The sequence below is a fragment of the Natrix helvetica genome (genome assembly GCF_964273705.1).
Source record: "Natrix helvetica genome assembly, chromosome: 7".
NCBI lineage: Eukaryota > Metazoa > Chordata > Lepidosauria > Squamata > Natricidae > Natrix > Natrix helvetica.
In genome coordinates this window covers 49,797,497-49,869,585 of record NC_138558.1, presented here as the reverse complement: position 1 = coordinate 49,869,585, position 72,089 = coordinate 49,797,497, and the positions used below count along the sequence as shown (strand labels likewise).

Sequence of the window (72,089 nt, the reverse complement as noted above, 5' to 3'; positions counted from 1 at the left end):
CCTCTCTAAGTAGTTTACAAAGTCAACATATTGCTCCCAACAATCTGGATCCTCATTTTATCAACCTCGGAAGAAAGGAAGGCTGAATCAACCTTGAGCCGGTGAGAATCAAACTGTCAAACTGCTGGCAGCCGGCAGTCAGCAGAAAAGAGTAAGTTACATTAAAATCTCCTAGTGGTGTGTGTGTATATTCATATATACTTGACTAAAGTTCAAATAGCTTGACACAGCAAAAGTTTTCATGATTTTGAGAAAGAAATACTGATTGGTTTGTTGGCCGGTGGCCGGGGAAATGTTATGACCAAGTAACCATGTGTTCTGGACAGATGTATTAACCAGGCTTTGGACTGGAGCCACAGAGTATTACAAGGTTAATCATAAGGGCAGAGGGAACACATCCTTTCAAAGTATAGCCTAACCAGCATTGCTTCAGAGATGAACAATTGGAGAACTTTTTGGCAGCAATTTCCAAAATTATTCTGCTGATTAAATAAACAATATTTATAATTCTTTTCAGGAAAGGAAGGAGGAAAGGAAAGGAAAAAGGGAAAGGAAAGGTTTCTGCTGACCATTGACTTTGTGATATTTTATTGCTGATTGTTTTACTGCTCTCATTTGCACTGTGATTTTATGAAATGTGAATTTAAATAGAAATAAATATACCTACCAAACATCTTGTCCTGGTGATTAGCTGATGATGAAAACCCTTACGAATTTTCCAGGTCTTGTTTCAATGTGTTTCTTGAATTAACTAAAGTCATAAAAAACAAGTATCAAGGTTAAAAATTAAACAGTGACAAGTGTTTAAGTCATTTGTGTCATACATACTTATTATGATAGCTAACAGGTTTTCCCAAATGTCTCTGTGTCCTCAAAAACATTAGTATGTCTGGAATTTCATCAGCCTCTACAGAAAACCACTGGCATTGCATTACTATCTTTTCCTCTGTTGACCAGGTAGCAGTAGGCAGCTAGTAGGCTAATAACCTAAGATCCCTGAAGAGGCCTGATCCATTTTTCAGTACTCTAGGCAACCAATGGCCATCTACATGCTTATAATACTTTGTGGGTCACTTCCTTAACTGCTTGCACTCACTTCTGCTGTCAAAGTTTTAGCTATTAATCAATCATCTGAGGATTTTTTTAAAAGCTACTTTCCATATTTATTCCAAACTGGTGAGAAGATCATATGAATTTTTTACATTCTTTTCAAACCTAGAATACCCTTGAATTTTGACCAGCATATGAAAATTGTCCTTCCCAAAGAATGTGTAACCAAGTAAAACTAAATTGGAATTAATGTAAAGTTATAATTGAACATAGTATCTAAAATTAAAGGTAATATGATTATTTATCTAATAATTTCACCATTCTCCATGGAATGGCAATATTCAGAAATATTGGATGGCCATCTAAAGCTTTGGTGAACCTTCTTTATCCCTGCTTGTTCAATATAACATCCATTTAGGGGAGTAGAAGAGAGTGATGATCTTTTCAAAGCGTACCTCTGACCTGCAGACTTCTTTCATCTGAGTTAACTTCTTGTGTCAACTCCTTGAACTGCACATATCATCCATGGTCATATGAAATCAATTACTAGTTGGCCTTGTTGTACCCCTTGGGTGTTGCCCCTAATGGTAGAAGTGTGCAAAGATGAAGTAAAAGAAAAAAAGCCACAGTGATATCGAGATCTGTATAATAATACACTTTTGGGGTTCGGGTTTTTTCCGTCTTTAGTTTTATTGTGGAGGAAGTGTTGGTGTAACTTCTTGCATAGAAATTTGGGGAAGTTAAAATCTAAAGAATGTGATGCAGGTTTTGTACAATACATGCCTGGAAGATTAGGAGAGTTTCTTCATAAAACATGTTTTTAATTTCTCATTTGAAAGATATATGAAAGAAGATGACTAATTGGCACAATTCAATTCATCAAGATTAATGTTTGCTAAAAGAAGGTGTTAGAAAGAAAATTTATGTCAGGACCAAGGGCAAAACTACATCAAGCATTTGATCCAGTTCATACATCTTAGCTTAGCAAAGATTTTCTTTTCAACCCAGAAGTGCAGTGAGAGGTAGAAAGATATACAGCTGATGGTTCAAGCTGAATGACAGTACGATAAACTTGGGTTCCTTCAGAAGATAAAATACATCATAAATCGATCCAACACTTAGCTCATTTTAAATATTGCTGTCTTCTTTTATCATATAACACTATATAACCTCTCTTCACCTTCCTCCTTCCCATATTTTATTTGGGATTTTAATTCTAAGCAATAATCCCAACAAGCATTTTTAAAGAAAAATTAATATATATATATATGGCTTTTGACATTTAGCTTATCTGATGAAAGGTGTAATTAAAATGTCCTTTAAATGAAGGCTGTTAATCTTATTCCATCATTAACATCTTAGAAAAGAATCTTCCTTTTTGAAGCTGAAGACTCAATATCAAGGTGCCAACTGTACTTTCTTCTTAGAGACGGACAAATAATTAAACTGGCATGTGGAAATATACTTGTGTAAATAAAATAAGCATAAATGGACAATTCTTGCCATCATCACCTACTCATGTTTCTTAGTGCATCATACATTCTACAACCAAAATACTGTTACAGTTAATTATCTGTTTGGTGTTATCTGTTTATTTATTTAATACTGTAGTTATACTTTCGCCAAGTACAATCATCAAGAAAAGGATAATTTGATTTATTTATTTAGAAGTACCATATGTGACTTACCCAAACATGTTAAGGCTGGAAGCCTAATTCATTATTTATTAAATAATCTACTTTATATTCATTAATCAATATATCTATATCTATCTATCTATCTATCTATCTATATTAATGATATATATCATACATACATACATCATCCATTCATCCATCCATAACACACACACACACACACACACACACACACACATATGCATGCTAGTCTTGTTGTATTTGGGTCTTTTCCCATGTAAGATTGAGATTGTCTTGGCAACATTTCGGTGAGGTCCCACTCGCCATCTTCAGGCTGCTGTTTTCAGCTTTGTGCTTGTGTGAGTAAGCAGTGGTCGGAGCTGTCATCTTTCTATAAATCTTGGTCGGGGTGTGTGGAGTGCTGGCTTTGTTGCTGTAAGAGGGTTGATTGTCTTTGTAGTTGCATCCTGATTGGTAGATGGAGTTGATGTTTCTGGATTGGTCGGCTGTTTCGTATCACCCTGCATGGCTGATGTGCTGGCTGTGTGTCTGTTGTTCTTTTGTATTCTGGGTAATGGGTGGGGTTCGTTTGTTGACTAGGGCTGGTTACCAGATGTCTGGTAGGTGGGAGGTATCATCACGTTTATTCATGTTGTGGGGGTGTTTCTCTATTTCGATGGCTTCCATAATTATTCTCATGTTGAAATGTTCTGTTTTGGAGATTAATTTGGTTCCTTCAAAAATCAATTTCATGTCCTGTTGCTTTAAGGTGCTGGAAATGGGAGGAAGTTTTTTTTCTTTTTTTCTGACTGTGTTCTTGTGTTCTGCGGAAAGTGCATTTATTCTCCTATTAGTTTGTCCAATGTATGTGGCTGGGCAGATTTTGCATGGTATTTCAAGACTCCTTGGTTTTCTAGCTGGATCTTGTCTTTGGGGTTTCTTAAGATGTTGGGTATTTTTTGGTCAGCACTGAAGGCTGTCATTTCCATTTCAATTCTTTTACTCTCTTGATGATATTGTATACTTCTGTTTGTCCTCTCATCCATGTGCAGGTCTTTCTATCTTGTCCTGTAATGCAGCGCATGAATCTTTCCATGGCTCTTTGCACCACTTGTAGTTGTTGTATCGATTGGGAGGTTAGTGTCCATGTTTTACTGTCATATGTTAGAGCAGGTAACACATACTGATCAGATTTTCTCTTCAGGCATAGGGGGAGGTTGTTCTGGAAACGATATTGGTTGGAAACATGCGGAAGAGGATTTCATCGTACAATGGCTAGACAATGGCTAAAATAATGATTTTATACACATATTTTTCAAACCGTAAAGAAAGCTACCCACCTTTTTTTAGCAATGTTGAATTAAATTAAATGTTGAGAAAAGGACAATAAATGAAATAAATTGGGCCCATTCTTTTGATTTAATAATACAATTATTAATAAAGCAATTTTATAAACTCAAATTGATTAATTTGAAATAGTTGTACTCACCTTGGCTGTGTTGTTCTATAGTAAATGAAAGGAAATTGCTACTTTTGAGTCTGTTGGAAACATTTCATTTTGAGAGGGATGATATATGGCTTGGAAATCAATACAGTCAAACAATTATGCTACCTTTGACAAGTAGGGTTACTTAAATATAGATTAACCATTGAAACTGAAATAGTAACTGTCAAATTATAAGGAAACAATTAAACAAATAGAATTTTGTCTCTTTCTAACTGTTGTTTCTGGATTACATAGAGATTATGAAAAGAGACAAGAAAAATGATAGAGGTGGCCAAGTAGCATCTCAGACTTGAAAATGGCATTGCACTGGATTAATGGCTTTTTTTTGGTCAAATATAAGTACAAACTATTCTGCAATCTTCTACAAGGATCAAAATGGATCTCAGCAACCATAGCATGAAATATGGCTCTCCCTATAGGATTCTCCCTTATTCCTTTGTAGCATTTATTTTATATGTAATTGGTTGGTTGCCATCTGGCATTCTGCCTTTCACTTCAGGTTTACAAATTTTAATGGTTTCTACAGCTGCTTTCAGAAACCTGAATCACTCTGTCCTACAATGGAAATTGATTTGCTTACACAATACAGTACTCAGATATCAGGTAATTCTGAGATCAATAACAACCATCTAGAAACTCTTTTTAGCCTCACAATCCTTATAGCTCTTTGTATGAATCGAACGTGCGGGCAGTGAATTTGTCATTGCATCAGTTGGTCACCAATGCAAATCGTTATTGAAAAACACATAACTCCTCACAAGTGGCTAGGCAATTTATCCATATCAGGTCAATCTATATAATCAGATTCCTCACGCATGTGCTGTTATATTATATTAAATTAAGTATGTTTCTATATATGGGAGGCAAGATAAAAAAATAAGGTTTAGAAGACTTATTTTAAAAAATGGATGATATTGTCATGGCTGTCGGATTCCAATTTGTAGGAGGAGAAAGAACCAGGACCATCTGAAAGGAATGGCAAGTTTCCCCTGGAATGTATGAAGAGTCCAGGAACTGAAGACGATGCTGACTCAGGCCCTCCATCATTCGGGGAAGTGTTGACCAGACAGGGAGCCACCTACCTTCATAAATGCATGGAAGGATTGGCTGCAAACAAGCAGTGGTGATGACAGACAACAATTCCCCTCTGACGAGGAATAGTTGTCTCCCTCCTGGCAGGGACTAGGAACTGTGCCTTTTCTGCTGTAATGTGTGCTGTCATACCAGGACCCAACCCCCAGTCCATGGACCAGAACCAGCCCACGGCATGAAGAAACCAGGCCACACAAACAAGCGAAACCCCATCTGTGGGATGAAGGCAGCATATGAAACCAGCCCCTCTCCGGTCCACAGAAAACCCTCTCTCCGCAGAATGGATCCTTGTTGCCCAAAAGATTGAGGGGGGGCACGGTCTAGAATATTTTACCTTATTTGAGATGGGTGGCCATATAAATTGAAAAAAAAATACAAATAGGCATAACTATAAAAATGCAGTGACGTAACACCAGAGAAGATCTGGTGATCGCTCAGATATTGTTATTCAATTTCTGAGTCAAAACAAATAGATTAGAAATGGCATCTGTACAAATTAAATGTTGTTAGAGCAAAACCAACGCAGTATCCTTCTTCAGTATAATTCAATAAATAAATAAGCTTGAGGTATTTCAAAATTGAACTGAATTCCTGCATTTAATTATTCTTTTCTTTGCTTGTCAAGTACAAAGGAATCTCATTACCATTGTAACAAAATAGAAAATTTCCTGTAAATTTGGTCTATATGATTGAGGCACATTATTTTTTTTTATAGTTTTCAATACATTGGTTCCATGATTTCTCATACAAATTTTTGAACTGCTATTAAAAGGCATGTCCTTTGAAGAGTTGAAATCTCTACATTTGTAGTATGTCCAGATTGAGGAATACATGAGAATGAGACTGGTTTTCTTATATATTCCTGAGTCCTTCAAAGCAACTTTAGTTTCCTCCCCTGCTGTGTTGGTGAAACTGAAAGGAGAAAACATTTGGCACATATGAACATCTTTAGAACAGCTTGAGTAAAGAGATTCATCCTTAAAAATTAAGCTTTGCTCTGCAAAGCAGCTAAACAATGTTTTCCATATTGTGTGAATATAATTTAAAAGATTGAATAAAGCAAAAATGTGGTTTATTTGTTTTTAGCTTACCTTATGTATGAAAAGACCACTATGATTTAGTGTTATATATGATGAAGACCTTTATTTGAAAAATCTTGGTATGAGGGTATGTCCCTCTTCTCCTTCTCCTAAAAACAAAAGTAAACTCAGTGGAGGCAGATTCTTGCTTATTTGCCTGAATAGTAAGGTTTATTGCAGTCACACACTAGTAGTTCATACCTGAACCAGTAGACTTCAGCAAGAGCTGAAATCTTATAGATATTTCTGATGGACATTTTTCCAGAAACATCTCTGTTGCTCCTTGTTGGGAACCTTGAGAAATCAAGCCTGGGAATAGCAATTTTGTCCAAACACGCCTCCATGTCAACATTTGAAGGCGTGCAAGCCAGCATTGGGCTAATTATTCATGGAACCTCAGTCCCTGATGGAAAAGCCATTGTAGGTTCTTATGACAGTGCTTTCAATATATGAAGAAAAGCAGGGCTGCTCTGTTCCCTTTGAACAGGCCGAGCTCATCCCAGCTGGCTGAGCAAGTGGTCCGGTACACCCAGACATCCTGTAGCTCCGCATGTGCCTACGGACCGCCAGTCGTCTCATGGCATTGGGTTCTGTTTTTCCTCCGTCTGAAGGTCTATTTATACAAACAGCTTTCTTCTTCCTTTCAATTAGGTACTGAAGATTTATTTACTTTTGTGGCTCTATCATCCACAGACAGCATTTTAAGCTGCAGCGCATGTCAATCTGCGGTCATGTTTGCTATTTATTTTTATTTCTGAGGGGGCAAGCTTTAAGTATCATGATGGGGGATAACATACAGAACTTGTACGTAATCTAGAGCATCATCATCAAAACGGAGTTTGATTAAGTGCTGTTGAAGTATAGAGATCTTCTATTTCACACCAAATAACTGCTAGTTGCACAGAAAAGTTCTGATGTAAATAATCATTGCTGCATATCAATGGAGCACGGTACATGAATAGCCAAAGAGCATTTACAAATTATATTTAAGTCATGTTATTAATTTGTACAACTATCTTTTAAAGGCTGCAGCTGCTTAAGTAGTCTTTCAGTACAATTGTCAGTTTTGATATCCTACCATCTTAAAGACCAAATATAGACATTTAGTATAAGAGGTCCTTAAGTTTGGATTAGTTTATATGAAAAGTCATCTTTTTTTTCATTAGAGACCAAGTGTAATCTATCATTGTAATTCTGCTCCACAAGAGAAGATGCCTGAGAGAAGGACTTTTCTCTAGCAGCATCCCACAAATATCAGGCTGCTTGAAGCAGCTGTATTGTACCTTCAGGTTTTGATGTTACGTCATAATTTACTATTCTCTAAATTTAATGTTGTATTTAAATTATATAAATGAGGTATTATGCATACACATTGGGGCAAGCCATCTCTGCTACATTCTGGATCTGTTGTTGAAGCTTGCCTATTTATTTCACAGGAATGATTAAATGAACCTTTTCCAGTGTTCTGAGTTTTAAGATGGAAGGTGAATATAAATTATAAATATGAAAAAGGAACATTGTTACAGTATCTGTTTTATTACATTATATTTATGAAAGAATGGTCATAAAATAAATATGAAAGAATGCAAGAAATAAATTAATTCTTTCTTTTCATATTCTCTCTCCAATATAAGTTATACAGAAGTGCATATAAAAATACTTTATTTCAAATGGAGTTACTTCGCTTCAAGAATACATGCTTTGTATCTCAACTAGTGTTGAAGATACTCCCAATATCAAAGGGGGTAAATTCAATTAACATGCAAAACCCACAACTACTAAGCACGGTTCAGTAGACAAACTATAGTATCCTGACTCAAAGCCATGAACTAAGTTTTATAAACACAATATTTGGGTTCAAATGGCATCTTAATCCAAAACCAAATAAACCTTGTTGTGATTGAAACAAATTAATCTAACATTGTATAGAAAGAAAAAGGCAGAACACACTCTGACAAAATATAGATACATATGCATTGGGAGAAGCTGGTATCATATCTTGATAATTCTCATCGAAGCAGGATGTCAGCATGATAAAAAGCTTATTTTAAGATGATTTCTTTCAAAATAATGTTTGAAAACCCTACTTGGGAATTCACAGCCCATGATTGCAACTGGGCAAAGAAAAAGTGGAAAAGAAAAGCTACTACTTGGTTTCATTAGCATAGAAAGCTAAAACTGGTTTATCCTGCTAAGGCTGTCATCTACCTTCAAAGAGGAGTATGTCTAACGTACTAAAGACTTAGTGTCAAATCCAACTCCAAATATATTAATCTAGAAGTAATATTAAATCTAAGTAGGTAGAATCTAGTCACCCTTAACTGAACCTGAAAATATAAGTAGGTCTGATTAGTACTTGGATATGGATAGAAGATTACAGGGAAATCTCAGAATTGTAGGCTAGGCTGGTGGGGGGAAATTATACTGGCAAGCCATTTCCTAGTCCTTGGTGAGAAGCCTATACAAATGTGTGAATAAGTTTGACTTGAAGGAAGATTTATTGTATCTCCCATGAGGTGTGATGATTCTATTACCATTCTGTATCAAGGAATCAACTCAATGGGATTAAATTTTGATTACGTGTACATCACCTTAATCTCTTAGCCACAATTATTTCATCTGGATTGTAATAAACAAAATAGATGCAAATTCTTGATGGTCAAGATAGGGAGCAGAGGAAGGAAATGAAATTAAAATGCAATGAAAGAATCCAGAATATAAATCTCCCCCCCCCTTTTTTTTATTTTGCAAAAATCACTACTTACAAAAGTGATCCAAATCATAATGAATTTGTCATCTAAAACAGCTAGAGTACAGAGAACAGCAAAATAAATATTTTAAAATAGTATCCTTAAATTTTACTAGATGTGCAGATTTAACAATATTAATTAGTATTTTATAAGGGATAGAGAGAAGACTAATCTTCCAAAAGTAAACTGGGTCACTTTGGCCAGTCTCTCTCTCTCTCTCTCTCTAAGCCCAGCTTCAAAGGGTTGTTGTTTTGGAGGGGAGGAGAAGAAAAGTGTGTTGAATATTTTTGCTGCCTTGAGTTATTTGTAAAAACAAATAACTCAGGAAGGAGCTGTACCTCCGAAATTTATTATATAATGGATGGTTGAAGTACTTTTTTATTGTTTGCAAGCTAAGGGCCGCGGTATATGCTTCTCTTCCATCCAGCCCTCCTGGCTTCTCTCTTCAGATGAGGCATTTTCTGTTCGTTGGATCGATCTCTAGCTTTCAAAGAGCAGCAAGGAATGCAGGTGGGAAACACACGATAGCCTTTTCCACCCAGGACCATCCAAAATCTCGCTCTATGGGGTATTAATGCACTACATGATGGATTCATTTTTCAAACAAAGACACGCACGATCCCCAGTTCGCGATGCTGGGTACTGTAATTCATATGCATTCTGTTTTGTGCAGAAATACAGTCGGGAAAATCGAGGAAAGACACTCCTCGGGTGAAAAAACAACAACCCCAGTATGGATTTCCTGCTACAGGGAGCAGGGAAGGTAGTAGCAGAAGCGGGTCTTTTGTAGAAATCCCTTCGTCCCTTGTTCTGGAAGTCTTGGCAACAGGAAGGAAGCTCCGCGGCATAGTCTGCTGGTTGTTTTTCCCGGATTGAATCGTCTGCTAGACTTGTTAAGGCTCATCACTTCATCTCATGGGAAACAGCTATCTCCGCCGTTTTAGTAGGACCGGCTTCGTATATTTGAAGAAAATGAGGTCACGAACATTGGCATTCGAAGTCGGAAGAGGGAGGGTAGCTATTAGTCTCTTTGGGGAGAGGGAGCGGTTTATAAATCTAAATAAAGTTAAAGTTAAAGTAGTATAGAATTATTCCTTGGCGCCATGGCATCTCTGCGAATATTGGTTGTATAGGGTCACACCAATGCATGTTACACTTGCAAAAGGAATATCTCTGGATGTAAATAACAACAACAACAACAAAATCACCCTATTTGGAACAGCTTATATCCTCCGACGTAACCTTAACAGTTCCTAGGTCCTTGGTTAGGACTAGAGCTGTTGAGCTACCAACCAGTCCCAAAGGCTGTGAATCTCACCAAAGATTAACCAAATAATAATAATAATAATAATAATAATAATAATAATAATAATAATAATAATAATAATAATAATAATAATAATAATAATAATAATAATAATAATAATAATAATAATAATAATAATAATAATAATAATAATAATAATAATAATCTGTTTTCAATATTTTCAGACAGTAGGTGTTTTTGCTGCATTTGAAAAAATAATTTTAGAAAATAGTTTATTTGATGAAAAACTAGCCTTTTCTTCAAACAAATGCCGTATATTGCAAATTAAATAGCAAGGATGTTTATTTATTACAGTTATGCCCTCCCCATAGCTAAAACATAGTAAAAGGGATTCCGTTACACCTTTTTTTTATTCTCATAACAACTCTAGCACAGTTGTTGTAGCTGAGATACAATAACTGAGTTATATGCTGTGTGCCCAAAACTGCGTGGGAAAGACAAATTCAGTTCTTCCCCCATCTTATTTTGATAGTTTATAAAAATGAGAAGCATTTTTAATCAAGTTCCAAACTAATAATTTCTCAGCTTCCAAAATACATATGAGACAAATTACCCTGTGGTTAGTTTATAATATTGGCCTTAATCTTTTAGAGAGTTGAACATTCATATCTCCACTAAGCATCAGCAATGGTTGACTTTGAGTTGGTTACTTTCTCTCAAGGAATTCCATCTTAAATTTTATTTATTTATTTATAGATTACATAAATGTTCATTTCCATAAAAATAGCTGCCATTAAATTTCACGCAAGAGCACTTCCCTATTAGTGATTTAAAGTGGTATTTACCCATATTTGTTTAGCAAAAAGACCAAACAAACCCATCCACAATGGCATAATATTTGCTATCCTCATTGCTGTTTCCTGTCCTGCATCTATCATTTCTCTTCCTAACTTGCTGTCAAAGGCAGCACATATTTTATAATATTGAGGCTATCTTTGGATGGGGTTGGCATAAAGTGGGAGGGGACTTTTACTGATACAATACTGTTTTTAATTACATATTCAAATTCCATTTCTAAATAAACAGTGTGTTGTATGGGTACAAATAATTTTAGGTAGTAATAATCAAAAAGCTTACAATAATGTTCATTACATTGGTATTAGTCATATGATAATAATAATAATAATATTTGCTTATTCATTTTATCAAACCTTCTTTATAACATTAGCCCTTCTCTTATATTTCTATGTTTTAATGTTTTAAACCCATTTTAGGGAATGGAGAAATATAAAATCATTGAATCAAGGGGAAAGATCATCATTGTCAGAGCATAACTGTGCCATGAAGACCTGGCACATACCATAACTGGCCATGAGACCTGTTCTTAAAATTCTGAAAATAGAGGTAGGCTAGAGTCATTAAAGTCAGTCTTGCTGCAAACAATGCATTTAGAAATAACTGGATCCTACTGTTTAATCCTGTTTAATGTGTAACGTGCAAATGCTAGTGTCTTACAAGCAACAGTAAAGATTGTACTTATTGCCAGCCAATGTGTTGTGAAGAGCCCTGTAGATTATTCATACTTACTGAAGCTTTGCTGCATGCCATAGCTTTGATTTTTTCGGCACATACCCCACCCGCATCTGCAACAAAGTTCAGGCTCAGCTCTACATGCAACAAAGAAAATCTTAGTGGAACCAAAGTGAAAAAGAGTTATGTTAATCGATGTGCCCCAAATCGGAAGGAATCTTGAAGCGCCTTTTTAGACAAATGTTAATATAAAAAAATCATGCACATCTGCAAGCTATAATTAACTCTATCATGGTCTAAACGAAATTACTTAGCTTTCCCTCTAAGCAAGACAATAAATAAAAACTTGTGTGCTTGTAACCACAATAAACTTTGCTGACTTGGATGCATGGACGTTTGAATATAAGGTAGCTAGTGATAGGGGAAAAGTCAGAGTTTTGATGAAAATACACTACCAGTCGCACATTCGAATTGAAAGACCTCTGGATTTAAAGGAACGAAGCTTTGCAATTCGATCAGGGGGGGGGGGGAATCCAGTATATAATCAAGAAATGGCAATCTGGTTGATAAAAACGATTTTCCAGAACAGATAAGCAACAGATAAGACACTCTGACTCATCAGGAACACTTGAGCTAGCATGCATACTAGGAACCATTAAAAGTGACGCTACCTACTACCGCGTTTACCTCCTCCTCTTCTTCTTTACAGTCAAATCACATTTAGCCACGAAGAACGCATCTGGTCATCCAAATAACAAGCTCTCCCTTCCCTCAAAGATCACGAAGCCCAGGAGTACAAATACCTTCCCTGCATTCAGCCAGAATGTTCAGCCGTGTTTTATTCAGAAGGGGTTCAAAACACTGAAATAAATCGCTCCCCCCCTCCCCCAGCTTCTTCCCCCAAATGAAAGGGCGCTCGGGCGCTTACTCCAGCCCGAGTTTCGTCAGGCAAGTCAAGTTAGACATCCTCCCGGCTGCTGCGTTGCCCTGCCGCTCGCCCCTGCAAAACTGCAAGGCGTCTTGGAAATGGAATGGAGTCTCTCAGTCAAATTGACTTGACTTCCGGAGATTCCGCTTTCCGCCAGTGAATATGGAAGACCGGTGCCCGTCACGGCAAATTTTTAATCTGGTAGCGGTGGGCTGGCTCCTTTCAAGTCCAAGCTGTCCTCCCTCTCAGCTCCGGGTGTTTAATTAAGAAAGAGACCCCCGAGAGAATCAGCTTTATTTCACAGATCTCCTTCTGTCCTCGGCGCGGTGCATTCAAAACCCGAAGGATGCCTTCCACGTGTGTGCTGAAGCCTCCCCCCCCCCCAAGCTCCCGTGAACACCCACGCAGAGGCGCACACATCGGCTGTCAATCCCCGTCCAGACGTGAATGCTGCCCAGACAGAGTACTGTAACCCGAGCCGACTCTTTTCAGGCAAAGCCGCCTTCTCCAAGCTCTTGATCTCTTCTTAGCACAACGCCGGACGTCAAAAGGGAAGACTCGGGATATCTCCCGGGGCCAAGGATGCTATTTGTACGTTATTCGTTTGTTTCGCCCTTTTCGCAACAACGAAGCAGTAGTTTAGTTAGGATGGAAAAGGGGAGCACGACTGTTCCTCCGCCTGCCTGTTTCAGCTCCGTCGCTTGTTTTTTTAATGAAGCCTGCCCGCCGCACTTTTGTTACTAGCTATTTAAATTCATTCTCTTCAAGCTGCCTAGCCGGCATCTTTACACCCGTATCCCCAAAAGCAGCCGACCCACACCTGAACGCACAAGCGAAGGGAGTCCCTTTAAGGAAAAGGGAGCAACCTCCGCGAGGCCTGCTTCTACAATTTGGGCGATCTGGCAACATCCCGGGCGGCGCTTCTTCAATTTGGGGCGGGTGGGGGGGTTCGCCCTGTGGGCTCTTTTCAATGGGCCTGAGGCTGGTACGAAAAGACTTTGAAGCGAAACAGCGAAGGTTTGGTCGAAAGAAATCCCACTGAGTCCTACGAGTCTTATTCCCGGGCAAACCTATGTTGGGATTGAAGATCGAGAATCCAACCTATATCTTGGAAAGGAACCAAACTTTTCTGATTGAATAGAAATAAACTGCTAAGAAAACTTGCCGTTCAACCTAACCATCACATCCCCCCGAGGCTCTTTTTGCGCCATTAAAAGCTAACCACGCACTTCTGAGAACGCGAAAATGAGTTTCTGGATTGTTTGAAAATGCCGCCTGAGCTGCAAATTAATCAAACTATCTGTTTAATTGGTTATAAAGTCAAACTAAGTTTATTTTAAAATGTTGAAAGGCCCAGAAGCATAAAGGCTTATTTGAACACTGTCACCTGTCCTCTTTTATTGTTTTTGAGCCGCATTTTAAGTCAAATCATTTTGATTCATTTTACTCTGTTGTCTTTTTTTATTAAAAGATTATTGAAATCCACTGCAAAATATGTAGGGAAAGATGAAATATGTGATACTGTACACTAGGATAAGTCTGCTGCTTTAATTTTTGAATATGTATCTGATAGTTTCCAATATTGAATATACTTATTGCATACATTCATATGTGAAGTCCTGGACAATTATTCACTCTCTTAAAAATCCCTTTGGGCTTTCAAAGAATCCCAAAATCTTGAATTCCTATTGGAGAGACTACACTGAGTCTTTAGGAAATTTGTTTTAGAAATTAGAACAGCAGCTCAGTTTATTGCGGGGAGGTTTTAAAGAGCTGAATGTGCCCATTTAAACAAATAAAAAATATTACAAGTCCCTTATTTCAAGATTCTCACCAATGTTCATAAACTGAATAATGTAGACTTGACAAAAGCTTTTAAAGAGTAAAGCTCTGCTCTTTTCCCTTTTCCAACCACACCCAGATTCTGCTTACCAAGAAGCTGTTGGACACCTTGAGAACTTTGCTATTGAATCAAACTGGATACGATTGTGTCAGACCCCAGTCTATTTCAAATAACTAGTATGGGTCAGGCAAAGATCCAATTCTTGTGACTACTCTAAGTGATCAAGCTTGCTAGAAAAAACAAAGACTTGAAATGGTGGCAATACATACCTAAAGACAAAAAGGAGCCCGGGGGAATCCACCTGGGAATTTAAGAGGTTTCTACTCTGATCTGTTTCAGTAATGTTTCTTTCTTTCTTTCTTTGAAAGTCACTAGCCCAGGGGTCGGCAACCTTAAACACTCAAAGAGCCATTTGGACCCATTTCCCACAGACAAGAAAACAACAGGAACTACAAAACCCTTCCCATGCCTGACTATTTCCTGAGCAGCAACAGAACTAGCATATGTAGTTGAATTAAACGTTCTGTTTTATTCTGAAACTTTTATTTTCTTGGATTTGTCCATGGTTGGCCTACTGGGGGTTGAAAAGCTCAATAAATCACGGGCTGGCAGGTATTACCCATTGGTGTTGATATTCATATTTTGAGTGACAGGGAGCTGCAACAGAGGGATGAAAGAGCCACAAGATGCTCCAGAGCCACACTTGGCTGATCCTTGTACTAGCCAATCTAATTCTGAACCAATCTAATTGGCCGTGGCAACTGGGAAAATTCAGTTCTTTCGGAAAATATGATTGTTATTATTGCAAATATTATTGGGATAATGGCTTCTGCTACAAATAGATTGTTGTTTCCTTGCACTGGCCTGCTTAGCATCCCGTGTTTCATGGTCCCAATTGTTAGGCTCAGCTCTTTGACTAGGCTTTGTGCTCCTTGTAAGTGAAGAAACGGACTTTAGTTTGCAACTTATGGGCTACACTAACCTTTATTTTTAAGTCATACATGGTGTTAAAGTGTAGGATTTATTACAAGTTTATATTTATAACACACTGTAAAGGTTGGATATGACATCTGAGATATAATTTAATCCAATCGCTGCTCAGTGCCTGAGGAATCCACTCTCACTTATCAATAGTAGTGCATTTAAAATCCATGAAGGCTAATTCATATTAAGGAACAGTTTTAGAGTGTAGATTAAAATATGCCAGTCATATCATAGGACACGTGACATTTTCATACTGTCGATCTTATATTGCAAGTTGATGACATGATGTTTGGTTTTAACATTGTAAATCTTTGGATGACTGAAATATCTCACCAGATGCTAGGGACAAACAATATAGAAAAACTGTCTCTAAAAGTTTATCGTGGATTGTTGAAAAAATATTGCTAAACAGACTTTTGTTTTAGCCAGCAATAATTTAGAACATTATTCCCCATCCGTTGTTCTTGAAGAATAAATTTCATAACCCACAGCTATTCTAAAGAACACATGGGGTGTTTTAGGAAAGGTTGGTTTTAAATCCATAGGGAGCTGCCTGCTGCCCTTCCTTCTGGTTTTAATTGAGTGATATCACTGTGTTTAGCAATGTCTCTAATGTATATCTAAGTATAGGTCGATGGCATTAGGCCTTTCTGTAAGATTGCCCAAGAGTTAAGCTTCATTGCTATCTAGCAGAAACTAGATTTGGAGTGGGAGAAGTAATGTAGAATCTTTTTTTTTCCTCTTGCTAATAGCATACTTTGGTATAACTGTCACTTAAAATCATTAACATGAGGGCTCAATTGTTGAGAGTTTATTCAGAGGCAGCAGTCCTTGTAAATTATGTTCTTTACAGAGACAAAACATGAAAAATGATTAGAAATATAATGGAAATAATAATTCTGCTTCCAGAGATGATAAATCATTATTTCCAGAAAAGCCTAATGCAGGGTAGAAAAAAGGCCATTATAATCCTGATATAATTTAACCAAGTTAGTGTATGACTCATATTTGAATTACAAGATAATGCACACACAATCACACACAAACAGTGAGACAGAGACAGAGAGCGAGAGAGATTGCAAACCCATGTATTATATTCTTTTGGTGCACAGGATTCTGGATAACAGTGGTGAGATACGACTGGTATGCCCCAGCACGGGCATACCTGTGCCTGCTGGAAGCACCAGGTACCATTCTGGTACGGTGCTCTGGAGGGCCCATCCACCCTCCTTATCTGTATTTCAGCTAATCGGGGTTTACGTGCACGGAGCATACAGTGCCTGCGCGACACTCCGCCGAGCAGCTGGAGCATCATGGAGCATTGCGGGTGTTAAGTATGCATGTGCGTGCTGCTTGCGTGCATGTGGTGGACACCCGATCTCGTTGCACCATACTGGTTGCAACGGAATCCAGAACCCAACACTGCTGGATAACCAAATCACGTTTATTATTCAAATTGGGCAAACACAGTTATAATTCACATACAAATTGTACTTGAAAGATATAAATAAGAAATGGTTTTTAGAACGTACACAGAGTATGGATAATATAAATTGCGCACATAAAGACTTTTCTTGGCTGCCTCTGAAATTGTAAGCTTCTAGGAGAAAGAATTTTATCCATTCATCCATCCATCCATCCATCCATCCATCTACATCACGTAACCATTACAAGTAGTCCTCAACTTACAATAGTTTTTTGGTGACCATTCAAAGTTACAATGGCACTGAAAAAAGTGACCTATTTCACACTTAACACTGTTTCAGCATCGCCATGATTGAAATTCAGACATTTGCCAACTGACTCATGTTTGTGATAGCTGCACAGTCCTAGGGTTATATGACTACCTTTTGCGACCTTCAGACAAGCAAAATGAATGAGAAAACCAGATTCACACAATAACCGTGTTACTAAAGTAACAACTGCAGTGATGCCCTTAACAACTGTGGCAAGAAAGATCATAAACTCATTAAACAAATGTCTCACTTAGCAACAGAAATTTTGGAGTCAATTGTGGTTGCAGGTCGAAGATTACGTGCACACCAAACCAGTTCTCATATGAATATGTATGCGCTAGTGATATCACACAAAGAATTTGTGAGCCAAGCTTATGCAAGGCACACAGCTATACAATTGGATTAATTAGACAGAAGTATAATTGACTTAACTTTAACATTTCCTCTAACAAGATAAAAAATGTAATATACTGTATGTTGTAGTACAATTTACAATAATCAAAGCCACACAAATCTAGTACGCAATTGAATACAATTAGAAGGGTTTCCAAAATATGAATATATCAGTTGATCAACTCTTAAGTAGTTACATATTTTTTGGTATGCACTTAAAAATATCACAACTATACAAGAGACCAAGATTGACATGTTCAGAACCACTTCAAATGTTATAGATGTACTTGTGGGGAAATCTAAAACAATTGGATAATCTAGAGTTCTAAGTAACTACTGGAAGAGAAAGAGAAAAGAAAAAAAGTTTTCCTTTCTAGAAAAGTCACAGACAACTGGATCATTTGTGGCCATTTTCCTCTGACACAATAACTACGTTGGTATACAGCACATACACATCCTGACTAGGTCCTAAATTGTACATACCACAGGTAGGGAACGAACTAAATCTAATCTAATTTGGATTAGATTTCCTATGGCCAATGCATGCTTGATGGTTGTATGAATCATTCCTAATTGTTCTGGGGGGCCAAAGGCTTCCTCTGTGTGTTGGATTGATCAAAGCTTTAAAGTATCTGCTCCTTCCCACTAAGGAGTCTCCAGATAAGGATTTTTCCTTTCTTCACTAGGGAGCTTCTTAACTCATAAGGCCCTTCCCAGGCTTAGAGTCTGTTCTACATTAATCTATGATTAATTTTTCTTGGGGCAGAGTTGCAATCCCTAGAGGCTGCATTGCTTAACTCTATTTTATGGCACTAAGTCATGGCCCTGATGCTCCTAGAGATAACTGCCAGCACTCTGAGAAAGGGAAGCAGACAAATTCTCCTTACCACTTCTTTTCATTTTTTTAATGGAGACTTCAGGGCAAAAGATCAGTCCAAAGACCAAGCATTGAAACCACATGAGAAGGTAGGCAGATAAGGAAAACTGGATAAATAATGTAATAATTATAAATGAATAAATCCAGCAGTTACTCTTCACAACATGACAGACTCATAAGGCTTAAGAAAATGGCATTGATTCCTATGGAACCACAGAGATTTTGAATTTCAGGATGACATACCACAGGCAATGCCTCATCTATCGCAGCACTAGCTCTGTGCTGGAGTCTCTCCACCTTGAAATTGCAGGTGTACAAGGACATTAAAAGGCCAACAGTCATGCAACAAAGCCTTGCATCACATCTAATAAAGGCTAACTTATTTAGAATGGGACACGTTTGGAAGTTTCTCAAGATCTGGCTGTCACCAGGCCTGTCACCAGGGGATCCCAGGGAACCTATGGAAGTGGATATACTCATTCTCTTTGTCTGGGATTTGTATATTTTATTCTTATAAATATTTAACCTTTAATACTATTTTTACATTTTTATGATTATTTATAAATGTGTTCTTTTTTATTCCTGTAAACCATCCACTATAACTTTTTGTGAGATGAATGGCCATGTAAGTTTGATAAATAAATAAACAAATTAATTTTATTAGACTCTAGTCTAGAACATAAATAATTTTACGCCATTGGAATATATAGACGTGTAAACTGACATTTATTTTGAAATATAAAAGTTTCATCTTTGACATTTATCTTTGCCTTACAATCTGTACATTTTTACTTAGTTCAAATATATTGTTGTTATGAAATGTACACCTGGTTTCAGTCTTAGTGTAAAGTAATTTATAGTCCACCCTTTTATATCACATCATGTTTGTGAGTTGGATCACTACTACTTTCCCCATTGTATGTTGCAAGTTAGCCACTCATACAAATAATTCAAATAATAATAAAGAATACTGTCATGTTGCAGATACTGAACAATGTGTGAAAATTAGCAATGCAGTGCATTTATATTTAGGTGTCCATATAGATCTATAACATTTCAAGATATGTCTTAAAGATTATGTTTAAAAATAACAGTAGTTATTTTTATATAAATTATATAAACATACTGTTCTGCCTGCTTGCTATTCATTTGCTTATTGTGTCATGTATTAGAGACTGGCTAATTTTGAAGTCATTGAGTTAATTAATTGATAATACCAACTATATGTTCTGTGTGTAATGGAGCATTGCACAGTAGAGGTCTTTGTTATAGGCAAGAATGTCTACATAGGGGTTAAAGATGCAAGATGCTAAAATATGGAATAGACTAAACCTGTGCTGGATCCTGATTAAAACCAAGCTTCCCACAGCTTGCTCTTTCTGTATATGGGCCTTAAGCATATCCAGCTAAGCAGTAAAACATTTTCACTGGCATTAATATTATGACAAAATTTGACAATTCTTCTTCTGAGAACTTATGCCCAAATTGCATAGGAAATGATGGTGTAATAGAACTCTGAGGAAATCAATTTTACCAAGTTCAATATGCATTCTTGTGTGTTAAAATACACATTTATTTGTTTACATGTATTGTTTTAGAACAATAACATGAAGCCAATTAAAGATTCATAGTGCTTTAGAGAGCAACCTGGAAGGAACATGGAAAATTTGGAAGTTATGAAATTAATCTATTTTCAAAAAGGGTTGAGGGAGACCATGAAAGAAGAAAATTAATGCATGTAGGCATATTATTAGTCTAAATTATTTTAAAATTCTGGGGGAAAATTACATATATTATAATTATGATTATATTAGTTCACTATTGTCAAGTACAGAGAGTTCTCAGCTTACAACCACCATTGAGCCCAAAATTTTGATTGCTAAGTAAGGCAGTTATTAAGTGAGTCATGCCCAATTTTATGAAATTATTAAGTGAACCATTGAATCATTAAGACAGTGATGGCGAACCTATGGCACGCGTGCCACAGGTGGCACACGGAGCCATTTGTCAGGGCCCGTGAGGCGCTGCCTTGTCAGCTGGCCAGCGCGCATGCGCGCGCTGGCCAGCTGAGTTCACCCTTTTTTAAAGCCATTTTTCGTCCTCCCCAGGCTCCAGAGGCTTTATAGGAGCCTGGGGCGGGCGAAAACAGCCTCCCCCGCCCCCCCCCCCAGATGCCCTCCGGAGGCGTCAGCGAAGCCTCCGGACAGTCCCTGAAGCCTTTGGAACGCTTAAAACGACCCTCCGAGCAAACCGGGAGCATGTAAAAATGGGAGGGGGAGCACCTGTAGTGCACACATGCGCACTGGGGCGCGTGCACATTGCATTATGGGTGCAGCACGCCCGCACACGACCCCCCTGAGCTCCCTCCACTTATGGCACGCGAGCCAAAAAAGGTTCGCCATCGCTGCATTAAGAGAATCTGGTTTCCTGCATTGACTTTGCTTGTCAAAAGCAATGCAGGAATGGTCGCAAATGGTGATCGCATGACCCCAGGATACTACAACTGTCGTATACACAGGCTGGGTGGAAAAAACCCAAATTTTGATCATATGACCATGGGTATGCTGTGATGGTCATAAATGAGAGGAAGATTAAGTCAGTTTTTACAGTGCCATTGTAACTTTGAGCAGTCACTGAACAAATGATTGTAAATCGAGGACTACCTATATCCATTTATTTCATTGAACACAAAAAAATATCGACTGCCGGCTGGAAATGGATGCAGGGATTTGCAACTATGTTGCAGGATAACGTTTTAACTTCTCTTCCTTGCAATGCTTCCATTTCTCAATTTCTGTATTGACTGGGGGAAAAACAGATCTTCCTCCTTAGCTAGAACAACACACTGCAGGACAAGAGTTAATTTCTTTGTGCTCTAAATCAGGTCCCTACAGCTGATATTTTTGGGGTGGGGGGTAGGCGAGCATGGAAAAGAGATTCTAACTTCTCACTGGAGCAAATGGAAAGTTTTTTCCTACTGCAGAAAATATGTGCACAAGGGTTTGTTTGGAGCCACAACGAGCTACAATTAAATTCAAATATACTCAACACTCCTTTAAGGAAAAATAAATAACAACAGAAGATCAAGTTGTCTACTTCTTAGTCTAATAGCTAGACCTTTAAGTCACCTACCTCAAATTTCCAAGGCTTTTTTGTTTTTCATTGAATCAAAATATATTAGGAGGTATATGGATATGACTGCACAAATTCAGATGAATACATGCAGTAGTGAGGTAAGAACTGGCCTTTTAATTTACAAGAAGTTATGTTTGTTCTTTTAAGAAAAGACAGCAAGATTAATATCAGAACAGAACAAGAACCTGGGATAAAGCACTTTCCAAATGCCTTGACAAATTATTAAAGACACTGCTTTGGCCTTATGCCCATGTATGAATGCATGTTTAAACAAGGATTATGTTTTCAACTCTTAATCCAATAAATGCACCCCAATATTTCCTTAGTTATATTCCTCCAGCGCTTATATTTATGCAGTAAATACCATCAATAAAATCAGGATCTGCTGATTTCTGTTTGTATGAAAATTGCAGTTGTAGTTATCTTGTGAATTTTTTTTAAAACTGAACTAGTGTTTGAGGAGAGAAAAAAATGATTTAAATGACAATTATCAGTAATTATGAAAAAAGTGGGATAGACATTGTAAAAACAGAATAGTAAAACATAATCCAGTATGTATGCAGCAATTCTGCAATATATGACCGCATTGTGGGAAATCATATTTCATTTCTCCTGGAATTATTATCCTTGCTTCCTATTTGTCCTACAGTCTTCCTGGAATGGTTTCCAGAAAAGCCACAATAAGTGTCAGATATCTGCCAGCAGCCCCCAATTGAAGGGGTTGCCAACTAAAATGGAAGAAACTACTATCCTAGTAGCAGTTCACCTCCTGATGACTGAATGAGACTACGTAAATTCTTTTTCAAATACAGCTTAAACTATGATTGGGATCGAATAATATAATTAAGAAGTTTCAAAGTACACTTCCTTTTATTTTACTTTCCTGATAGTCAATCCAAGTGCTGTTAATAATTCCAATGTCCTTGCACTTAAATCATAACATTTAATGAACTATATTTAAAATTCTTACTGAACAGTCCATCTTTAGACTGCTAAACCCCGATTGTCACAACCTTTAACTGGGTAAAATGGTGCATCATAGGGCAACAATGTTTGAAGCAAGGGTCTTCAACTGGGCTAACTTTCAGAATGTGTGCAAAATCTAGGACACACAATTCCCAACGGAATAACATTTCAAGATGTAGCTCTTCAGTGCTGCTGGATGCCAGGAAAGTCGCTTTAACTTTATTTGCAACATTCTGTGAGTTTCCCAGCCAATCTTGCAATCCCCCACTCTTCTATATCCAGCAGCAGCCACTTATCTGCCTGCTGGAAAGGAAAGAAGTGAGGAAAGAAAGGCACAAACTGAAGGAAGAACAGAGAAAGGAAACGTTGCATATTTCCTGGCACATGCTTCCCTCTCCCACACGTCTTGATTCATGCTACCTGCAAGCTTTTCTTCACTCAGGTGACATTTCTTGCGTACCCCACACCTTCCTTGATATGCAGCACATCATGCTCCTTCCGTAACTCAGATGACACTTCTTGTGCACCCCACCCATTTCTCCCATGCCGTCTCTGAGCCATGCAGCGTCTCTTGGTTCCTCACCCTCCCCTGCACCCTATCTGACCCATGGTACCCCCATATGTCCTGCTTGACTTGTGTGGCAGCTGTCATATAAACCTCCATACCCCACTACTCTTCTTGAGCTATGCTGTCCCTAGGTCATACTCAACTCACATGACATCTCTTATTCACACCCATGCACTCTTCCCAACCCATGCAACAGCTTTTGCGTATTATCATGCACAAAATTCCTGACCCACACCCCAGTACACCCCCTCATTTTCTTCCCCACTCAGCAGTAGATATTTACTTGCCTGGTTGCCTTGGATCTGTAACTTCTTTCTGGCTAGCCACTGACTTTCTCCTTGCCAAGTGTTCAACAAGCAAATGAAATGAGGGAAACCGGAAAGAATTTGAAGGCGGAAGGAAGGATTATCTATAAATATAAGATGGTGCTTCCCAACCTGGTGCTCTGCTGCTGAAGATGCCATTGCTTCTATAGATCATTCCCTTGATCAGAATATCACTTCTGGATGATACCGAGACAATCAAAGTCTCATATTTAGATTTATATTCTAGCCTAAAACTAGATCACAGACTAATTTATCATCTGAAAAGTTGTACAAAGCTCACCTCAACCACTGGTTGTAATCTTCTTCTGCATCATTAATTTAAAACTGGGAACCACAAGAATCTTATTTTTGCAGAAATATAAAAGTTGTTGAAAAAAAACAGATATAAAATACTACTTTATTACATTTTAAAAATTACTCAGTATTGATCATCAGTCCAAAGCATGAATTAAGTCACTAATGTATGTCCACTTGTTCTGACTGTGCAAGTATTGTGATTGAGCCTCTGTCAGCAACCCTTGATAAGTACCTGGCAATAGCTCTTCAACTCTCTCTCTTTTCCTTTTTGAAAAAGCTGTCTGGGCGACAGAATGGCGTCCGGGTTTCCCAGGTTATTGAGCTGACATACTGCAGTGGCAGTAGAGGGCAGAAGTCTGACAAAAAATCACATTAATCATTTTAAATTAACCCAACATTCTTCACTCAGTAGGCCAAAGGGAGACTAACTTTTATAAACGAAAATTCTTTTGCAAAAAGATTCAGCATGAGTCTTGTGGCTTTCCAAATAAACAGATCTGAAAAGCACATATAGAGAGGAAATAGTTATTTCTAACTGCACCAGTTAGAATTCTCTGTCAAATTTTATTTAATTATTTTGTGTCCTTAATATATTCCACCCAAAGTGATCAGGAAGGGGGAAAAAACAAACAAAAAATGACATAGGAAAATATTAAGTACCCTGTTTTTATATTACTCATGTTTGATTAATCTGAGCTAATTGAACAAAACTATAATTCTGCTGCAGATCTTAAGTATTTAAATTATTCTAATTCTTAGTGGGAAATAATTTCATAGTTGTAAGAACATATTATATGTATTCTTGTTTCATGAATTTTGAATATAATATGGGCCAAGGGAAAGTTGCTCTTTCCAACATTGAGATAGTATTTTTAGGATAAAATCGACAAAAGTTTCTTTAATAAAACTTATCTGCTGTTTTTTTATTTTCTTACTTTTGTATGCTACCTAAATCTAGTGGAGTTGGGTAGCCAATAAATTTTAATCAATCAATCAGGATTGCCAGGTGCAGTAAGAACAGAGAATTAAGCCAATGCTCTAAGGCAGGGGTGTCAAACTCGTGTTGTCACATGACAGATCGGGTCTTTTCCCCCTTCACTAAACTGGGTGTGGGTGTGGCCAGTGTGTGAGGCATGCAGCTTACGGACCGCGAGTTTGACAGTCCTGCTCTAAGGAATCCACAATGATAGAACATTCACAAGACATAAACATATCCAGGGTCTTGCAGTATGCCCATTCCAAGGCCTTGGCTGAACCATATGCCACAACTTCAGGGGGGGGGGGAAGAGTTGCATTTGAAATTCATAAGTTACATTGTGTGGGCTAAAGGAGCAGGGTCAACCTCCCTGTAGTTGAGAGAAATCATGGAGAACTAGAGCTAAAAAAGCATTCCCTGTCCATGGGAAGGAACTGTAACTTCCTCCAAACCAGATCACAATGCCACCACTCCAAAACAAAAATTAGATCTAATGTGCAACTTCTATTATGAGTGGGGTTCTTGGACCAGGCCAAGGTTGCTACAGTGGCCATGGACACCCAAGCCACCATTGATTTTGAGTCTAAAGGCAAATTGAAGAACCTTAAATCTGTGAAACTCCACTGCTGCTACAGAGTTCAGTAGCTTGGGTAGGAATGCTACGATACTTCAGGAAGGTAGGTAGGTAAGCAGCAGATCCAGCTGATCCTGTAGTCCAACCACATTGTCTCATATTGGAGCAGAGTCTCAAAAGGCACCAAGACTCCTGGATGACAATAGCTGCTCCCCACCTCTGTTTTGAAGTTGCAGCCGAACCTCTTTCTCTGCGCCCAAGCAGGTATGGTGATGCAAGCCAGATTGGTCCTTTCATCACCACAAAATCACTTCCCTATTTCTACTGCCCATCCACCCTGCTCTCACCTAGGCCACTTTATATCTACAAAGCTGATGGGTAAGTGGACTCAAATGAATGAGGCTCTTTCCAGTTATCATAACGTCCACTTAAATATAATGGTTCATTATAAATTGTATAGGGAGACAGGCAAATTTCACAATCATGTGTTGAGAATCTGGTTCACTCAAATCTACAGAATGCCAATCCATGCTCTACAACTTCAGAAAAAAAATTCAAGCAATTGAGACTTTGCCTTATCTCATATGCATGACATGGGTACTGTATGCCTTTCAAAAGATGTGTCTACTTTTTTATCTGCAAATTTGAAAAATATTGTCTTTATTTTCATACTGAAAACTATCCATTTATGAAGCAATTTTACGAATACTTACCTAGAAGGAAAGGCTAGAAAAAAACTAACTTTTGAGTAGATATTTATAAAATTAGGGTTATAATTAGCAATAATTGATCATTTACAAGTACTAATACTATACCCTTTCTTAATGATATTTAGAAAGAATAATGCTGTCTGCCAGAAATGTAGCCCCAAATGTATTTCAGAAGTTGGGAGATGTTTGGGCAGGAAGAACACTGCATTTTATTAAATGCTTTAAATACAAGAACACAAATATGTATAAATATCTTAGAACAAGCACCTCATTACTCTAAATAAGAAACCAATAATATGGGACTAAAGCAAGTCACTGTGCATATTAATAATGGTTCAGAACAGGTTTTTAAAGACAATGTAAACAGACAGTATAAAAACAAAAAACTGATAACTGACTCTAAATTTTATTGAGTGAAATATTTATTTAAAGTAACAATAATATATAAGAAATGGGGGGGGGGGTTATAATTCGCTAATCTGCATTTTAACCTTCATTTTCATTCACAAGAAAGGTAACCAAAGAAACCCGCAATCCCTCAACCAATAGTTGCAGTGCAATTTTGATTTTTTTAAAAATATAATTACATCAGCTGAAGAGTAATACCAATTTCAGATTTGTCAAGTTAGCAGTCAACAAATAAGCAGAATTCAAAATGGGAAACAAAATATAGACATTCTAGTAATTGGAAAAATAATTGTAATAATTAAGTAACATTATCAAGCACTGTTTGTTTTTATTACATAGCATTTCAAATCCATAATTTATAGCACAAGTCCTTAACCACTTTCAAGTCAACATATTACAGTTATCAGATTTTCTTAAGTATTTCTTAAACTTTGACAAATGTCTTAGTCAACCTTCTTCAAAACTGTTATTGATAATTAAATCCAACTTGCTTGGAAAAATATATATCGTAGATTTGGACTTAGGAACTATGGCTGGAATACAATGGTGCACTTCAACTTTGATTCACGGTTACAGAAAAGTTTAGTTAGTCCGCTATTATGAGAGGAGGTGCAGAAGAGAAAGAGAAATCCTGGTGCCGAACACCAGTTGCTACCACTAGCTTTATTTTGGACACTGGCTATATTATACATCTTTTTGCATCTGGATTGCAAGATTTTTTTGACAGATAGTTGAAGCCAATGGAGAACGTCTATAGTCCACAATTACTTTACTCCTACCAGCTTTTAAATGATACTCCCTCCCTCAAATAAAAGGTGCCTTAATCCAATCATATACCAATTCAGCAAATTTAAACAAGGATAATATTTATTTCATTTATATAGAAAAAATATCAGAAGGCATTCCATGGTCTTATAAATTACTACTCCTGTGGCTATATAGAAACAGACCCAAATATACCTGATAGTGAGAACAATGTTGGGGTCAGTGCTACATTTCTCCCACTATTCATTCAATAGGCTCTGCTTTAACCATGTCTGTTCAGGTCACTTCTTGTATTGCAAGTGCTGAATTAGAGCATAGCCAAGTTTCACTGCCTATTAGACAAAAAAATTACAGGATTGGAAGGAGAAAATTCTAGTGGGGAAAAAGAGGAAAACTATACCTACAGTGCACATTGGGGATATCATGGAAGCAGGAAGGGCTAAAAGAGATGGGAAGGCTTGTGCAGATAGATCCTTTGGATCCCAGTCTCTTAATCTAATTCACAAAGAACATTTTCTGCTCTAGATATGACAAAATGAGTATGACTAATGCAAGTAAATAAATCATCTTGCAAAACCTTGATTGATAGAAAGCATATCTAGACAGCAACAATTATAAAAGCATCCAACCTTGTTTTTTAAATATTTTTAGGCACTAGATATTGAGGCACAAGGATAGACTGATACCCTGTCTTCCAGTTTGGTGGTTATGAATCGGGTTGGGGAACCTGTAACTCTCTAAGTGATGCTGTACTATAATGCCGGACAGCTCCACTTGACCAATGGTGAAGACTATGGGAATTATAATTCAGCAACATCAAAGAACCATAGGTGCCCAAACCCATAGAATATTAAATAGTTTATAACTGGTTATGCATCTGTGAAGTAAACTTTTAAAGAACATGCACAGTCTCACTATGTGAAGAAATAAATTATCCAATATATCTTCTAGTAGGAAGAAAAAAAAAAGGAAAAAACAACTTTATTTAAAATATTTTACAATAAAATAATTATGGTTATAAATCTCTTTAGTCAAATACAATATGTACATATTACATTTTTTTAAAAAAAATGAATTGGTTAAAGTGTTCAAGCAAATAAACTGCACAAGTCCACCAACTTGTCAGTTTAAAACTATAATGTCAGTTTAACATTCAGAAATGGTAATATGTCAGACTAATTGCAAAGTTCTGTGCAAACTGTAAGCAAAGTTTAAAAAAAATTGCAAAAAATTCTTCAGCTTCCATAGTAAATTGCTAAAAAAGTTGCTTGTGTACATTTTGATTGCAGAAAGAGGTTAGAATAACCAGCACTAATTTAACCCCCATACAGTATCTACAACAGATAAAATTCCTTCATTTGCTGACTTCTTCTAACAACCGATGGTAAGTCTTAACAAACTGGGCTTTTTAGGCAGCCACGTGGCCTATAAGGTAGATATTGTCATATAGGTGCCCAACAAAATCTTCACTAATGTTCTGAGCAGCACGACGCGTGTTTCGGATAAATTCTCTCTTTGACATTTTATTCTTCACATGAGGGCTAGTAAGATCAATGGAAAGCAGGATCAAAGAGTAACATAATACATAAACAGCATCTAAGCATAAAAAAGAACGAGAAAATATTTTGTGAAGCCTGCTTACAATTTAAGAAACCTGCATAACATTTTAGACTAAAAGGATTTTAAATTCTTTAGGACAAGGCTATAGGAATCCATGTTGTTTCTTTGTAAAATAAAAAAAAAATACTGTATAAGAGCAAAAGAACTGCATTACAAGATAAGGTTAAACTGTATATAAATTTTAGCCATATTTCCTTGGGAAAGTCACATGTATATTATGTTAAAATATGATCTGTCTGCCTATCTATCTTCCCTCTTTTTTAGCAATACGGACATGAATCAATTTTCTCTGGTTTTTAATAAGTATCTATAAGATACAGAAGTCAATTAATAATAATTTCACGCTTTACAACAAGAATGTACAATGTATATGCCTAAGACTTTTGCTCAATTCAGTGCTATTAAACAAGTTCAGATTTAAACATGAATATCACATATGCTAAACTTGTTAGCTTTTAAATTTTACAATACTACATGATATGTCAACCCATCAATTAAAATAGATACATGCTCCTCTTTCTTACCTGGGCTAAGGCCAAGCTCTCTCATAAGGTCAGGGTTACAAGCACAAAATCGGTGTGAAAACTTTGTAATAAGAGTTTCAAGATATTCACCACGTTCCTCAGGAGCATGAATGTGTTTGAAAAATTCTCTCAGTGCATTTGGCAGGAACTGATTTCTGAAGTTGTGTAGTGTCACAAGATCATCTAAAACATCTCGCCTAATTTAAAAGAGAAAAATACTTTAAGCTGCTTATGTACACATATTTTAAATACATTGTAAAATATTCAGTCTTCTCTGGGCTTCTCAAAATATTTGCTTTCATTGTTATATATGAAAGAAACTATTCAGCTAGACAAATTGTATGTAATCAATCATCAATTTAATACAACAATATAAGCATATGAACAGCAGAGCAGTACTATAATCCTTGTCTAATTCTAAAATCAGGTATCTTCCATTTGGGGATTTAACAGACTATAGATTTTATCCACAATGCAGAGAGTATGATAATTCTTGATTAATGAATGCTAGAAAAGGTACTGATGAAGTAATACAGAAATAAGTAACAGTATCCAATTATTTCATAATGTTTTAATAAGAAATCCCCATAAATACAAGGGAATGTGATGTTTGTTATTTTATAATCAAATTACCTTTCATCAAGATATATTCTCAGTTTCTTCCAATTTAAAGTTCTTGTACAGAAGATAAACTTAGCTATTTCCTTTGGTGAATCATCCAATATTCCCTTGGACATAAAGTAGTTAACTCCCTAGGAGAAAGAGAGATTTTATATGGAACATTAGATTTTTAAACACCCAGAGTATTTCATATGGAACAAATCTTAACAATTACAGAGTAATTCTATCTTATGAGGTACATTTCAACATGTTGAATCTAATCTAATTCACATGTAAATAAAACGTGTGTTAGTATAGTTATAGTTAAGATTTATATATATTAAAGCAGCAGGGGAAAAGACTCTTTCCACAAATAATTCTAGTCTTTTAAATTGTGACACAACGTTGCATATTTATGATGCCTATGGATCCATATATAATTTCCTAATTTGGCCTTCTGGAAAAGAAATTGCCAAAATATGTATCTTTTCAATGTAATTTAAGATAGCCATTTTAATGTTTTATTGTGTAAAGCCATTCTCTAATAAATGGATGATTTTGCATGCATAAGTTCAAATTCTGTTATTACATTTCCATGTCTTGAAACTATAAAACCTATTCCCAATGTAAAACCTATGTGCATAGAAATCATACATTAAAATGTCATACAATGTTGTCTAGTTCTTTTAACATTTCCTTATTATAGAAATATTTACTTTCTATAAACATTCATGTTTATTTCAATTAACAAAAAAACCTTTGAATCTTTATGAACTTCATACTTCCATTAAAAAGGTATGGCTATGTAATTTTTCCAATAAAAATAGATTTTTTTAAAAAATATTTATTTTGAAATATAAATATCATACAAATAAATGTTCATGTTTTTTCTATTGTTTTCAAATTTTGTAACTGTTGCATTACTGTATTGTATATTTTTCTATGTATGTATTTTATAATCTCTACAATTGTTGAGCCTTAAAAGAGCAGATTTTATATTCATATATTGGAATATATCTTCAATTCAAAAAATAACTGGTACTGTTACATCAAAGTTTCCTTTCTCTCTAACATTCAAGATAATTATAACTGTGTGATGTTGAAAAGTGTACTGTATTATCCTAGTAATCATTTAAGAGATTATGTATTACTGTATGACTCCTGTCCCTGAGCTAGAGTAAGGGATTCATGTTTCAAATGTTTTACAACCTATTGGCTATGTTCCATATGGAAATTATATGATTTTTGTGTATGTGTGTGTGTGTGTGTGTGTGTGTGTGTGTGTATAATTCAACCATATTTATTCTTTATGTCATATAATATATATTCAATTCAATTCTTCAAGCATTATTTTGCAGGTCTTTCTATAATGATTTGTCACAAAATAACTTTAATTATTTCAAAGTCTCAACTGGCACAAACATAAAGATGACAATCTGTTCCTAGGGAAAGAGGTAATCTTCCATACAGATCAAGTAACATGCAATGAAGAGGCGGAGCTGACGCTGAGGCGATACAGAAATTCTTTCATAGGGCTCTATGGGAGTTCGCCAAATTCCTCTTGCCAGAGGGTCCCAACGGACCTAGGCCACATTGGAGGGGTAGTGAAGAAGGAGATGCCTTTAGATGACAAGGAGATCGCTAATTCCTTGTTTGATCCAAGTGAAGCTCTCAATCTGGCAGGAAGGAAAACATGGCCATTGCATGCTGTCCAAGGCTGTGACAGCCCAAAAAGAGAAAATGAGGGAAGATGGAAAAAGAAAACTGTAGTGGCTGGGTGAGAACTTTCTAACTTCTGTCAAATTTGCCCCTTTCAAATTTGCTGAGTGACAGTGGGGCTGTAAAAGAAGGGGGTGAATTTGTTTATCTCCCACCCCGATAATAGCGGCTAACAAGCACAAAGCTGAAACAGATCCAAATAAGAAATTTGAATTATTTGAATATATAAATGGTAAAGAGGAAAATCAGATTGGATTTTCCTCTTTACCAATACTAAGGATTATATTATTTGGATACTATTGAACTAAAACTATTTGGGATTATAAAACTTGGGTTCGGGAAACCTTGAAGGGAAAATAATGGTGTATGCTAAAGGAAGTTAAAGTAGAGGGGTAGAAGAGAAATAGAGCAACAGTGACACCTATTGGCCAGAAAAAACCTATAGAGAAAGTGAAGAAAAGTGTAAATAACTGAGTGTTGGTAGCTTATTGGAAAAACATAGTTACACGACTTAGATAAGCTGCGTGCACCTGGGAACTGTTTACAGAGAGAACTACAGAGAAAGTGTGGAAAAAAGTAAACTTAAACACTGTAGCTCCCTGACTGGATATAGATCTTAACAACTGAGCAATTGAAACTGTGAAATAATAGAGGTTTTTATAAAATAAATGAAGATTTTATACTTCAGCATGGGCTCAGTGGCTAAGACACTGAGCTTGTCGATCAGAAAGGTTAGCAGTTCAAATCCCTAGCACTGTGTAATGGAGTGAGCTCCCGTTACTTGTCCCAGCTTCTGCCAACCTAGTAGTTTGAAAGCATGTAAAAATGCAAGTAGAAAAAATAGGAACCATCTTTGATGGGAAGGTAACAGCGTTCCGTGCACTTTCAACATTTAGTCATGCCAACCACATGACCACGGTGATCGCTTCGGACAGCACTGGCTTTTTGGCTTTGAAACGGAGATGAGCACCGCCCCCTAGAGTCGGGAACGACTAGCACATATTTGTGAGGAAAACCTTTACCTTTATCTATACTTCAACTTTCAGTCCTTCTCCTTGGGGAATTATAATCTGTTGGATATAATTTTGGGGTTTTGGTGAGCCATTGTGGATTACAACTTAGTGAGACTTTGTGGATTATAGCCTACAACTTTAAGGATTATAATGTACAAGTCATTAAAAAGAAAAAAGAAAATAACCTTTGTTGAAGAGAACTTGGACTATGGATATTTTGGTTTTGTGAAATATAACACTCAAAAAAGGGAAGTGGCATTAGGCTTGAAAAGAAGAATTGGAAACATGAAAGGAAATTATTGGACTATATTAGATATATTTTGTAAGTTGGGTATTGTGGACTGCTATTGTATTTGGTCTATTATTGATAGTAAATGGATATACATCAGAGAACTTTGATATCAAGAAAAGCACTAGACAGGGATGTCCACTATCCCAGCTGCTATTTATACTGACTTTGGAAGTGTTAACCAGGAACATTCGGCAAGATGAAAAAATAAAAGAAATGGAAATAAAAAAAAGAGAAATACAAGCTATAGGCATTTGCAGATGACTTGGCCTTTATACTGGAAAATTCCTTAGAAACTGGACCAAAGCTAATTAGAAAAATAGAAGAATATGGGGAAATAGCAGGAGTGAAAATAAGGATAAGACAAAGATTTTAGTTAAGAGTCTTACAGATACACAAAAAAGAGTGTTGATGGAAAGAATGAATGTACAGATAGTTTAAAAAGTACTTAGGAATACAACTAACAGCAAAATGTGCAACAATTAAAGAGGATAATTAAAGAGGATGAAACTGATGAGGCAAATTAAACTAGACCTGGAGAAATGGAAAGATCGGCAACTGTCATTAACAGGAAGAAAAGCTACCATAAAAATGAATATTTTACCAAGATATTCAAAACAATTCCAATAAAACTGGAGAAAAAATATTTTGAAGAATTAAATAAAATAATATCAAGATGCATTTGGTTGGGGTGGGGGGGAAGCAGGAATATGCTAGAAAATGTTGCAGGATGCCAAAAAAAAGAGAGGGCTTTGGGCTACCAGACTGGGAATTGTACTATCAAGCCTAAGTACTCACATGGGTGAAAGAATGGATCAGCTTGAGACATAAAAAATTATTAACTTTAGAAGGCCATGACCTCCAACTAAGTTGGCACCCTTTCTTATGGTATGGGAGAATAAGATACATAGTTATTTTCAAAGACACTAGATCAGGAATGCACTATTAGTTTGGTTTAAAATAAAAGAACAACACTATTTGAAAATACCAGTCTGACTTTCCACTATGGGAGCATTCTATAAGCTTCCTAATGACCATTTTTTGACAACAAAACGGGCCTGTTGTCGCGAACTGGGGAGAGCAGAAATGAGCAAAAAATGGGCCATTTTTTGCTCAATTTGCCCCCCACCCCCACCCCAAGGAACACTCTACAAACCTCCTAAGGGCAATTCATGCCCTTTAAAAAAAAAACGGGCCATTTTTGGGAGGTTTGCAGAGTGCAAAAACTTTTTTTTTTTAAATTTGCCTCTTTAAAACCTTGGGGTGTCTTATACTCCGAAAAATACAGTAAGCATCAATGTTGCTCGTTAATACTATTAATAGTGATATGGAGCTATGATTTTTTCAGCATAAAGCATAAACTAACTACCTGTTTTAAATTCTGCTACTAATTTATGCCATACACACACATACACGCACACACACACTATGCATGCATGGTATAAACCCACTAAATTTCAGTTATAAATATTTGTTTGAATTTAACAAAAGTTATTTTAAAAGTTATATGCAATTTTTGCTTCTCAAGAGATGCATTGTATCCCTTAGGTTATCACTTCTGGGATAATTTCAGGTTTGTAAAACAGTTGAAAAATAAACAAAAGCATAACTATAGTGAATAGTATTAATGATATATGAATTCTACTTACCTCTTCAGGATTGGCATTAAAAGTGAGGCTGCCTTCATCTAGTTGCATATACAGTTTTCTAAAAGAAAATCCAAGAGGTGGATTCTTATTGTATATGGAACAGTGACCCCAAGTGGATTTGCACAGTCTACAATATAAAAAAAGGCTGTTAGCTACAAAAATGTAATGTAAGATTTTAGGATTCAATCCATTTCTTGAATATTACTATCAAGTAACTGCCTTACAAAACACTGTAAAATGCAGTATGTAAAATTATCAAACAATGTAACCAATAGATTTTAATAGTACTTTAAAGGTAGTAATCTGAGGAATGTGTTTGAGTTTTCTTTTCTCTGACAAGCAATGGGATTACAATAATACAATAATGCAATAGTAGAGTTGGAAGGGACCTTGGAGGCCTTCTAGTCCAACCCCCTGCCTAGGCAGGAAACCCTATACCATTTCAGGCAAATGGCTATCCAACATCTTCTTAAAGACTTCCAGTGTTGGGGCATTCACAACTTTTGGAGGCAAGCTGTTCCACTGATTAATTGTTCTAACTGTCAGGAAATTTCTCCTCAGTTCTAAGTTGCTTCTCTCCTTGATTAGTTTCCACCTATTGCTTCTTGTTCTACCCTCAGGTGCCTTGGAAAATAGTTTGACTCCCTCTTCTTTGTGGCAACCCCTGAGATATTGGAACACTGCTATCATGTCTCCCCTAGTCCTCCTTTCTATTAAACTAGACATACCCAGTTCCTGCAACCGTTCCTCATATGTTTTAGTCTCCTGTCCCTTAATCATCTTTGTTGCTCTTCTCTGCACTCTTTCTAGAGTCTCCACATCTTTTTTACATCGTGACGACCAGAACTGAATGCAGTATTCCAAGTGTGGCCTCACCAAGGCATTATAAAGCATTATATATGATGGATTATAAAGGATTATATATGATTCTTTCACGAGCCAAAAGAGGGAGTCTCTACAGTACTTTATATGACACAGAGAGGAATGCTGCTGCACACAAATATTACGATTTACACAAACCAAGACAATTTCAACACCTTATATTTGTACAAGTATAAACTATGATGTTTTATTTCAAGTATCTTTTTCAGATTCCAAATTTACAATTATAGAAAAAAATGAGCAGCTCAATATTTAACAATTCAGAAATGCATTGCAAAATAAAATGCCTGAATGAATAAGGAAGTTGTAACAGTTTCATTATATATGCCAATCTCATCTCATTACTAACATATTCTATAAGGTATTTCTTTTTATTATCAGGGTCTTCAAGTATTCATTAAATTACAAAGAAAAGGACTAGAGTTTAAACTGTGTGGAATGGATGGACAGATATACAGAAACACAAGTGGGGCAATGGAAAAATCAACCACTTCAGGCTTGTCTGCCATAAGTTTTATAAAGTAGCTGAGTTGTGTCTAAGAATCTTCTGCCAAGTCAGGCAAAGAGCTTAATATGGGGTTAAGTGCCCACAGAGTTGTGATTTAATGCAGACCCCTGTTGTAAAGCCTGACCACACAACACAAAGTGGGAACAGAAGCAGAAATAAAACTACAAGCTTTTTCAAAGTTAGTATAATATGTAGAGCTCTAATCAGTGCACATTTTGGCACTTGTATCTGGAAAGTGGGGAGGGGAAAAACAGTGGTATCTTGGTACTCAACTGCTTTGAAACTCATTCAAAGCATTTTGACACGAAAATTTTGTTCAGGTACTCGTTTGTTTAGTATTTGATACACAAACTAGAACTTGTCGGTGTCTGCTGCCTTGTGACTAACTACATCATTCCTTTTGGGAAAAATCTGGTTGGTACCCATTGTTTTTGGTATTCATCACACCTCCAGGAACCAATTAAGATGAGTACTGAGTTACTTGCCTGTTTTGTGAAATCAGCCTCCCCTAAGTCCAACATAGATTCCACAGAGAGCTAGGACTATGCTTCCACCTAAAGATCTCAATAATCAAGAATATGTCATTCTAAAAACAGAGTCCATAGAAGTCCATTATTGATCTCCCTCCTACCAGTCTAAAGGCATGGAAGAGATCTCAGGGAACCCATGTCTACTATTCAGGATGATGTTTTACCCCAATTACTAAGCACTCCATTTTTGCATGTTTTTGAGAAGAGGTTTTATGCATACTTTGTACTACTGGGCAAGATACTATCCTTTCTTGTGACTCTCAGAGAAAGCCAACGTCAACAGTTGTGGGTGGAGACACATAGTTAGGCTTCTTAAGTACTATTAAAAGACTGCATTAGAGGGTCAACCACAGGGGAAAAAAATCTAAACTTGAAACTTATCTTCTTTCAATTTCAATTACTTTGTTTTCATTTAGATTATTAGAATGACCGTTGGCTTACCTGAACGGTTGTTCTCTGGGCGCTGCGGGAGAGTCCAAGCATGGGTTAAACACAGTCTATCTACCCTAGGACTGAGTAGATTTTTCTTTGACCACACCTCCTTTGCCTCAGTGAGGGCAGTTTAAAAACGAAGTCTTGTCTGCTGTACAACGCCCTTCAGATATCTTGATGTGATGCATAATCTTAGACACTGCAATAAGCCCTGGGCGGGTTTGGACTCTCCCGCAGCGCCCAGAGAACGACCGTTCAGGTAAGCCAACGCTGCTTGGAGAATGTTCAGGTAAGCCTGTGCGCTGCTTGGAGAGTCCAAGCATGGGACATACCCAAGCTATTATATGCCAGGGCGGGAAGTGTCCGGATTGTCCGGAACCGAGGCAACTTGCTGTGAAATATGTCTTCCAAAGGAGGCTTCGGCTGAGGCAAAGGTGTCAATTTTGTAATTTCTGATGAACGTGGTGGGAGACGCCCACGTAGCCGCTCTGCAAATGTCAATGATGGACGCATGGGTCGCCCAGGCTGCTGTAGTGGCAGCACTCCTTGTAGAGTGTGTCGTCACTCGACCTGGCATGGTCCTGCCTTGATGTTCATAAACCATTTTTATACAAGCCTGCAGCCAACGTCCAATAGTTGAGGAAGAGACCTTACGGCCCAACAACCCTGGTTGAAACGATACAAAGAATGACTCTGTACGTCTAAAGTCCTTCGTCCTTTTAATATATATACGCACCGCTTGTCGAACGTCTAGCTTGTGCCAGGAACGTTCCTTAGGATGCTGAGGTCTGGGGCAAAAGCACGGGAGTATCACCTCCTGGGCCCTATGAAAGTGAGTGTTCACTTTTGGTATGAAGGAAGGATCAAGTTGCAGGATGACCCGGTCATGATGAATAATACAAAGTTCCTCCCTGACAGAAAGTGCTGCAATCTCTAATACCATTCTAGCAGACATAATTGCTACTAAGAAAGCAGTTTTAAAGCTCAAATGTTGAAGACTCGCAGTTCGAATTGGTTCGAAGGGCACGTTCGTCAGGGCTCGCAGAACATAAGGTAAGTTCCAGGAAGGGTACCTGTGTATAGCCTGAGGGCGGATGTTGGATGCGCCCTTCAGGAAACTCCTGACCTGAGGGTGTTGACTAAGGGACTGATAAGTGTCTCTAGCCAGTATAGTGACAAGGCCGCTACCTGGCAATGGAGAGTGTTGGGCGCCAACCCTTTGTCCAACCCCTCTTGAAGGAAGTCCAGAAGTTGGGGTATGGATGCTGAAACATCTACGATGTCATGCCCCTTACACCAGATGGAAAACACGGCCCAGGTCATGTCATATATGCGTGTTGTGGCTGGTCTTCTGGATGCTTGAATGGTCTGGATGACCTTGTCAGAAAGATTTTGTTTCCTCGGAAGCTCCCCCTCAAGTGCCATACGGCTAGTTGAAGCCACTGGGGGACCAGATGACTGATGACCCCCTGGCTGAGGGAGATCTGCTCCTGAGGAATCCTCCACAGTTTCTGTATGGAAAGATCGACCAGATCCGCATACCAGGACCTCGGTACGCTGAATGCAGGACCTAGTACAATCTCCGCCTCCTCAATCAGGAGCTTGGTGATTACCTGTGGAATGAGCAGTAGGGGCGGAAAAATGTAGAGGAGGCCTGGAGGCCACTTGGACCTCAGCGCATCCGTCCCCTCTGCCTGGGGTGAGTGGTAAAGTGAAAAGAATCTCGGCAGTTGCATGTTGACTTAAGTTGCAAACAGGTCGACTTGTGGTTGACTGGACCGCCACCCTATCTGCTGGAACAGAATTGGATGCAGACGCCACTTGGAATTGTCAATTGTCTGTCGGCTCAGACAGTGTGCCCTTATGTTGCTGGCCCCAGATATGTGATCTGCTCTGATTGATGCCAGGTGACGTTCCGCCCAACGGCCCAGAGATTCTGCTTCTGCCACAAGTCCCTTGGAGTTGGTGCCACCCTGCTGGTTTATGTGGGCATTCGTTGCAATGTTGTCTGTGAGCAACAGTACATGGCGACCCACCAGTTGGGCTGAAAACCATCTTAGGGCAAGCCTGGCTGCTCTCAGCTCTAGCCAATTTATGCTGCGAGCTGCCTCTGTCCATGACCATCTGCCTTGAGTCAGTTGACCCTGGCAATGTGTCCCCAGCCCTAGAGACTGGCATCCGAGGTGACCATGACTCTTTCGGGTTCCTTGAACTGGCAACCTTTCTCTACTGCCATCGACTGCCACCATCTGAGGGAGCAAACAACCTTCAGTGGAAGCCGAACCTTTCTGGGCGAGTTGCTGGTCTTCGGTCCCTGTATCGGCAGTAAGAACCACTGTAGTTCCGTGGCATGCAGCCATGCCCAGGGAACTATTTTTAGGCAAGATATCATGATGCCAAGGATCTGTGAGAGTTGGACAATCGGCAGGAATCTGACCCGGCGACACTGGCGGATCCTGCTCCTTAGATTGCGCAGCCGATCTGGTGACAGACACACCTGGCACGAAACAGTCTATTATGGTGCCAAGATGCTGAATGCAAGTTACCAGTTCGAGATGATTTTTCTGTCGATTCACCGAAAAGCCGTGGTTCTGTAGGGCGCGTATGGTGATTTGCATGTCTCTTATGGCCTGATGACGGCTTGACGACTGAATGATGATGTCATCCAGGTAACATTCCAGGCAAATGGGCCGGGCGCGAAGGTGAGCCGCCACTGCTGCCAGAAGCTTGATGAAAGTCCTGGGCACAGACAAGAGGCCGAAGGGAAGAGCCCTGTACTGATAATGCCTCCCATGATAGTGAAACCACAGGAAACTTCTGTGCGATGCATGGATGTGCACATGCAGGTAAGCTTCTTTCAGATCGATGGACTGAGCAGGTCCCCCTGTCTTATGTAGTCAAAGATGGATTGGAGGGACTGCATCTTGAAGCACTTGTAGGCCAGATGCTGATTCAGGCGCTTCAAATCTAAGATGGCCCTCCACCCACGCACCCCGAGCTCTTTAGGACCAGGAAGAGAATGAAATAGAATCCCTTCCCCTCCTGGTCCGATGGAAATGGCTCTATGGCATTTATTTGCCATAGCTTATTTGCAGATGACGGATCTCTGCCTGCATAAGGGACCTTTTGAGGGTTTTTTTGGGCAGGGGGCAACGAATGAACGTTTGTGGAGGGAACGTCAGAAACTCTAGGACCAGACCTCTCCTGATGCTGTTGAGGATCCACGTGTCCGTGGTAATCTCCTCACATCGGTCTGCATAAAGTTGCAGGTGGCCCCTGATGGGAGGATCGCTCTGGTGGTCATTTGCCACGCCTGAACTGGCGGTTGTTGGAACCGCCACGAAAGGACTTCCGAAAGGAGCCCTGGTGTTGTTGCCTGCCACGGGACCCAAAGGCTTTCCTGTCTTGGCCCCTATAGCTAGGTTGATTGTAGGATCTCTGATAGGAAAAAGAAGTAGAAGCCTGAGCATTATCCTGGCCCCGAAAGCCCTATTTCCTGAAGGAACCAGAGCCCTTCCTCTCATTTTTTTTGTGAGTAGAGGGAAGGATTTTTCGTTTATCCTTTGTCTCTATCAAAAAAATTTCTAAGGAATCTCCGAAGAGATGCCCCCCTTTGAATGGGGCTGAGGCCAGCTTCCATTTAGCTTTCATGTCTGCCTGCCAGTGGCAGAGCCATAGCAGGCGGCGTGAGGTCACATTGGAAGCCAGCGCTCTAGAGGCGAACTTCATCGCATTCAAGGAGGCATCTGAGGAATATTCCACAGCTGTAATGATCTCATTGAGAACATGACGCCATTGAGATCATGACGCCACCGAGATCCCCCTGAGGGAGGCTAACCAGAGTAAGGATGTCCTTGTGAAGAAGGAAGCGGAAGTTGATGCTTTAATGGCCCAGGCGGCCGCCTGATGCGTCTTATGACAGGGTTTTTCTGCCTTTTTGTCTTCTGCTTTAAGACCATCTAAAAGGTCTGCCGGTAGGGCTGAGTTGGAAGTCAAGGAGACCACCGGGGCATCCACCTCTGGCAATTTCAAAATGTCCTCCATTTTAGTTTCTAAGGAGTATAAATTTTTGTCCCCCCACTCTGGGATTGGCCAATGTTCCTGGCTGTGCCTACTGGCACTGCACAACATCCATGAACAGGTCAGGGACCGGAATTAGCTCCGGATCTGGAGCATTCTCCTTTATTAGTCCCTCCTTAGGGTCCTGGGAAGTAGAAGGGGCAGCCTTATCCTTAGGTTTAGCTGGGCCTAGCTCCATGGAAGCCCCGGCCTTATGCAGAATAGCCTTAAACAAAGACAGTTTGAAGAGGCCAGTGAAAACAGGCTTATCAGAGGCATATCCTCATCCTCCGATAATTCAAATTCATCTGCAGCTTCCTCCTCCCAGGCCAACACCTCCGTTGTAACAGAGGTACCAGGAGAATCGGGGTTGCGATCCCTGGACTCAACGCGGTGGTGACCTGTCTTAAGACCAATGCCACCTCTGGCTTCCTTTTTCCACATTGCTTCGACAACGCCGTGGGAGATAGCCTGGGATATCACCTCCCTCATCTCAGCTGACAGAGCAGGGCCTTTGTCTTCTGCAGGCCTGGACCTGGAGGAGACAAGGTGACGGTCACATTTAGCAGGGACTGACTCCTCAGGTAAGAAGCACCGAAAGGGCTCCAACTCCTCCCTCATGGAAGAGCTAGGGAAATCCGGGTACCCCAGGGAAGCTGCAGGAGACCCAATTTGAGATTTCCTACACTTAGGGATGGTGACTGATCCCCTTGATTTGAGGCAACTTTTCCTTCCTCAGATCTGGGAGGAGAGGCCGGGACAGTGTCACATTCCTGAGAGGAGGTTTGGCCCTGGGGCCTATTAGATCTCTCCCTTGGAGCCTCCTGCCTCTTGGCCGCCTGTTTCTTGGGGCCCTTGCTCCCTGAGAAACTATGGGTTGATTTTCCCCCAGTGCCCTTACGCCCCTTCCACCTTTGGTTTGGAGGATCTGGCCTACTGCGCTTTGAAGAGGGCCCTGCCAGCTCCTCCCGTGCCCCCAAACCTTCATCTGCCATGTTTAGTGTTCAGATTCGTGGCTTGCGAGGCGAAGATGCAGTAGTGAAGGGCACCTGATGCTGGCCAGCTGGCTTTGCAGCATTTGCAGATCTGCTCAAGAGCTGGAGGCTGGCTAGAATGCCAGGACACTCCAGTGCGGTCTTCCTACAACAAGGAGTCTTCTGGAGAGGGAGGGAGGCCCTGCCGGCGCCCCGGACAGGACCAAGCATTCCCCCTCGGCGATCTGCACTGAGGTGGTAAGGCGTGATTCCCAGGAGTCTGCTTCTGCCGGAATCGAACAAGGAGGCAATTTGGCGCTTTAAAATGCTGTCCCAGCTTGGCGCAGCCGAAGGGAAGCTTTCGATGGTCCACCCTGCCTCAATTAGCGGCTGTTAGAGAGTAGACCGAGGACGGGCGATTTGGCGCTCTAAATGGCTGCCGCATCCTTGCGCTGCCAAAAGGAGGGTTCTGTTGTTCGTCCCTGCCTCAATGAGTGGTTGTTAAAAAGCATGTGAAAAGGTCACTTCCAAAATGGCCACCACGCTCATAGGAGCCTCAGAGACACTGTCGCGTCACTGAAGGCTCCTGATGCTGTCAAATGGTTGGAAACACAGAAAACCTTTCTACCGTTCCTGCACATGCTGGCAGCCGCCTTGACAAGTTGTCTCTATTATCCCGACCGCTGTGTGCGACCAGCAGAAGGTTGGTTTTCCGACATTCACCTCAGCAAGCTTTTTAAAGAAAATAAACTTCAAGGACGGTTCTAACCCTATTCTAACTGAACAGACTACTCTAAGAAAATAAAAAATCATAAATCTACTGTGAATTGCTTGGAGAGTTCCAGTCTATCTGTCAAAGGACTGAGGAGCTCCCCAAATTTAGTCTTAATGGGCGGACTGAGTTTTTAAACTGCCCTCAATGAGGCAAAGGAGGTGTGGTCAAAGAAAAATCTACTCAGTCCTAGGGCAGATAGACTGTATTTAACCCATGCTTGGACTCTCCAAGCAGCGCACAGGACAACATGCAGGTAGAATGTAAAGTACCGAGGAGCAAACAGCCTCATCTGATTCTGATGCAATAGAAATACAGATACAGAACATTTCAAACAGATTTCCTTATACTACTATACTCAGCCCATATATACAACACAAATATAAAAAGGCAACATTAAAAATAAAAATATGGTTTTCTGCCTGCATGGTCTTCTGTGATGAGCCGAAGGACAGAAAGAGGGAGTAGTGACCTTCCTCCCATATTTAGGCATACCAGGGGTTGTAACACAAATACATACCTATTTCCCTGGCTCAACTGATAAGGAGGCGAGCCTGTGGCTTAGTGGCTAAGACTCCTGCCTAAGATATAATACAGCCCAGGTTCAAATCCCAGTAAGGGTATGGCTAGCTGATGAGAGCTAATTAGCTCGAAATAGATCTATACTAGTCTCCCTTTATTTATTTATCAGTACAAATACATACATACATACATACATACATACATACATACATACATACATATATATATATATGTTGCGTTCAGCACAAACGCAACACAAATAACAAAGGCAACATTAAAAATAATGGCTTTCTGTCTGGATGGTTTCTTGGGATGAGCCGATAGACAGAGAAAGGAAGCAGTATGTTTCCTCCCATATTTGGGCATACCAGGGGTTGTAAACTTAATACATGTGTGTGTGTGTGTGTATACATATACATATATTTGTTTACGTAGATTTTCACGGGTGTAGGTATGCTGGTTTTGTTGTATTCGGGTCTTTTCCCGTGTAAGATTGAGATTGTCTTTGCAACGTTTCGGCAAGATCTCACCTGCCATCTTCGGGCTTGGCTAAAGCCCAAGCCCAAAGATGGCAGGTGAGATCTTGCCGAAACGTTGCAAAGACAAATATATATATATTGCCAAGACAATCTCAATTTTAAACGGGAAAAGACCCGTAGATTTTCACGGGTGTTGGTATCATGGTTTTGTTGCATTCGGGTCTTTTCCCGTGTAAAATTGAGATTGTCTTGGCAACGTTTCAGTGAGGTCTCACTCGCCATCTTCAGGCTGGTGCTTTTGGCTTAAAGTGTGATCGGAGCTGCCGTCTTTATGTAAATCTTGGGGGGGGGGTATGAAGTGCTGGCTTTGTTTCAGTAAGTGGAATGATTGGTTGTGTGGTTGTTATCATGATTGGTAGATTGGTGCTGATTGGTGCTGGCTGTGTGTGCATTGTTGTTTTGTATTGTAATGGCCTGGGTGGTGAGTGGGGTTCGTTTGTTGACTAGGGCTGGTTTCCAGATGTTTGGTAGGCGGGAGGTATGGTCACGTTTATTCATGTTGTGGGGGTGTTTCTCTATTTCGATGGCTTCCATAATTATTCTCTTGTTGAAGTGTTCTGTTTTGGAGATTAACCTGGTTTCTTCAACATGAAATCAATTTATATATAAAAAATGAAATGTGAGTATCACATGGTATACTAGCAATATGTAATTACTATTATATATCTCCCATATCCCCACCTCATAAATATTGTAGCAATATAGCTATCACATTTTGCTGCTTTTCTAAAAATGAAACAAAGCAGTTTAGACATATCTCAGAAGATATAAAACATAAAAAGATAAGAAAAAAAATTAAGAGGATTTTATTATTCCTGTCTTACTTCTTTAGATAAAGAGTTTCCCTAATTTGTAATCCTCCAAAACTGTTCTAAACCTTGGGCAGTGAGCAAGAAATGCAGTATTGGCCAAAAAATGCCTCGCAAATATGCAATAACACTAAATTCACATACAGAAGTCTAAATATGAAGATAGGCATTGGGAAAGTCTGTACTGGATAAAGTCAAATGAATCATACTATCTAGTGCTTGTATTTATATAACAATTGCATTAATATTTCAGATTATCTAAGTAAGTAAATCTAAAGATCAGTTCACCCTAATCCGACTTGTAAAAATAATAAACCTACAGGCATTAGAAAGCAGCTTTTATTTCAGGAAATCAATCATTGCACAGAGAAAGAATATGATCCAGTGTGTGTTTCTGAGCAAGTGTTGTATGGGAGGGAAATACAGGGTTACAAATAAAAGAACCATTTACTCTATAGCCAAATTAGTACAAAGATATGGAATATAATGTTTTAGGGTACAAACATAACATAGAGTTTCCTAGTAATAACAATAAATTAAGTCAATAAATTATAGTGGATATGTGCAGGAATATATTAGTGACTATGATTTTGATTTATTTATTATATTAGGCATTGAGTTCTATATATTTACTCTTTTTTAATAACTACCAGTAAGAGCTTCTTGGCACTAACCTAACTGAATTTAAGAGGCGCTTTACAAGATACATATTTTTATCTGGACCTGTGCTTTTCTTTCAAACATGAGTTTTACAGGTTGATTAATTGTCCAAAGTTTGTTTTTAAAATTATTGTAACATCTTTCATTTTCAGCAAATTCTGATTAGGGAAAACTAAATTTAACATTTGATTAAACTAAGGTGTTTGCCTAGAAACCAGGAAAATGTAAGCTCTAGTTTTGCCTTAGGCATAGAAGCTGGCTGGCTGACTTTTGGCTGCTCTTTTTCAGCCCAACCCACCTGGACAGGGTTGTTGTTGTGAGGGATTATTAAATATGTTTTCTACCTGAAGTTATTTATAAAAACAACAACAGTGGGATAAAATAAATAAATACAAAGTATATTATATACCTGTACTATATATTCAATAGAACAAAAGTATATTATAAGTAGTTCCAACATCATGGTATATAGATTTTAAAAGTACTTTTTAAAACATCTTACACTGAGCAATCCAAAGAAATCTAATTGATTATCAAATTGAAAAATAAGAATTTAGAGAAATTACTATTTCTTCCTATTAATATCAAACAAAACATAAAAATTTCAACGCCCATTGATTTATATAATAAATCAGTGTCATTCTATCAAGAATTAGAATTTTCTTCAATTTCCCCCCGGAAATGCTGAAAGTAAATATTTTTACTATTTTTCAGCAAGATTATTCCCTAGATTTTGTTGAGTAATTGAATGGTATTTGTTACTATTATACTGAACTGGTTTGAAAGAAGTCGCTATTGGATACTAATGAAAACATTAAGGCCTTGAACAAATATCTTTTTGTCATTCGCAAACTACTACGTACATTATTTTAAATGAAACTTTTACTAATGGAAACAAAACTTTCTAATAATGGAAAAGATATGCAAGAAATTGTATTGGGAAAGCCCTACATTATAAGATAATTTGCTTTATGATTCAAGTTCATATTTTTATTAATTATTACTGAATCCCATAATTTTTACTCTTTTTCATTACATTTTGACATTTTTTGACATTTTCAAAGCCAAAATATTGACATAATTAATGAACTACAATCATGTGAAAAACAACTCTTTTGAGTTCTATGGTTTTATATATCAGGACATAGTAAAAATAATCTGATCCTAGCAGTTCTTAAATGTAGGTAAATACTACCTTAGATAAGCAGCAACAAAAGACATATTATGTCATCAGTCATCATTACACAATAGAATTCAAAGAGTCTGTCCTTTCTTTTTCACATGACTATATATATATATATATATATATATATATATATATATATATATATATATATATATATATATACATATATATATATATATATATATATATATATATATATATATATATATATATATATATATATAGTAAATTTTCTGTTTTTTTTTTTTAAAAGCACACACAAGAAATTTTGATTTTCTGTCTTGTTACCTTACCCCTGCCACAGAAGCTCATCATTAGCAAGATCCTGCCACACGCATGAAGCTAGACAGAGATCTGTTGCATTCAGGTATGACAAAATGGTAAAACTAAGTTCAGGAGGTAACATTTCTAGGTTGATGAATCCTTCTTGTTCTTTTGACTTCCGAGCTTTCAACAGGTGATAAATGTCAATTCCTCCTTGGGCATGTTTCCGGTGATTAGTATTTGAAACATTATTAACAGTCATCCTTCTACCATTCTCCCTGGAAAGACAACTTTGTCCTCCGTATTCCTGTTGTTGTAACTGCTGGTTCCTTGCCACTCTCCACAACCCTTGACCCATCTGCAAGCCTGTAGGTTGTAAACAAAAGGGAAAGAAACATACAAATTACTTCATTAAAAAGAACAATAGGATTTCTTAATTATAACTTAAAATAATTTGCAGATATACATTTAATGATACTGAATTCTATTAAACATATAGTATATTAATGGACAGGATTTGTGTGATTCTATGCAAAGTATTATAAAGCTAGAGAAATATGAGGTTAAGAAATTTAATATTTTGTCTATAGCTATGGCCAACTGCAAATATCATTAAAGATAAAGAAAAACAAAACATTTCATAGTATTAATTAAATGTAAACTGGTATTTAGAAACATGATCCATTGCTTCCTAAACAACTTGAAGTGATTGTAAGCTATCATCAAAATCACTAGAAGTGCATTTTGGATTCCATCAATTTCCTCAATAAAACAATTCTTCTATCCATGAACTAGGAGGAAATGTTGCCAGGTTTCTCTCCAGTACAGATATGGCTATAAAAAAATTCAGAGAAATCTTTGGGATATAGATTCATAAAGAATATGAGCTTCTGAGTGAAAAGATCCCATGAAACTAGACAGTGTCTTATGGGAATCTGGATGAGGCAAAACAAAATCAGATAATTTTTATCAAGATGGAATTGTTAATCATTAGTAAATGATTGGGGACTTCAATAATAGCAGTCCCAGTAGTTACTCAATAACTACTGGGCCTCTGTGATTTGTGGATCTTTTGATTATCGGCTCCCATTGTTGTTTTTGCCCAGCTTTAACCAACAGTCAGTTCATGACCCATCTAGACAAGGATGCCCTGATGTCTGTAACCCATGTCCTACTCTCCACCCAAATGGATTAGCTCTATGTGGGGCTTTTGTTTTAAACTATTTAGAAATTAACAGTAGCAAGACTTTTGGAAGAGTAATCTTACCTGGATACAATTACAGCTATGTTAAAATATTATATTGGCTACCAGTAGGTTTATGAGCCCAATTCAACATACTGGTCATTACTGGTAAAGACCTACATAGCACAGCACTGGATATATCAGGCAAACCTTGACAGAGTCAATATTTTTGTTTGAATATCGACAGAAGACCTGCTAAAAGTGGAAGGTAAATAGGGTATGAGCCATATACAGACCTTATTGTGTAGAAAAGTATCCGTCCAAGAAGTACAGGTGGATCTCAATGTCTAATGCTGTGATAGCAAACCTATGGCACACGTGCCACAGGTGGCACGGAAAGTCCTCCCTGTGGGCATATGGGCCGTCACCAGTTGCTCTTCCGGGTTCCATTGCATGCATGTGTGCCGGTCAGCTGGTCCAGCGTGCATGCGCACTGGCCAGCTGCTCTCTTCTGGGTACTGGCGCTCTGGCGCGCACACTCCAGTTTTGGCATTTGGTGCCGAAAAGATTAACCATCACTTGTCTAATGTTTCAAATTTCTTAAAAGTAGTTTTATTCCAATGAACTTTCATCCCTGATTAAAGTTGTGCACACTGATCTTGAATTTTACCTTTGATAAAATTATGTTTGTTATGCTTTTTTGCTGATTTTTTATTTTTCTATAGAAGTCTTTGTATTGGGGCAAACAAATGAAATTACTGAAGTTATTTTACCTACCTTTTTCTTCAATACATCTTGTTTAGTCCTGACATAATTTATAAACCTTATTTCAGAAACAATTATATAACTATAAATCTGCATCTACATAGTCACTTTCCATGAGTTGGGCAGCCACATAGATTTCATTAATAAATACATTATCAACAGATTAAATGTAAAAAATTATCAAACAATTTCATGTTATTTTTTCTTTTAATTTTTAAAAAAGAAAGTCTTAGGCAATTCCTTGTTATAAATATATTATATTGTGCGATCTATAATAGATTAAGAGTATCTGCCAAGAGTATATATTCCTAGCAGGGATATCCAGATGCCCAGCTAAAGCAAACAGGCTCCTGTAGTGGATGGACAGCAGACATATAGGAAGAAGTCAGAGGCAGATTACCACTTTCATCACAATCATAAAAAACATTAATGAAAGAATACAATGTTAAACAGCTCTTATATTTTTACAGAGAAAACATTATGATTAAAAATACAAATTGATTGATGATATAGTGCCGGATGATGGGTCCTTCAGGTAAGATGGCATTCAATTTACTACTGAGGAAAAGCTGAGTTATAATGGTATTTATGACATGGTTAGATTTAAGCCTTAACCAATTTTGTTGTATTTAAGTACAATGACAATAAAGATTATACTTTGGGATGTCTAACAGCTGATGTTGCCATCAGAAAAATCCAAAGCTACAAAGACAGAATTCCAAAAGGAACATAGAACATAAGAAGCATGTCCACACAAAAGCTCAGCACAATGAAAGATGAAATGAAATGACTACAAATTACCATCACAACAATCGGTGAATTGAGATGGTCTGGGATGGGACATTTTCATTCAGAATATCTTACTGTTTTATTATTCAGGACATGAAAAACAAAAAAAAGGGTGTTGCTTTTATAATGGCGTAGCAAGAACAATACTTGGCAAAAATATAATCAATAACCAAAAAATACCAATTAGACATTCAAGATTATGTTGCAAACACTGATGCAGAAAAAGAGAAGGTTAATGGGTTTTATGATAAAGTCCAATTTGAAAATGACAGAACATGAAAACAAGTGCTGCTTGTGATTGAAGACTGGAATGTCAAAGTTAGAAACATGAAAGACTAAAATTTAATTGCATTGTATGGCTTAGAAAACTAAAATGGAGTAGGAAACTGACTTATAAATGTATGCAGTCCAATAATTGATTTTTTTTAAAAAATATTAAAAGTTTTACAAAACACATAAAAACTAATGCAAACAAACAAAAAAGAGCCGTAAAGAAAAAAGAAAAAGCGCAGAAAGAATAAAAAAACAGAAATAAGCTTCTACTTTCCTTTGTAGCAAATATGAATATAAATACAATTACAAAATTCTATTACTCTATGATTACAAAAACATCTCACTCTCCATTTTTTTCTATTCATCAACACCAAAATTCATAAGTGCACTTTTTCTGTTTTAATAAACCAAAACGTTTATAAGGGTTATCCACTCAACCATAAAAATATTGCTTTTCTCTAATCAAAGAGGATATAACTAAAGTCCTATGGATAATGTCGAACAATTCCACTATGGAATATATAATAGTCTTACTAGGGTCATATATAGAAAACAAAGTTCCATGACTTATTTTCTAGTTGCTTGTTCATTAATCCCAAAAGAAAAGTATATAGTTTGAGTTGTACTCTTACCTTTAAAATCTTCTGAAATAATGCATGTATTTGTATTCAAAATGTTTTGGCTTTTTTTTACATGTCCATCAAAATCATAAAAAAAGTTCATTCATGTTGTTCACATTTCCAGCTAAGATTCTAAGTACCTAAGTACTAAGTACCTAAGTATTCTGAGACAATTTCTCTGGATACAAAAGCAACGACAGTGGTCGTGGTCAAGCTTCACAAGACTATTGCAACTATCATCACTTTTTAGCTTGCCAATGAATTATGAGGGGCAGGGAAAGGTAGAACTCAAGCTCCAGACATCAAGATGCCAGCCATGAGAACCAAGGTTGGTTTGGGAGCTGTTTACCAGAGTCAAAAAACTTTCTCACAACAATACCAGAAGTCTCCATTGGACAATGTGACCTAGTCTAATAGGGGAAAGGGAAGATCTGGAATTTAATTATATGGGTTTGCGCAGGAAATGGTTAGATCTGGTTTTTCCCTCATCTTTGCCAATATGATGTACTCAATAAGGTTTTGGATAGAGAGATTGGACCGTCTCAGCCGTGCTTGCTTTGGTTGAGTTCATCTGTCAGAATGTTGACAGCTAGAACATAATAAAAATTTAAATCCTTTTCCATTTCTACATTTTCCCATTAGTCCCTCTGTATATTATATGCAAAGTTTTTAGTCCATTTCATCATACTTTCACCTATTCTTCTGACTCATTTTTCTAATATATTCAAACAACTAAAGTGGTATCGCTATATCGCTCATAGTTGGGGCATACAAAAATCAAATTGACTACTATATTTTTGCTAAAGGAGGTACAGAAGTTCAATTATAGTATCAAAAACATGGCCAGGTGCTGACTGTGGAACCAATCACAAACTGCTTGTGAACAACCTTCAAGTTAAGCTCAAGAATAAAAAGAAGAGCAGTCAGTTTCATGATATCATCTTGATATATACTATCTAGCAGTGGTTCTCAACCTTCCTAATGCCACGATCCTTTAATACAGTTCATGTTGTGGTGACCCCCAACCATAAAATTATTTTTGTTGCTACTCTATAACTGCAATTTTGCTACTGTTATGAATCATAATGTAAATATTTGATATGCAGGATATATTTTATTGTTATAAATTGAACATAATTAAAGCATGGTGATTAATCACAAAAATATGTAATTATATATTGTGAAATATTTCTTAATATATCTATATATTAAGAGAATATATCTTTCTCTTTCTCTCTCTGTTTCTGTCTGTCTGTGTGTGTGTGCTCTTTGTCTCTCTCCCCCTCCCTCCCCTTCTGTCTCTCTCTGTATCTGTCTCTCTTCTCCCTCCCCATCTCTGTCACTGTGTGTGTGTGCGCGTGTGTCTGTCTGTCTGTCACTCACTCACTTAATCACTCACTCTGTCTGTGTGTTTCTCTGTCTCTGTCTGTTTCTCTCTCCCTTCCTCCCCATCTCTGCCATTCTGTGTGTGTGTCTTTCTCTCTGTATGTCTATGTCTGTCTCTCACTCACTCACTTAATCACTCACTCTGTGTGTGTCTCTCTCTGTTTCTCCCTCCCTCCCTGCCCATCTCTGTCACTCTGTATGTGTGTGTGTCTCTCTCTGTGCCTATCTGTCTCTCTTTCTGTATTTCTCTCTCTCTCCCCTCCCTCCCCCATCTGTCACTTTGTGTGTGTGTGTCTCTCTGTCTCTTACTCACTCACTCACTTGATCACTCACTGTCTGTCTGTCTGTGCGTGTGTGTCTGTCTGTCTCTCCCTCCTCCCTGCCCTATCTCTGTCACTCTGTGTGTGTGCGTGTGTCCTTCTCATACTCTCTCTCTCTGTGTGTCTCCCTCTGTCTCTCTGTGTGCCTCTCTGTCTGTCTGTCTGTCTGTCTGTGTCTCCTCTCCCTCCCCCATCTCTGTCACTCTGTGTGTGTGTGTGTGTGCGTGTGTCTTTCTCTCTCTCACACACACATAGGCACACATACTGTGGTCACCTTTAATCACAGGTTAAAAGTACCTGGCAGCAGCGTTTTTCCCTGGGGGAAAGTCTCCGAGTCTGTAATTTAGGGGGTGTGCGCATGCCAAGCACCTATGTATTCAATGGCGTGGAGCCACAGCAAGGCTCTGCGCGGCTGGGGATGACTTTGGAGCCCATCCGGAAAGACGAGGAACGTGAGGGGGACCCCTCCCCCCATGGATGGGCTCCGGACGCCACACATCTTTCACAACCGCCTTGTTTCCAATTGGGGGGGGGAATCCAGGCAGAGGATTTCTTCTCCCCCAATTGGAAACGATGTGGCTGTGAAAGACAAGGCAACACTTTTCCGCCATTACGAAGGCTCCGAGGCTGTAATTGTATGGGGTGTGCACGCGCACCTATGTTTTCTATGGCGTCGAGCTGGGGCGACGCTCTGCATGGCTGGCGGTGACTCCAAAGCCTATCCGCAGGGGGGTTCAAGGAACGCGAAGTGGCGTTTAAAGTTCAGAGTTCCGATGGTCTTAGCGAACCCTGTGAAAAGGTCGTTCAACCCCCAAAGGGGTCGCGACCCACAGGTTGAGAACCGCTGCTATATAGCAACTGGTTTCAAAGAAAACATCAGAAATCACTTGGAAATCCTGAACTTTGTTGAGAGAAGAAACACGGAACTATGGAATGGATTTAAAGAAGGATAGAGGTGAAAAGTTTGCCAAAAATGAAAAGAGAGAAGAGGAGGAAGAAGAGGAAGAACGAAGAAGAGGAGGAGGAAGAGGAGGAGGAGGAGTTAGACAAAGACAAAGCAAACTATAAACAGCAAAGAGCAGAAAAGCCAAGGCCAAGAAAGGCAAAACCCTGAAAAAGGAACTTAGCAAATTGTTTTAGTGGCTATCAGAAGAGACAAGAAACAGTATTACAAAAATATCTGTGAAGAAATTGAATGTGAAAACAGACATGGAAAAACAAGGAACATCTTTCAAACAATTTTTGAATTCAGAAAGAGGTTTAATCTTGAACTGATATGCTAAAGTAACCATTACACAGATAGTAATCAACTCAAAGGAGATAAAAGGAAATGCAAAACTGTAACACTATGAATGTCAGCCTCCAGGATAATTTATAAGTTATTCTTTACTTACAAGCACTTCTAGTACCAGAAGATGAAGTTAGAACAGCAGTCCAGTCATTACCAACATAACTGAGAAACCGCATGAGGAATCTGACTTCAACAGCTAAAAATACAATGCATTCATGGAACAGAAAATAAGCCTTTGCCTTTAATATTTTTCATGTTTCACAGTTTCTGAATTCTACATCTAATATTCTCATGCAGAGTGTATAGTGCTGAAGTAATCTTTGTTCAGGAAAGAGTGGAGCCATATATTAATGAAATTTCTCGATTGATAATATACTTTGCACGTATCTCAAGTGCTAAGTGAACTAAGAAGTAGGTTTTCACTAATGTCATAGAGAACATTTTGAATGGAAAATGGCCCTTTTTAAAGTATGAAATGTTATGTTTTATTTAAAATGTTTTAATCGTTTTGGAAAGGTTTTGAAGCTTGAAACATTCCAAAATAGTTCAAATAGGAAATTTCAAACATGAAACAATTGTTTTATATTTGAAACAGTATACATTGCAGCTATGACAACTTCTCCATACATTAAAATAAAGAGAATACTGCTGTAGAACAACACATTTCTGCCTATAATAACTGTAGGTCTACATCAGGGGTGTCAAACTTGATTTCATTAAGGGCCACATCAGGGTTGTGTTTGACCTCAGGTAGGTGTGACCAGCTCGACATCACTCTGGTGGCTGGAGCACTCTGCCAACGAGAATGGAGCTCAGGCGGGCCCACGCGGCCCTCCTGAGCTCCATTTTCATTGGCAGAGGCACCATGGGCCACACTTTCACTGTTTCCAGGGCAGCCCCATGGGCCAGAGCTAACCACCCTATGGGTTGGATCCAGCCTGTGGGCCTTGAGTTTGACACCCCCGATCTACACTATAGATGTAACATTTACAAGTACTTTAAAGCATTATAAATAGAAAATAATAGTTATTTTATAACTAAAATAAAAAACAAAGCAAATTATCAGCATGAAATAAAAGGAAACTTAACTAAACGTTGCTTATACCAACTTCTCTATTGCCATTGCTTTCTATCCTTGCAAGCCAGCCTTGCTTTGAACATATTCGTACACTGGTTCATGAATTTGATTTTTTTTTTTTTATCACCGTTTCCAAACATGCATCTCTTTTTCTTTTACTCCCTCCATTTTACTTCCCATCCTTTATTGCCTCTTACATTCCAAGCTGCAATTGCCACGGTCCACCTAGTTGAATGACATACATGGTAGGTGAAAAACGGTAATGTGGAAACTACTTTAAAAAGCCAACAGCATCTCAAGATTAAGAAAACACCCTGCCAGAGTACTGACACATTCATACTAGCGCTGAGGAGCATCTTGCACCTGTTCCCAAATGCTCTTTAATTCCCTACAGGAGTGAAGAAAAAAGAACAAACGGTGCCACCTGTAGTTGAGGGCTGGTCTCAAAATACTATCTAGCCGAGGTCGGCGGTTACAAAAAGCCCCCAGAGCTACTTCTCGCCTGGATGTTGACCCACATTACCTGTACGAGCTGAGGTCCCAACCGCCGCCGCGACGACTCAGTTTCCAATCGGGTGCGAGCCTTCGAAGCGAGGGAGCGAGGCGTCATGCAGCTTCTGGCAGCCGTTGGAGCAAACCAGCTTCCCAGCGGGCTTCCGGTGCCATGCGCACAAACATGAGCCGTCACCTCCTCCACGCACGCTCGCTCGCTCGCTCGCTCCCTCCCGCAGACTCACTTTCGATCTCCTGGCGGCTACTAGAGCAACGGCCGCCGCATCTGTTTTTCCCGGAAGTGACGCATCGGATCTTGCGGCGCGGGAAAGCTGTTTGCACATCCGCCTCGACACTTTCGGTCGGCGGGGCTGAAGCAATCACGAAGGCGACGCTGTTTTTCCCTTTTGAGACGCCCCTGGAGGCGCCTCAGCTGGGGCGAGATTTCTTTTTTAAAGGGGCCGGAATAAAGGAGTAAGGAGTCTGCGGACCTGAAACAAAAGCTAGTTTTGGCTGCCCGCGGGAGCGCTTAAACTGCCGCTCAGCGTGGAGGACAAAGCGCAGCCCGTCGCGCCAGGGCAAGTCGGGTCAAAGCCACCTTTAGATCGAAGCGGCCGGACTGAGTGCCAACGGGGAAAATCTACCCTGCCTGGGCCCTTTCCAACGCTCTCCTTGGCCAGTCCTTCAGAAGTTCGCCAGCTTCGCATTCCAAGTATAAATGTAAGTGCCGATCCTTGGTGCTGTTTTCTTGCATTACCCAAACTAGGTTACATCATTGTTAATATGGAGTTGGGTTTCATTACCCAAACCCTAGTTTGGGTAATGTAACCTCTGCAAGAAAACAATCGAGTTCAGGGAGCACCAGAGACCCAGCAAATTAAAGTGTTGGAAGAAAAGTGGTTGGTTGCTTTCCCCAGGCAAATAAATGGAAAGAAGTGGAAACACTGCAGGAGTTCCCAAACTTAGCAACTTTAAGGCTTGTGGACTTCAACTCCTAGAATTCTTCAGCCAGCATAGCTGGGAATTGTGGGGAGTTGAAGTCCACAAGTCTTAAAGTTGCCAAGTTTGGGGACCCCTGGGATACAGTCTTAACTTCTTTCCTCTTTTTGGGTTGACACTGTCCGTACTCTGATTGGACTGAGTCTGAATATTAATTAGCCAATGTACTATATAACCCACTTCTGTGACTGTTACCACCCAGTTTCTGACTCAGTCCACTCTGGGACAGCCATGTTATCCCTTGTAGGACCAAAGGCTCCTCTTCCTCCAGTAAGGCCTCAAAAAATAAGGCCTCCAAGCAAGAGCTGAGAGGACCCGGGATCTTCCTGCCAATGGTCCGAAAAGATTCCAGCAGTGCCGGCCAGGCCCAGCCTACTACCACCACTGCCTGGAAGTGATACATGGGCCATTTAGCCCTATGCTCACAATTGATACGTCTGGCCTTTGGGGCATCACAATCTCACGGCCATCGAGCAGGCCCGCGGAGGCCATCTTCACTCCCACCATGGTGGGCTCCGCCAGGAGGGTCAGTTCCCTGTCTTGCCCACCGCCTTGCCACTACAGTCTATAGCTACTGGATTCCAGGACATAATAACCGAGGCCATTAAACAAGGCATTGCAGCAGGGCTCCAGGAGAAGAACCAAGGCGCGACATCAGGGGTCTCTCGTTCCACTCCATGACCTGGGTCAACCCCAGAGCCGATGGAACGCCTGTCTCTAGCGAACCTGTGAGCAGACGCTCTCCCGCTTCAGAGGAAGGGAAGATCAGGGACGCCGACGTCTCTGAGGAGGAAGGCACCGTACCGGACAAGCCTGCCTGCGTGGGTCTTTTCCCTCTAACATTGTTCAAACCACTGCTGGCTAAGGCCAAGGCCGCCTCAGACCTCGAGGGCCAGGCCGAGGCCCCGATGGCCCCAATACAGGTCCTATCGGCAAGTGCGCTGTTCAAGGAGCTCAAGGTGGAAGCAGACATCATACCCACTTATCAGCTCTTCGTGACACAGTGGGACACCAGTGGACCATGCCAACATCAGGCCCAGCACCCTCGGCCAACGACAGATGGTTCTACAATGTTGCGGAACAACTGGATAAGAACCTCACCTGGCTGACCATCGACGCTCCTGTAGCGGTGCTGCATACTAACACCACGCTCCCGGGCGCCCAGGAAGACATCCTCAAACCTGAGGATAGGCGCGCCGATCAGGTCCTCCAGCGGGGGCATCCGGCATCAGCGGGGGCTGTGCGTGCCTTGGCAGTGGCCACCTTTTTCTCACGCTCAAGCCTTTTCTGGCAGCAGCAACTGCAGGAACGTATCCCCACAGGGAATTCTAGGGCCCACCAGGACCTTAATAAAATTATTGGTGCAGTACAGTTTTCAGCTGATGCCACGCTGAGCACAACCCGGTTTGCTTCCAGGGCCGTGGCCTCGTCAGTGGCCTTATGCAGACTCCTGTGGCTCCGACAATGGCAATCTGACTTGAGATACAAGTGGCGCATAGCATTGGAGCTGTACCAAGGGGGGGCACTCTTCGGGGATTCTTTGACACGCCTATTGATCGAGGGAAAGGACAAGCGTAAGATCCTGCCCTCTAACCCTAAAAAAGGGTTCGCCTGAGCTGCCCCATACCCCAGGAGACAACAGGAGTACGGGTTTTTTTTTTTTAGGAATAATGATTATTCCCTATCAGGGTTCCACCAGCAGGGTGGCTTCTCCCAGTGCCCTAGACAACAGCAGTATCAGCACCAACGGGGAGGGGGACAGCCTAAACGTCCCTTTCGTGGAGTCAGTAACCGATACTACTGCAAATCCTAACCAGTAACAGGATTGGGCTCGCATTGGGGGGCAGCTACAGCACTTTGCCGACTAGTGGGAGGCCACGACCTCTGATGCCTGGGTGTTAGCCATGGTCAGGTTTGGTCTGACCCTGGAGTTTTTCTCCCACCCTCCCAGGTCCTTCCTCCAGTGCCCTATTTCTGCTAACCCCCAAAGACAGTTATTGATGGCGGAGGCTATTCAACACCTCCTTGATATTGTAGCCATCCAGAGGGTACCCGCCGACCAGGTCCGCCAGGGGTTTTATTCCTTGTTATTTGTCATTCCCAAGGCCTCTTGAGGGTGGAGAGCCATCCTTGACTTGAAGCGATTGAATAGGTTTATTGCATATAAATGTTTTAAGATGCATTCCTTGCAGACCATCTTGGAGGGGTGAGGGAGGATGATTACCTTACTTCTATTGACCTCACGGAGGCATACTTAGACATACCCATCCTGCAGGAGCATCGCCAGTTTTTGCTAGAGGCTAATGTCCTAGGGGCGTGGGTAGAGAATAATCTCCTTTCCCTCATGGCCAAGCACATTTCAGGGGAGGCTAATGTGCAGGCGAACTGGCTCAGTAGAGCTACAGTAGACCAGGCCGAATGGCAATTGCATCCTTCTCTTTTTCAGGAAATCACACACCGGTTCGGAGTCCCGATGGCGGATTTGTTCACCAGCCCCTCCAATGCTCAGCTCCCCAGGTTTTTCATGAGATTTTGAACACTGGGAGCAGAGGGAACAGACGCTCTTCGCTGTCTGTGGCCCAGGGGTCTACTCTATGCTTTCCCCCCCAGTGCCTCTCCTCCCCAGGGTTGTCTGCAGGATCATCGAGAACAGAGCAGAGGTCATACTCTTGGCCCCGCACTGGCCAAGGCGTCCTTGGTTTGCCGACCTTCAGATGTCGGTGGAGAGGCTCTGGAGGATTCCAGCAGACAGAATTGTCCTCCGCCAAGGAGCTCTACAACACCCGGAGCCCCAATGGCTCCAGCTAGCCGCCTGGTTGTCGAGCGGCTCACGTTAAGGGGAGATCAGTTCTCGGCCAGAGTTATTGATACTATACAGGCCTCCAGGAGGCCCTCGACTGTGTGCATTTACGACGCCACCTGGAAAATCTTTTGTAAGTGGTGCCTGCTTAAACAGATTAATTCAGAGGGCTCCTCCATCCCTCAGATCCTGGAATTTTTACAGGATGGCCTTGATAAAGGGTTATCTCCCAACACCATCAGATGGTAGGTGGCGGCCTTGGGCACCGTTCTCACCTGGGGGGGGCAAGCTATTTCACAGCACCCCATGGTAAAAAGGTTCTTAAGAGTGGCTACCAACCTGCGGCCACTGGCTGTACAGCGTTACCTAACCTGGGATCTTACCAGGGTCCTTGGGGCCCTTACCAAGCCGCCATTCAAGCATTTAAGATAAATTTCCATGGAATTACTTGGAAAGTTGCCTTCCTGGTGGCGATAACTTCCGCCAGGAGGATTTTGGAACTATACGCGCTCTCTGTTAGGGAGGACCTGTGCAAGTTTCACGATGATATGGTGGTCCTTCGGCTTGACCCTTCTTTTGTGCCGAAGGTGGGGTCATGGTTTCATAGGTCCCAGGAAGTGGTGCTCCCTAATTTCTTCCCCACCCAGACTCACCAGCTCGAGAAGCAATGGCACAATCTTGATGTCTGTCGGGCACTGAAAATTTACATCGCACGCACGTCTGAGATTAGATGGTCAGAGGCGCTTTTTGTATCTTTTCAGTCTTCATCCTTGGGTAAAAAGCTCTCCATGACAGTGATTGGCATATGAGTGAGGCGTTGTATTGCAACAGCCTACACAGCCCAGGAGCTGGATGTTCCAGGGGGTATTACCGCTCACTCTACGCGGAGTGCTGCCACCACCGCAGCGTGGGGCACTCAGGCTTCTCTGGACGAGATCTGTAGGGTGGCAGCTTCTCTGGATGAGATCTGTAGGGTCCCTGTCACCGTTTATCAGAAACTAAGTTGGACAAGTTTGCATCGGCAGAGGCCACTTTCGGACGCAGTGTGTTGCAGGCGGTAAGATCTGAGGCTCAACTGCCAGAACGGTCGCTTTCCCTCCCTAGCTTGGATATGTCCCATGCATGGATGGTATCTCCACCCTTATTGAGAAAGAGTGTTGGTACCTACCTGATAGATACGCTTCTAATAGGGTGGAGATAGCATCCAGCCCCATCCCTTACCTTTTTGGGAGGCTACCGCTTTTACCTGCCGTTGGAGTATTTTTGTGGTTGATGATTGCATAAGGTTTTGTTCTGTTTACCTGTATCACTAAATATGTTTTTTTTGGGGATAACACGTGGAGTCTGTGTCTTCATTTACTTCGCCGGAAACTGGGTGGTAACACTCACAAAGGCGGGTTACATAAGTACCTTGGCTAATTAATATTCAGGCTCAGTCCAATCAGAGCACGGACAGTGTCAACCGATGCATGGATGCTATCTCCACCCTGTTAGAAGAAGCGTATCAGGTAGGTACCAACACACTTTCTCTGTCGTCCCTTTCTTCTTTGGCCCTCAATCTTTCCCTGCATTAGGCTCTTCTCCAGTGAGTCCTTCCTTCTAATTATGTGGCCAAAGTATTTGAGTTACATCTTCAGGATCAGGCCTTCTAAAGAGCAGTCAGGGTTGATCTCCTCTAAGACTGACCAGTTTGATCGCTTTGCAGTCCAAGGGACTTGCAGAAGTTTTCTCCCGCACCATAGTTCAAAGGCCTCAATTCTTTGGCGCTCAGCCTTTCTTATGGTCCAACCTTCACAGCCATACATTGCAACTGGAAAAACCATAGCCTTGACTATACGCACTTTTGTTGGCAGGGTGATGTCTTTGCTTTTTAGTATGCTATCTAGATTTGCCATAGCTTTCCTTCCCAGGAGCAAGTGTCAAATTTACCAAACTTGTTAACATCATCAATGTCAGAAGGGAATGGGATTTCCACTATTTATTTGCCTTGTCAGTTACTGGGAGTATTCACTTTACAAGGAGATGCCTTTGAAGACAACTCAAAGCCCATTTAATGCCCTATTAAATAGCCTTCACACTGGAAGTGAGAACAGCTAAAATTATTCAATTCCAGTGTTGGAGACACTGAAGTGATTCTCAGTAGACTTCTGGGTGAAATTAAAAGTGATGCTTTTAATTTTTAAACCCCTACATTGCTTGACTTCAGAACTACCTTCTCTAGATAGAACTATCCTGTCTGATTTGATTATCCCTTATGTGAAAATTCGTGAAGTAAAGTTGTGAAATGAAAGACATGGGAATCTTTCATTTTTAATGTCCCACATGTCATGGAAAAGTGTTTTCCAGAATTCTGTACTGTATTGTTATTTTAATTATGTTGATTTTATGAATGTCTTGTACTTAGAGTTAGTTGAACCTGATAGATGAATGAATGAGTAAATAAACTTTGTAAAACAAAATTATTCTGCTTTCTAGGCAACATGTGTTATAATTAAAAGAATAATTATACCATGGCTACAGGAGACCTGAAAGGAAACTTGCATAAGATAGAACAAAAACTTCGAGTTATAAATTATCCTAGCGATGTGGATTATATGGGGTAAGTGGAAGCATATTAGCCAATTTTTTGTATACACGTGGCTTGTTGGTGAATTGCCTATTGCTCAGCAAACAACTATTCTATTCTTTGTTTTTAAATAATGTACAGTATTCTCTGAATGTAGCAAAGCAGTCTTCTGATCAAAACAAACTAGAATGGGAACATGATTTGTTTAAGATTTTCCTCTGGAATTTTCTGGATGAAAGAAGTAACATTATTTATGTGATATTGATCTAAAACTAAATGATGGAAAGATGTTTTGCTGCATCATTCTATGGACAGGAAAATGGGTTTTTGGATACATTCCTTGTTAAATGATAAATTATTATATCATCTGTATTGCTCTTTGTTTTAATTGGTTTCTAGAGAATCTGATTTAATGGAAACTTTGTGCAAGAAAAATTGCCCGCCCTGCCCATTACCACCACCCCAAACTTCCTAAACACCATCACCACCGCTGCCAAATGTTTCACAGTGGTAACAGGGATGTGAAAACGGGATGGATCCAGTCTGCCACCTCCCTGCTGCCCCTCAATAGGCCAAACTCTGAACAGCTTGGAGCTTGGTGCAGCAGTGGTAGGAGTGTATGAAAAATGGAAGCCCCCAGCCGCTGCTGCTCTGCACTCTGCCCACCTGCTTGTTCACTCGCCTGGTGTGTCTGCCCTGGTTGAGTTGCCCCCGCATGAATTGGCCATGTTGAGTTATCCAACAATGAATTAGAGGCAATGAATTGGCAGAAGAGACTTGGTGGCGAGCTGGCTATGCCAAGTTGGCCGCACCGAGTTGTCCCATTCCGGCACAGAAGAGAGTCTGTATTCTTTTAACAAAAATAATTTTACCATTACCAATTTTTCTGTCTGCTCTAGTGGCTTATAATTAGAAAATTCAATAAGAAATGAACAATAATTGAGAAATAAAAGCAGTATGTTAAAATTGATAGAGTCTAAGGAGAATTGGACTTTGTTCCTTTGATCTCTGTGTTGTTGTAAAGTGGAAAAAATGTTCTAACAGATTTGTCATCCTATTCACTTATAAATGAATCATAATAAATAATTTGTTTCCATGCCATAGCATTTATTTTTCAATAAGTATTTAGCTAAGATTACATTAACTGTTAGATGATTTTAAACTGGTAATTATTTTTGTTGTTTAAACAGATTCCCACAATTTTATTAAATACTAAACTTCAATGAAATTCAGAATACAGTATTTAAAATAGATGACAGCACATCTCAAGTGCAAAGTGATTTGTTGTTGCAACATCTCTCCATGTAAAAATTACTTTTTGTATCCTTTTAATAAAACTTAGTATTTTTACATAGGCAGTGAATGTTTTGTCTAAAGTTAAAAATAAATCCAGTCCTCTTTTGGGAAAGACTTAAGAGCCTACTCTGTTTCAATTTTTGTTATTTTTACATGTTAAAACGTAATGATGCACTCATTCCCAAAAATACAGATTAATTATTCTGAAAACAGAATGTAAAATAGTCTTAATTAAATGTAGCCATGGTCTCCTGATAGTGTTTCAGAAATATAGAAATAAAACTACTGTGATAAAGGGCGATATAAAGGTTTTGAATTATCAGTTATCAATTATTTAATTTTCCCCACCATTACAGGTTGGCAAAGGGTGATCCATCTGTATTTTTACCAATCATTAGCTACTGTTTCACATCATTCTCAACAAATATTGCAGAACTTGTAATGGAATCGGGGCTGGAACTTACAGCAAAGAATGATTCACGTTTTGTTGATGCTATGTATAAGGTATATATTTTAAATAGGCTAATGTGGCAATGTTACCATTTATAGAGATGAAGAAGTAAAAGTGTCATTATACCTTGAAATTTAAACATTGTTTAAATTTTACTGCATTATGGCATAGTGTTATAAGATCACTAACTTTGAATTTCTATATGCTGTCCTAGCTAACATCTCTATGCAGAGGATATTTTAGTAGTGTGTCCTAGAGTATTTGGTTATTTATTCTTTATGCTCAAAGGAAAGTTTTTTTTGTTCAGAAAAAGTTAGAGTTAGAGCAATTCCTCTGTACCAAAAGAAAGGGTCATAGAAAGAAGCAGGCCTCTGAAATTTTATGAAAAGGCGCTTCCTTATACCTTCTGCAGCTGAGCAGATATATAAGTACCGGTATTATGAAAATAAATTCCTTTTTTTTAATCTATTCTCTGCAGCTTCTTCGTGATCAATTTCAGTACAAACCAGTCCTGTCAAAACAGCAGTTCCTTCAATATGGTTTTGCAGAAAGAAAAATACAGATTGTTTGTGATATTATTAGTTACATTTATAAAAGGCACAAAGAATTCAGTAACATGAATAAGGTATTGAAAATTAATTTTATTAGCATTTTAAAGAAAAAAATGAGTTAATATAAAAAAATTGTTAGCATTTTAAAGAAAAATCTAGTTAATAAAGTATTGTTTAATAACTCATATTTTCATTTATTAATGTTTTTATTAATTAAATCATTGCCTATCTTTTAATTTATATGCCACTTACTAAACACAGAGTTTTTCCTTTCTGATATTTGGAACATTACAATTTTATTTATTTCATTCTTTCATTTAAATTCTTTCTTTTCCTACATCTGTCTTGCAGTTAAAATTGAAATAGTTTTAATAATTACTGAATTATTTGTAATTTTATTCAAATGTATGAGAAAGGTTTATTGCACTAATAGCTTGGTGTGTGAAAGTTTCCACGTGTATATTATAGTTTCCTAAAAAATTCCCTATCCCCAAATTGTCAGAATATCTCATTTTTCTCAGAACAGTTTTTGGAGAGATAGCTGTCCTTCTTCCCATATTATCTGCTGACCAGTGCTATCCCACTGGTATATTGATATGATTGATATGAATTATGTATCTTCCATCGTGTACTTTTAAGATCCTGAATTTCAGTAGACTGATGTAATAAACATACTCTGTTTTACATAAAATGCAGTTCTTAGCATAACTTTGGATATTTCTATATCTTATAGATAAAAACCCAAACAGAAAAGAGAACCCATTTGATTAAATCTCTATCCCACACAAGTTTTTCTAATCAGTCTGTTACTGTAGCTATCAGTACTGCGGATTTGCAGCAGGTAGGAATATTCAATATTCTTTAGTATAAGAGTTAAGTATTTTTCATTTCATTTTTAAATACTTATCCTAATGGATATTTTGGTGTTCCCATATACTATTTTTATATGCTTTATCTGTTTTCAGCATAAGTAGCTTTGTTGTTAATAATAATATTCAGGGTGTATGTTAACTGCTTTATGCTATCTTACTGAACTGATTATATAATTTCTTTGTTTAATTTTCCATCCTCGTACTGTAAGATGACTCAAATGTTCATAATATAATCAATCAATTTTTATTACAGTCACAGGCCAGCATTACAAATAAAAGCATTAAAAACAATAATGATAATAGCAATAGCACTTAGACTTTTATACTATTTTACAGTGCTTTATAGCCCTTTTAAGCAGTTTACAGAATCAGCATATTGCCCTAACAATTTGGGTGCTCATTTTACCCAGAAGAATGGAAGGCTGAATCAACCTTGAGCCTGATGAGATTTGAACTGCCAAATTGCTGGTAGCTGACAGTCAGCAGAAGTAGCCTGCAATAATGCACTCTAACCACTGCTCCACCATGGCTCAAAAACAGACAAAATAATATATTATGATTAGTTGTGGATTATTAGTGGCTGCTCATAATTTAGATCTGTTCTACCTTGCATCTTAATCAATTTAAGAAGTCTGTGAAAAAACTTTATATCAATCAATGATTGAGGTGATAGAACGAAGATCTATTGATCTATTCCCTCCCCCCAAACCAATAATTCTGACTATTCTGTCATCTCTTATCTTAAATTAACAATCTGCTAATGGATTATTTTTCACTAAATGAGGACACTCATACAAAGAATGCTGCCTAGGAGAATTGACATTTCTTTTCCACTCTACTCTGATTAATATACAACAGAGAGAGATATTAAAAAAAAAAAAACCTACAATTTATATTTTAAAAATGGACTCTATTTTATTAGCTTATTGTTTGTTGGCTGTTTTTCAATCCCTAATATGAGCAGGATAAGATATTTGGTTGTAGTGGATTTCTCAATTATAAATGAGTTTTTTAAAATAAAAATAAATTTTCTTAAGAAAACATATTAAGAAATCATACCCATAACCACATACTCTGTGAAATAATGAACCACATATTCTGTAAAATTTATGAATTTATGAACTTGAAACTTAAACTGATTCTCACAATCATACAAATGGGACTGACGTTCAATCAATAAGAGGAAATGGCCTATCTTGCCCTTGAGGCATGAGATTACCTGTCTATGTAATATTAAGGAAAGCGAGTATTTGTAGTGAATATCAGTGCAAATATATTCCACAGATACATTAAATCAAAATGCTTTTTAATTGAATCAATTTTGTTTAATGCATACTTTACTATTACTTTGGGTTGGGTCTTTTACATGCACAGAAACCTCAAGTAGAACGTCATAAAAGTGTGACTAACAAGCATATCCCTGAAGATTTCATCAGTGGAACACTGCAGGAAGTGAAAGATTATGTTGCAAATAAGGTTGAAGTTTTGGACAGTGACACAGATGTCTTGGATAATATGGATGTACAGGTAAGACCATTCTTATTTTCTTAGGCCAATTCTTCTTGTTAAAATGACATTTGATAACCAATGTTTGTAGTAGTACTAGGAGACAAATCATAATTGAATAAACATTAATTTGAATAAATCTATTTAGATAAAAAGGTTTTGCATTACAATATAGAACTGAACAAATTGATTATGTCCAATGAATAAATATAAAGAATTGGTTCTATAGTTCTATAAGCAAACTTATGGTGCAGGAAAGCATCAAATATGACAAAAATAATCCCCTTTTCTCCCTCGCTCCACTTTTGTCTTGTGGAAGTCCAGCTGCACTCAAATGTAACTCAGCCATGGGATCAATAAAAAGATAATATTTATGTCTTTCAGGCAATGCATGTAAGTACTAAATGTTTTGCTAACTATCCTTCTTCTACAGAGCAGATCTACAATCAAATCTGAATTGGTAACAGGTTATACGTGAATTATTAGAACTTTCACCAGTTTTCTTGTTACTTATAGGTTTTGTGGTGTGAGTGCTTTTGCACAGGGTTCTAGTGAATGAACCAGCACTGTGGTTATGCTTTCTGATTTCATGTGGAGGTCTTTACATGTTTCATGTAATTAATAAACATCTAAACTTGTGCTACGACTATACTGAATGAAAATTATGTTATTTTCAGGTTGTAAAGAAGGACAATGAGTTAGAAGACTTGAAAAGTCAACTTGCTGAACTGCAGCAAAAGTTTCATTCATTGAGCAGTGTGGATGAAAAATTACAGACTTTAGAGAAGAAACTGCAAGGGAAAATTGTTATAGAAGAGAATGAGTGGAATAATCTTTTGAGCCGCATCCTCCTCCTTGAAACACAATTGTTGCTTCATTCCAAAACAGTATGTAAAAATGTAACAGTATGTGTTAAAAATTAGAAATACAGTAATCTACTATTTAATATTACATTTTTATTTTTAAGGGTTATCTGCCTTAGCTATTAATTAATATAGCACAAACTCTCCCTATTTTATACTGCACGAGGTTATCGAAATTAAAGAATGTTCTTTCTTTTTCAAAGACAACTTTCTAAAATTTTATTTTTTCCAATTATAATGGAAAGCCTATAGAAACTAATGAAAATGGTAACTCTATTCCAACTGCTGCTCTTATTTGTACATTTATTATTACTTCATATTAATGAACATAATTGTTAATATTTGGAATACTGCTGTCTTGGCTATTATCCCTTTTCGGTATTGTTTGAAATTTCTCTATTTTAAGTAATGTATTTGATTTTTAATACATTTCTAATGCTATGCTAAAATGACATAAAGGTTTCTGCTTCTCAAAGCATTATTTTAAAATAGTAAATTTGAACCAGAGAAGATATAACAAGAGGCATTATTTTTGTGTTCAAGATAGGATCATTGTTGCTTTTCTTAGTATTTGCCCTGCATGGTTTCAGGAAGTGATTGGTTTTGCAAGAGATAGTTTGTTTATCAGTTGGTTGGTCACAGAGTCTGATACCATTAAAAGAGAGTGACCCTCAGATGGGTTCTGTGCCTAAGGGAGAATTAGAAACTGTGTCTCCTGGCTCATAGTCTACCACTTTAACCATTCTGGCTCTCTTAGTGTTTGAAAGTACATTGTAGATTTAATTACTTTGTTTTTTAATGCAAGGCTTTTGAATTCATACCAAAATTATCCCAATGGCTCTTTTGTACCATAGGAAAAAAAAGTAGTAGATCTAATCCATGAATATTATGCGATCAAATGTCAATAGTATAGTACTGAATTTTTGATGAGATAAGCAGTAAGCAATGCAGTTGTTATTATTTTAATATACTCCGATTTGAAACATGATCTTCAAAAATATCACTTTTTCTCACGTTAGATAGTGTTTCAATTCAGGATTTGAAGGTTATGTTAATCACATAATGCCAATTCACGTATTGTGATGCTGAAACTGCAGTAAAATAGGAAGCTTTGATTTATGTACCTAAAATTTGATTCCTGAATTAATGATAATAGTTAAGGCTATTGGGTATGCTACTACTACGTTATAAAATGATTTAAATATAACTTAGTTATTCCACAAAGAGGACTGCACATTTCAAAATAACTAGTTGTTTTACAGAATAATTCATGAGTTATTAATAGTAAAATATTTTTTCAATTGCAGGCTGATTTATCTACAGAATTAAACAATGTGAGTGAAGAATATTATTCTAGCAGAAACACAACATCTTCTTCTGGTAAGTACTTCTTGCAACTTTCCTCAGTCTGGTTCGTGTTCGTTCTCTCTCTCTCTCTCTCTCTCTCTCTCTCTCTCTCTCTCTCTCTCTCTCTCTCTCTCTCTAAAATGCTATCTATTTAAATATGTTATATTGCATGGAAATTTAGTCAAACTGAATGTTAGTTATTATGGAATATGGTGTAGTAACTTTTTAAATACTGTCTTATTGTTATTTACCAAGTTAACTTGCTATTTAGATTTTAGTTATTTCAATGTTCTTAATAAGATTTTCAGAGAAGAAAAATTAAAATTTCTGACAAATATGTTCTGTTGCATTCTTTCAGATAAAGAGTCTGAATCAGGAACAAATTTAATCTGGTTTCAACTGTATTGTTTAGTATTTTTATTGAACATTGAATTTTCCTTTTCTCTAAAGCATTATATTTTGATAGTAAGCTACAGTACTTCTGTAGAAGTATCAACCTATAAATTAATGTTAGTGTGTGGCAGTTGAGAAAGTTTTGAAGTATAATAAAATACAGATGCTGTTTCTGAGCTCTGAGGTCAGTCAGAAAGTTTCATATGCTTTCTCCCTTTACACAGAATTAACTATTATTTTCTCAATATAAAATAAAAAGATTGGCATTTCCATATAGGATTTTGTTGTTTTTTAAAAACAACTTGTAGCTACTTCAAAAACTTTCTTAACATAGGCAGACAAATTACAGATTCAAATCTTTGAACTCTGTAGAAAAGGTTTATGTTGGGAGTAAAGTAATTTATCATGTTGCATTGATACTATAATAATTTACATTATAATACTCACCTCTGAATTCATTTGAGAATATTGCTTTACAATTTCTTATCAGTTTCTTTTATGAATATATTTGGTAAATCAGACTGTATGATTAAAATGTGTAAAGGCAAAGCTGAACTTTAAAAATGAGTTTATTCACAGATAAAGAGAAAGTAGAATTGCCAGACAGTCCTCAACAGTCGTCTGGATATAGTTCATCTGTATCGGCAGATCCGTCTCCCAAAGCCCTGGCTGTTGATGATGATGTTGTGTCAGAGGTTTCAAAGGTAAGTTAAAACTGACACATACATATATATTCTGGCAGAGCTATAGAAAGTTTGTGATTTTATTTGTCTTTGGTAATGCAAGTATACAAAGTTAAAACTCTTGCTTTTAAATTGTAGGAAACAACAATTCAAAAAATGGAAAGAATAAGCAAAATGTAAGTAAGATGATACAGTATTATTTTTTAGCAAATAAGATTTCAAATGTGGATACAGAATACAGAAAACAATTTAATGGACCTTAAATAACAGTGTCACATTCCGGCGTTTATCAGACGAGAAATGTAGACGACAGTTAATTGAGCACTTTTTATCTTGCAAGCTGGAAATCCAGACAAATAATGAAGAAAACAAAGTCAGTGCTACTGTGATTTAACCTTCCACCCCTTAAATGCTCTGTACTCCACCCCACATTTCCACCCCCTAGGCTCCTCTCCATATACTTCCCACGCCTCATGTGCCACCAATTTGCCACATCTTTGCAGCGTCTGAGCTTTTCATCGGACACGTCATGCTCTTTTCTGGCATGCCAGGCTCCCTCGCCTGTGCATGCTCTACTGCCCATTTGTTCTGCTGCGCATCATCTGTTTGCGAAGCCCACAGCTCAGCTGGCCATCTGAGGGCTCTGTAGATGTGGCAGGCTGCTCATGGATGTGCCTTCCCTCTCCGCAGCTCAGCAGGGGGCCCAAGGCATGTATGTCCTCTGCGCGGCTCAGCTAGATGGTATGCCGGTGTTCGGCGGGTATGGTCGTCATCAGGCTTGTACAGAGCATGCCAGGCTCTCCTTCCCCGCCCAAATGGCAGCCCCAGGCTGGCTAGGAACCCAGGGTCTGACAATCAGATGATGTGAACAGAATATTTCATTATGTGCATGAAAAAACTTCTATTTCCTATTTTACAAATGCATAAATGTATAAAAATGCTCAAAGAAAATCTCATTTCAATTTCAATTATGCACACCACTCAGACTTAGTGGACATTCCACTTTAACTGAAACTCCTTCCTCATCAAATTATGAATGTACTGTACCTACATTTCCCATACTTCCATGATGTAGTATTTTGTTAAAATTGTATTAGGCAATAAATCAAACTAAAGTTCTTTATTATTAAAGTAATGAGACATATTATTTTTGGGAGATAATATAAGATGCTTTAATAATAATGTTTAAAGTATTTATTTGCAAAACTTTTTTTATTAGTAGTGCTTTACTGAAAAAAGTAATCTTGGATTAAGTAGTAATCTGGTTTGAAAAAGCAGTGATATTTTGTTGGCGAGTCTATTTTAAAAAACTTATAATTTTTAACTTTCTACTGAGAAATATTTAAAGTGTTATTGATGTGGAAAATTAAAAACTCATTTAACATAATAGAATGTCTGTTCAATCATATTTCTATAAATTTACCAATTTTTAACATAAATACAAAATTGCTACTGTTTTTACATTTTGGAAGTCATTTAACTTTGTTTATGTATTTTATATCTTAAGGGTTCAGGAAACTTCAGAATTGTTGAAGATTTCACGTAACACCTCTTCAGAGTATTCTACTCAACCAGAAAACTGAAACTGATTATGTGTGTCCATGAACTTTTTTAGAACTCTTTGGATCTTTTTTGTTCTGTTTTGGATTGAAATTATTTAAACTGTTTCTTTTTTTTTAATATAGATTTTATGTATATATGTGCCATTGATATGTATCATTTTATTACAAATAACTTAATATGTGACAACATTAATGTACCCACAGTCTATTTTTGTAATAAACTTTGCTGACATTAGGTTAAATGATATATAATTTTAAAAGAACTGGTTCAGTGATTATATTTTATATTTTGTTGGAAATATTTTAGCTGGAAATTGCATATTATACCTAAGAAAAATATGTATATGCCATCAGTAAAGTGTGCAAGCCTTTTTACACACACACACTGTCTTTAACATATCTTAAATACATGCAGATATATTTTAATATTTATATGTGATAAGAGCAGCAATAGTATTTCAGCTTTCATCGTACGTGATAAAGTAAAAGATATGATAAAAAGTTATTCAAATAAATAAATAAGATTTTGAGATTTTGACTAGCAAATGTGTTGAATAGTTTAGTGCTAGATAACCTGACACATTTTAAGATCAGCAAAACAGATGGAGACCATTGAGTTGGTATATAAAAACACACATTTTTATGATTTGAAGCTATATAACTGATGCTTTGAAGATTAAAGTTGATGTAAAACAGTCGTAAATGTGATTTATTAGGGGGAGAAATATCCAAGGAATTGGGGAAAGGAATAAATGTCTTTAAATTGTTTCATACTCATATGTTACATTGGGAAGTTTTTAATTTTATTAATCATACTTCCATATGTTCATATGGAAAGATCTTTAAATATCACATTTATCATTGATTGTTTTTTAATGGTGGGATCTGAAAATGTGAGAAAACAGGTTTTGTACAGTAAATTGGCAGAGAGGGGATGAAGGCACATATCCCCTGTGTTAAACCAACTTAAACATATTAATTTATCTCTTTACGCTAGTTTATACTGTGTCTTAGCTGTTTCTTAAAAGGAAGTTTCTCAAAAGTTAATCATATT

The 72,089-nt window shown here is 38.4% G+C and overlaps 2 protein-coding genes across 3 annotated transcripts; one reads left to right on the top strand and one right to left on the bottom strand.

Annotated features, from left to right (window-relative positions):
• Window positions 1–28,479: 28,479 nt before the first annotated feature.
• Window positions 28,480–55,339, bottom strand: FBXO8 (F-box protein 8). Its single transcript, XM_081958885.1, has 6 exons — window positions 55,178–55,339; window positions 46,979–47,315; window positions 34,813–34,939; window positions 30,176–30,294; window positions 29,543–29,739; window positions 28,480–28,994 (listed from the first exon to the last, which is right to left on the bottom strand). The coding sequence occupies exons 2-6, from the start codon at window positions 47,305–47,307 to the stop codon at window positions 28,807–28,809; spliced, it is 960 nt and encodes a 319-aa protein (XP_081815011.1). The 5' UTR covers window positions 47,308–47,315; window positions 55,178–55,339; the 3' UTR covers window positions 28,480–28,806.
• A 138-nt stretch (window positions 55,340–55,477) lies between these two features.
• Window positions 55,478–71,808, top strand: CEP44 (centrosomal protein 44). 2 transcript variants are annotated; one of them, XM_081958882.1, is made up of 12 exons: window positions 55,478–55,866; window positions 61,421–61,544; window positions 63,164–63,311; window positions 63,737–63,883; window positions 64,543–64,650; window positions 66,056–66,208; window positions 66,621–66,647; window positions 66,865–67,074; window positions 68,358–68,430; window positions 69,370–69,494; window positions 69,612–69,649; window positions 70,981–71,808. In XM_081958882.1, exons 2-12 carry the CDS (start codon window positions 61,456–61,458, stop codon window positions 71,054–71,056), a joined length of 1,194 nt encoding a protein of 397 aa, XP_081815008.1. In that variant the 5' UTR covers window positions 55,478–55,866; window positions 61,421–61,455; the 3' UTR covers window positions 71,057–71,808. The 2 variants fall into 2 exon arrangements, with proteins under 2 accessions (XP_081815008.1, XP_081815009.1); XM_081958883.1 differs by lacking the exon at window positions 66,621–66,647 and having other exon boundaries at window positions 55,486–55,866.
• The last annotated feature ends 281 nt before the right edge of the window (window positions 71,809–72,089 follow it).

Bases quoted from the DNA above. Each gene is read 5' to 3' on its own strand.
- FBXO8 (XM_081958885.1), bottom strand. From the start codon at position 47,307: ATGGGTCAAGGGTTGTGGAGAGTGGCAAGGAACCAGCAGTTACAACAA. The intron at 34,940-46,978 runs GTAAGGTAACAA...TTTATATTGTAG, and splicing joins GATGAGCTTCTGTGGCAGGG to ACTGTGCAAATCCACTTGGG. The intron at 29,740-30,175 runs GTAATTTGATTA...CTTTTAAATTAG, and splicing joins AGAATATATCTTGATGAAAG to GCGAGATGTTTTAGATGATC.
- CEP44 (XM_081958882.1), top strand. From the start codon at position 61,456: ATGGCTACAGGAGACCTGAAAGGAAACTTGCATAAGATAGAACAAAAA. The intron at 64,651-66,055 runs GTAGGAATATTC...TTACATGCACAG, and splicing joins GTACTGCGGATTTGCAGCAG to AAACCTCAAGTAGAACGTCA. The intron at 67,075-68,357 runs GTATGTAAAAAT...TTTCAATTGCAG, and splicing joins TGTTGCTTCATTCCAAAACA to GCTGATTTATCTACAGAATT.